General features: G+C 37.8%; 1 protein-coding gene, 1 long non-coding RNA gene and 6 pseudogenes across 10 annotated transcripts; 6 read left to right on the top strand and 2 right to left on the bottom strand.

The window, feature by feature from the left end:
* Positions 1-13,955: 13,955 nt before the first annotated feature.
* LOC114272779 (eukaryotic translation initiation factor 5B-like) lies at positions 13,956-57,058 on the bottom strand (annotated as a pseudogene). Its single transcript, XR_014333871.1, has 21 exons — positions 57,046-57,058; positions 56,897-57,015; positions 56,695-56,802; positions 56,510-56,610; positions 56,295-56,385; positions 56,069-56,179; positions 55,923-55,987; positions 53,678-53,737; positions 52,657-53,212; positions 48,536-48,643; positions 48,353-48,453; positions 48,139-48,229; positions 40,399-40,506; positions 40,216-40,316; positions 40,006-40,092; positions 35,455-35,558; positions 35,272-35,372; positions 35,057-35,147; positions 34,834-34,941; positions 34,687-34,752; positions 13,956-14,175 (listed from the first exon to the last, which is right to left on the bottom strand). The product of XR_014333871.1 is annotated as a eukaryotic translation initiation factor 5B-like (transcript).
* LOC145793507 (protein FLUORESCENT IN BLUE LIGHT, chloroplastic pseudogene) lies at positions 18,845-23,453 on the top strand (annotated as a pseudogene).
* LOC145792526 (vacuolar iron transporter homolog 4 pseudogene) lies at positions 38,030-39,194 on the top strand (annotated as a pseudogene).
* Positions 42,100-43,108, top strand: LOC114272760 (vacuolar iron transporter homolog 4 pseudogene; annotated as a pseudogene). Its single transcript, XR_014333979.1, has one exon. The product of XR_014333979.1 is annotated as a vacuolar iron transporter homolog 4 pseudogene (transcript).
* LOC114272759 (vacuolar iron transporter homolog 4 pseudogene) lies at positions 50,273-51,238 on the top strand (annotated as a pseudogene). The gene has a single exon (XR_014333980.1). The product of XR_014333980.1 is annotated as a vacuolar iron transporter homolog 4 pseudogene (transcript).
* Positions 56,925-66,799, bottom strand: LOC145789160 (vacuolar protein sorting-associated protein 2 homolog 1-like). 5 transcript variants are annotated; one of them, XM_082876954.1, is made up of 6 exons: positions 66,532-66,792; positions 66,251-66,321; positions 63,809-64,000; positions 63,556-63,671; positions 59,032-62,008; positions 56,925-57,015 (listed from the first exon to the last, which is right to left on the bottom strand). In XM_082876954.1, exons 3-5 carry the CDS (start codon positions 63,902-63,904, stop codon positions 61,987-61,989), a joined length of 234 nt encoding a protein of 77 aa, XP_082733080.1. In that variant the 5' UTR covers positions 63,905-64,000; positions 66,251-66,321; positions 66,532-66,792; the 3' UTR covers positions 56,925-57,015; positions 59,032-61,986. The 5 variants fall into 5 exon arrangements, with proteins under 5 accessions (XP_082733080.1, XP_082733077.1, XP_082733079.1 ...); XM_082876951.1 differs by having other exon boundaries at positions 56,925-57,184; positions 59,032-59,128; positions 63,556-63,673; positions 63,775-64,000; positions 66,251-66,799; XM_082876953.1 differs by having other exon boundaries at positions 56,925-57,184; positions 63,556-63,673; positions 63,775-64,000; positions 66,251-66,796.
* On the top strand, positions 59,007-65,740 carry LOC145794028 (uncharacterized). The gene is made up of 3 exons (XR_014333982.1): positions 59,007-59,142; positions 65,411-65,550; positions 65,643-65,740. It is a non-coding gene; the product is annotated as an uncharacterized LOC145794028 (long non-coding RNA).
* LOC145794027 (vacuolar iron transporter homolog 4 pseudogene) lies at positions 59,689-60,509 on the top strand (annotated as a pseudogene). Its single transcript, XR_014333981.1, has one exon. The product of XR_014333981.1 is annotated as a vacuolar iron transporter homolog 4 pseudogene (transcript).
* Positions 66,800-72,089: the final 5,290 nt, after the last annotated feature.

Here is a 72,089-nt window from a genome sequence, read left to right as displayed (position 1 = left end):
GGCAAAGGTTGTTGTCTTAGTTGCTACGTCATTGCTTCAATCAAAGCCTGTAGACACCCCATTTTTGACCGCCTTTAAGACTTGGACGCGACTGATGGTTTTGAAAGATGCGCAGGGCAAAGGTTCAATTTCTTCGGCAAGGAGAGAGAGTCAAATCTCAAATTCATACCCCTTTTTGGACCCAAACAATCTTGATCAAAAGATTTTAGACCTTGAAACCCTCTCTTTCAAAAACGTTTTTGAAATAAAGTTTCTACGATGTCCCGACGCTCGCATTTTGTTAAATGTCACGCTTTTCGGTAAACCGAGTGAGGACAAAGTGGAAATGAATGAAGGAGAGATGAACTCTTTTGAAAAACATTTCAAAACACCTTGTTTAGGGGTTTGGAGTTGAAGAAAAGAGGAGAGGAGAGAAGAAAACAAGGTTGGGAGAAGTTCGGCATGGATCCGGGTAGGACCGAATCTGCGCAGCTTCACGGAAACTGGCATAACTTTTTCCACAGGAGGAATGTTAATGCAAGGTTTGCTCCATTGGAAATATAACTTCCGGGGCTTCAATTTGGACACTTGAATGGCCACCATTGGACTTCCCAATCACCGGCCAGCCACCTTTCTTTCCGGTAGAACCATTTTTTGTTATGAAAAGTAGCAGGCCGGCCAGAAAATCTAGCAGGCCGGCCACCTATTTGGTGAATGGCCTTTTTTGCCCTTTTGAGCTGGCCGGCCATGATCCTTGTGCCAAGTGCATTCCAGCTATGTATTTTGTTTTGCACTTCACCCATGTCCGAGGGTTTGGCCTTTTGGGGGGGAAACTTGAATTTGAAATTTCCCCCCTTTTCTCCACTCCTTTACCTATAAAACCAGCCCCTCCCCTTTAGTTTTAAGGGTTACAAAAATTGGTTCTAAGCCTCTTGCATTCAATCCCTCTTCCCTTCTATTCCAAACATCAAAACCCTTTTGTTCTTGGACCATTCCTACACCCTTTACTCTACAACCCATAGCACCCCTCCTCCTCACTCCATTCCAGCAGCTTGAAGGCTATTTCCAGCGCTTAAGAGTCCCCAAACTTGGTCCAAAGGCTGCCAAAGATTGGTTCTTCAAGGGTAAGTCTTCTTTTCCTCTTTTCTTGCTTTATTTTGATCTATATTCTAGCTCCTTGTGCTCGCATATTTGGGCTTCGACCCTAACTGAAAATAGTCTTATTTTAAGCTCTATTTCATGTTTGATTAAGGGCTTCTCCCTGTTTGAGGCTTCTTTTTTACACTTTGTGTTAAAAGCCTCTTTTAGGCCTCTTTCTTGCATAGTATTTTAGGCCTATTTGTAAACTGTTTCGAGCTTTTCTATAAACTGTGAGTTGCCTTATTTTGAGCCCCTTTTCAACTTTGTTAAAGGGCTCTTCACTGTTTGAGACTTCCTTCTATCACTTGCCTCTTTATCCCTCTTTTGGCCCCTTTGTTTGCATGTTTTTTTTAGCTCATTGTGCTTGTATTTTTGGGCTCTGACCCAAACTGTAAAGAGTCATATTTTGACCCCTTCTTCATGTTTGATCAAGGGTCCTTTGCTGTTTGAGGCTCCCTTTTTGCTCTTTGTGTTTAAACCTTCTTTTAGGCCTATTTTTGCATAGTGTTTTAAGCTTACTTGTGCACTGTTTTGGACTTGGTCATAAACTGTAAAGTGTACTACTTTGAGCCCCTCTTCAACTTTGTTGAAGGGCTCTTTATTGTTTGGGGCCGGCATCTGCCACTTGCTTCTTTATCCCTCTTTTGGGGCCTTTTTTGCATGATAGATTAGCCCTACTTGTGTTTGTTTTTGGGACTTGTTATAAACTGGAAATATACATGTTTTGGGACTGCCTTGAATCTTTCTTCATGCTTCATGATCAAATAATGCATGCTTTGTATAGCTATAAGTCATTCCACGTGCCTAGTTTCGGGTTTCGGGGCCATTCCATGCATCGGGTGCCATGTTTCCATGTTTCGGGATCATTTTGCATCAAATTTCAGTGCTGAAACTTGCATGTTTGTATGCCATATTCCATGCCTTGCCATGTCTTGTTAGAGTGGCATTTGTGCCTTAGGATCGGTCCTCGGTTTGCGTGCACGTGTGCACACATTTCGAGTATCTCATTTTCATCTAATGGCCTCTGATGTGAGTGTGGCTGAGGTCCACTCATGTTGGTGTAAGTCCATTATGCATTGTGTATGCCATTTCATTTCATAGCATTGCGTATGCTAGGTTGCATGTTAGAGCATTGTGTATGCCTTGTTACCTCGTGCATTGTGTATGCCATTTCATAGCATTGTGTATGCTAGGTTGCATGTTAGGATTGCATTCATGCATGTCATGCATATCGCATTGTGCTTGGGATAGGAGTTAGACCAAGCACGGGAAACGAGGGACGTTTCGTATTCCAAGTGACGGAATGTGTCTCAATTCCTCGGTCGCCGACACTCCGGATTATCTATGATGGAGTCTAGGCCCTGTTGTGTTTTCATATGCATTCATTTCATATTGAGCCGTGCAATTTGACTCCTCGGCCATCATGCATCGAGATGCGTGATTGGTGGCACGAGGATCGAGAACTACACTCCCTGAATAGTAGTCATGCATACATATGTGAAAATACTTTGCCATGCCCCTTTGTTACTCTCTGTTGCAGTAAATCAGAAATCGGCAGCCTTCCGGAGCTTGGCACGCATTCCAAGAACAATTGCAAACAGAGGCAAACCGGGGCATCGCAAGGGATTCTTCGCACAAGGCAACCCGAGCATGCATCATTCATCATCCGGAGCAGATTTGAGGCAGTCCCTGGCTTGCATGCTAATTTATTGCTTTCCTAATTTAATTTGTTAATTAATTAGGGTTTTGTAATTATTTGGACTGTAATTATTTATTCGGGACTGTATTATTTATTCAGACCCTCCGAGCGAGGGCACAACTGTAATAAGTGTGCGTGTGTGTGATGTATGTCTTCCAACCCCACATCTTTCTCCTTTTTATTTACCCGCTTATGATGGTTAGATTAGGGCATGTTTCAATTAGCATACAGGATGATAGCATGTTTGCATTCATTCATCTGTCTTGCATGCACCGGGCTCGGCGCATCATACTAACTGCATTGAATTTTCAATTCCAAGTTGAATACATGTTAGCTGTAGCATTTCATATGCCATGTCTAGAATAGCGGAGCCTGCTATAGTTGCACTTTTGCATGTGTTGCATTAGGCATTTCTGTATAATTAGGATCATGCATGGATTTCTAATTAGTTTCTGTTTTGGCTTGGAGTACTCGGTAAGTTTTATGCTTTAGCATCCTTGCATGCGTGTGAGTGACTGCCATGATAGCATGCTTACCATGAGACTAATTGCTTATGTGATATAACTGTCTGAATGCCTGTGGGTGAAGGTTGGGTTATTTGGATTGGAACAATTCATGCACTGTGTGTTTTAAGCCCACTAGATAGTGGCAAAATTATATTTTCTAAGCCCACCTGAGGGTGGCAAATCCACGTCTTAGCCTACTTGCGAGTAGCACCATCAAACCATTTTCAAACAAACAAACATGAAATATTTTGTTCCAATTCAGGCGATCCAGTCTATACTTGTATGCTGTGCGTATCACATAGTAAATCTAGGCTAATAACCGGAATAAGAACGCATAATGTTTTCAAAAATAGATATCATGGTTAGTAAAGGCCGATCTTTGATCGGGCGAGCGGGGGTGCTCACGAAGTGACCTTCCCCAGTCGTACCCAAGTTCCCGAGCCGAGGCAACTTTGGTGATGACGGACACGTGGCCTTAGGCAAACGAGTCAGGGTTTCCTAAATTTCTCCAAAATAAAATATTTAGGTGGCGACTCTGTATCTGGCAAAGCAGTCCATGTTTGGCACTTCTTTCAAAATCTGTTTTCTCAAAACGATTTGCCGGATTTGGACTCTTTGGTTCAGATTTAGAACCGTGACAAATTGAGAGTCCGAACTGTAGTGAGCCCAATATCGAACGGAACGGGGGACTCATTCCTCTCGGGGCGTTCGAGGACGTCTACAAAGCCGCAAGCATCTGTTCCATTCTATTCATTCGGGCCTCAGAAGATTCACTTGTATTATTTCCCCTTGCATTCTCTATGTTGCTATAGAAAAACCAAGTAATAATAAACATAGGAATAATCTTGTTCATTTCTTTCAATTTTATTTGTGCAGATTCAAATTTAGTTTTCATATTTATAAAGATTACCACACACTCACATATGCAGATGGAATGCCCCTACTTCTTATTAGGACATCATAAGCTCATATGGACTCGTGTGTGCAGTAGAACACGTGTTCTGGTACCACTCTGTCATGACCCAAACCGCCCCTATAAGTTTAGCATCATTACCCGCCAGTAATCCTTGGATTTTCAAAGGCCTCTTCATAGAACAACATATAATTAGGGGTTGCAGAGCAAATAGATAAAATAGACATAGTCCATAGAGCTGTGTTGATGTATATGAGACAATAATCTTCAAAACAAACTTACGTATATACTTGTGACGTCACAAACACATAAGTCATACATTATCCATTTACCTAAGTATAGCCAAATGGGGACTTAGCCCAAAGTACAGATAAGCAAAACAAACAAAAATATCTGCAGCAAGGTTACAAAACGAGACATCTCAATAAGGGAACCTCCCAGGAGGCACAGTGGCTAGCTAACCCAAGACTCCAAGCAGCAGCTTAGGCCTGGTCACGCGCCTGCTCACCTACATACATAATATAAATAGTGAATGGAAGCCCAGTGAATAATAACAAGGTAAAGGGTTTTAATGAATCATGTCCATCACAGAGTCAGAAGTCAGAGTTTATATCAAAAATGAATTCTTTTTAGAAACGGATTTACATTCTTTCTAGAATCATCAACAAGTATTTGTGGTACATCCATTTAGCTATCATTACATATTACATTTTGCATAGTTGGTGCCAACAACCATAAGGGTTCATATCTTGCATGCAAGTACCATGGTATCGTTACTTCCAAGCGAGGGCCACGTGAATATAGGCCTCAGTATTGTTACCCCCGGGCAAAGGCCACATGAATATAAGCCACGGTATTATTACCCCCGGGCGAGGGCCACGTGCATATTGGCCATGGTAGTGTTACCTCCGGGTAAGGGCCACGTGAACTAAGGATACCACAAATACATTTTAGAAAAATGGACATTCATTCATGATTCATAAAATAGCATTTTAGAACACAGATCATATCATTTTAGTCAGAAAATGCTTATAATCAAACATAGCTTTACAAAGTTATTACTCATAATTAATAGATGGCTTCCAGGCAAACAAATAGAGTGGGCAAATCAGACGTCTTGTGGCGTGTGACCTACACAGTTACAAAATGAACACGTGTTGAATTACACACCGGAAAACATTAACTTAATTCTTTCTTATCTTAGTGTATTTTTACTTCTTATCCTCATTATGGTGCCTTAATCTTGGCCTAGGAATGCTTAGGATGTAATGAGGATGTTAAAATACACTTGAAAACACTTAACAAAAATTGTTGAAAACGGAGGTCTCGCTCGAGCGCAGCTTTTTTCACTTGAGCGGACATGCAAAATGCGAGTGGTTGCTCGAGCGCACCTTTCTTTGCTCGAGTGGTCTGTAAACTTTGCAAAAGTGCTGGTTGCTTGATTTTTTTACTCGACACTAGCTCGAGCGTGAGACTCATGCCCTCGCTCGAGCGCAACTTTTTTCGCTCAAGCCGTTTGCAAAACACGTAAACTTCTGGGAGCATGCATTTTATGCTCGAGCGGACTTTTGGTCGCTCGAGCGGAAGTGCAAAAATAAAGGTGGTTGCTCGAGCGCAGGATTTGTCACTCGAGCGTGGAAGCAGAATTCTGGAATCTCCAGAATTGCTTCCAAGTTTCAAACTCAACCCCAAAGTTGTAAATTATGTTTTCTTGGGCCAAAAACTTAAGGAAACTCTTGTAAACTTACAAAACATCATGAATTAAGAATTATTACTCAAAATCAAAGCCCAAAAGCAAGCGGATTTGAAGAGCACGTGATGATTTCCTACAACTAAGCTCAATTTATCACATGCATGAGAGAATTTCTTAGAAAACATGCTCCAAATGCAATGAAATGCACATACATGTATGAATTGATCTTTCTTTCCACTTCTTAAGCTTAATTCTCACTTCTCTTAACTTAATTCTCTTGAATTCATGTATGAACCAACTTAACTACAAAACTAAAGGTTTGATTTCTTACCTTAGGTGTTCAATTAGGTCTAAGATGCTTAATTCTTTGAGCTAGGAGGTCAACTTTCCAAAGTTCCTTCTAAATGCTAGCTTTCTTCCTTTGAGTTTAAACTTCTCTTCACTCCCTTTCTTCTCCCTCACGTTTTTGTCTCAAAAATGATGAAGAAATGATGTGTCTAGGTGGTGTGGAGGCCTTACATAGGCTCAACTAATGAAGCATAATTAGTTTGAGTCTAAAATAACTAAGTAGGATTATTTTATTCTACTTTATTCATTCCGAATCGAATTTCAATTGAACCTACCATAAATTCTAAAAATTCTAAATAACACGCATACCAAGTCAATTTCTAAATTGAATGCCGATAAGGCCTTCAATTTGCAAATCGAAACGGAAACATAAACAGATATTTCTACGTTAAACAGATATAAACACAAATAAGGCAACACACACATGCAATTTAATTCAGAATTTTTCTTAATTACTGATTAAGCTTATTTAACCATGAATTAATGTAAATAAGAGGTCAGGGTTGTTATAGGTCCTCCCAAAGAACATGAAGGACCTCATGGAAAGGATTGATAACTATGCAAGGGCGGAAGAAGACAAGAAAGCAAAGAAAACGAGTGTGGTGAAACAAGAGAAGAGAAATGGCTCACCAAAGCGCATCCGATGAAATACTAGCACTGACAGACCGGAGTCAGGATTAAAGGCTTTGCAGGCCGTGAGCACCATTTTCCAGATCCCAATCTATAGGATCTTGGAGAGCATCAGGAATCAGCCTTACTTCAGGGCACCATAGAAAATCCCGGGGGAGTACATGGGCAGGAACCTTGGGAAGAATTGTGCCTACTATGACGAAAATGGGCATATAACTCAAGGATGTTGGGTTCTGAAGCAACACGTAGAGGACCTAGTCAGGTAGAGACACTTGAGAGACTTGATAGACGAGGCAAAGACAAGAGAGAAACAAACGAAGTTGGCCAAACGCTGACAACAACAACACCACCCCCGACGCTATAAGCAGATGGACCACGGGTTATCAATGTGATCCATACGAAGGTCAATGCGAACGAGATCCTAGGAGAGACACAGAAGGTAAGGCATCTGTAGTATGTTTACCAAGTCCAATAGAAGAAGTCCCGGATGGAGGGACATTGGGGGTCGATGATCTCGTTCACAGACGAAGACCTAGATATGGTGCAACATCCGCACAACGATATTCTAGTAATGACCTTGAATATTGGAGACTGTTAAGTAATGAGTATATTGATAGATCAAGGCAGCTCTTGTGACATCATGTATGTTAGATGTTACAAGGAGCTTGGCCTTCACAAAAAAGATTTGAAACAATCCAATAGTCCTATGGTCGGATTTAATAGGACCCCGATGTGACCACTGGAAACCAGGAACCTAAAGATTCAGGCAGGAACAAAGACGGTAACCACGTAGTTCACCGTGATAGACATCCCTTCCCCATACAATATCATCTTGGGAAGGTATTGGCTGCACACTATGAGAGGTGTTCCATCAACTCTACACCAACTGCTGCGGTTCCCAACCAAGTTTGGGATTAAGGAGGTGAGAGAAGACCAGATGCAGGTAAAAAATTACTCCATGGCAGCGATGAAGTACACTTGTAATGTTAGAGAAATGGAGATGACGGAAGTAGAAGACGAAGACTAAAAGGTCTTAGAAGATGTCGGCAAACACCATCAAAAAGCAAGAGCCTTTGAAAAATTTTCTAGTATAAGAAAGGGATTAAGTGCAATTTTTTCTCCTCAGCTCAAGCCTAGCCGAGGAGGAGGAGGAAAGAAAATTGGAGTCCTTCTTGAGGGAAAACATAGAAGTGTTTTCTTGGACACCATATAAGATGCCAGAGATCAGTCCCGAGGTCACCTGCCACAGGCTCAACGTGGATAGGTCAGCTAAACCTGTGATCTAGAGAGCCAGGCGACCAACCTTGGTCAGTTGAAGAGGAAGTAGAGAAACTGTTGAAAGCACAAGCAATCCGAGAAGTGAACTACCTAACCTAGTTGTCCAACACGGTGGTAGTAAAGAAGAAGAAGGTTGTGTGGACTTTACAAGCTTGAAAAAGATTGCCCGAAAGACTGTTTCTCTTTGCTGAAGATAGATTAGTTTGTGGATGCCACCTCGAAACATGTGAGGAAGAGCTTCCTCAATGCATACATGGGTTATCATCAAATAGCCATGTATGCACCAGATGAAGAGAAAACGACATTCATCACTCCCAAAGGACTCTAATGTTATAAAGTGATGCCCTTTGGATTGAAGAATGCAAGGGTGATATACCAGAAGCTAGTGACCAAGATGTTCAAACATCTGATCGGAAAGACCGTGGAAGTCTACATCGATGACATGGTCATAAAGACTAAGGAGCCTTCAGATCATCTAGTCGATCTAAATGAGGTCTTTAAGATCTTGAAGACACATCGGCTTTGTTTGAATGCCTATAAGTGCGTTTTTTGAGTAGGATCTGGTAAGTTCTTAGGATATTTGGTGACCAGGAGAGGAATCGAAGCAAGCCCCAATCAAATCAAGGTCATTCTTGATCTGAAGAGCCCGACAACGACAAAAGAGGTCTAAGTTTTAATCGGCAAGGCCGCAAAGCTGAACAGATTCATCAGCCGGAGTTCGGACAAATGTAGGCCATTCTTCTAGTTATTGAAGAAGGCCACAAATTTTCTATGGACAGATGCATGCAAAGTCACCCTGGCCAACTTAAAGAGGTATTTGACAACCCCACATGTGTTGTCAAATCCAATTCCAGGAGAAGAACTATTTTTAGTAGTCTCGGACCACGCTGTCAACGCCGCGGTCATTCGAGAAGAAAAAAGGGAGCAGAATGCAGTGTACTATGTGAGCTAAACTCTGGCAAGTGTAAAAATGAGGAACCTACCTCTGGAATAACTAACACTTGCACTGGTAATGGCATCAAAGAAACTGAGCTATTACTTCCAAGCTTACAAGATTGTGGTACTCACGGAGCACCCACTGAAGTCTTTATTGCAACACGGAGACTTGTCAAGAAGAATTGCACGATGGGTTGTAGTTCTAGGTCAATACAACATAGAATACAAACCAAAGACAACAATTAAAGGTCAGGTTTTGGCTGACTTTGTTGCTAAGTTTACACTGAGCGCAAGTCTGAAGCCAAGACCCATGAACCTTAGCCTAAGGTGCGCAGAAGGGCTAGAGGAAACACCATTGGCAACAGAGAACCCCAAACCAATAAGATAGAAGCAAAAACAAGAGAAGCCGAAGCCTTGTGATAGTTACATCGGTGAGTCTTTCCGCCTTTTTGTCGACGACAATTCAAATCGGCAAGGAACAGGGGCATGAATGGTACAAGTTTTACCAAATGGCCAAATGGTAGAACAATCAATCCAACTGGGGTTTAAAGCCTCAAATAATGAAGCAAAGTATGAGGCGTTGATTGTCAGATTGAAACTAGCAGTAGCAGTCGAAGCCAATGAAGTGGTAGTCTACTATGACTCCCAACTCATTGTGAACCAAGCAACCGGGGAGTACACAGCCCAAGATGAGAGGATGGTGGCCTATGTGAAAGAGGTCATCAAGTTATTAGCACAATTCTAGAGTTGTCAATTGCAGCAGGTTTGCTAAGAAGATAACAGCCATGCGAATGCATTGGCCAACCTTGCCAGTATAATAAAGTCGGACATGCCGAGAACAATTATGGTGGACTACTTATTGGACCCAAGCGTGGAACCTCTGATAACAAAATACGAGGTAATGTGCATAGAGTTGGACCCAAGCTAGATAGATGCCTTGGTCAAGTTTATTAGAGATAGCGGGCTTCCAGAAGACAAAAAGGAAGCACACAAGATTAGGCTAAAGTCGGCAAGATTCTACTTGTCAGCAGAAGGCCACTTATACAGAAGGTCCTTCACTGGACTTTTACTGTGATGTGTGCACCCTTTCCAGGTAGAAGACTTCTTGTAAGAAATCCACGAATGAGTTTGTGGAAGCCATGCAAGAGGCAAGTTCGGCCATGTGGCCGAAGTAATTGTAGTGGTGACATGGACGAGCCAGATTGTCGTGGTGGTTGCGATATTGTCGAGATATGGTGCGGTAATATTGGAATCCGAGATGTTTGGACAGGGGACAAAAATCCTAGATAAGTGAGGCGCATCGTTCAGATAGGGATGAGGTTCTTGAGGAGTTCATCCATATCTAACTAAGAGTTCGAGATAAGCATTGTGCTTGAGTCCTATGAAGTGAGACTTCTAGGGTATGAGGGCACTACTTGCTATAAAAGCGAGGCACCTCTGTGGGTCTAAGATATGCTTTTATTTGTGCACTAATTATTTGAGTTAAGATCTTGTAAGATTGTTGACTTACTTGATCGTTGGAGTATCCCTGGGTGGACGAGCGATGGTGGTATTCTCATTTTCTTGTGTGCAAGTGCTTGGTTTAATTTATTCTGTCGCGTGCTCTTTAGCTAAATTCCCTGTTTGGTTGTAAAGTTGGAAATTAACACCCACAGGTCTTTGTCACCATTCACTAGTGACAATGTTGACAATGTTGTTTCTCTTTTGGTACTCCAAATAATTTCATAGCAATAAATTTATGAATCTAGAAAAATAATTTGTGATTTTAAATTCAATAAGACTTATATATATCAAATAAGTTTAAATCATATATTATTTTTCTAAATATGTTTATGTGCACTACTTCAGAATCTATGGAGTCGCTCATTTTTATAAAACTTATTGTTTGGTAAACAAATGCATACTACATAGGGACAAAATTGAGCGAGCAAGGCTAGACTAAGCCAAGCAGGCGATGACCATGGGCCGAGCCATTAGGACCCTCGGAGTGGAAGCAGACAATCCCTAAATTAGGGGTTGGATTGAGGCACGCCGATGTGGGTCAACTAGGATTGAGCTGAGCCCTTTACCTAGCAAGGTTAATGGCAGGTAGAGCAAAACGTAGGCAGATATTAGTTGAGGTACTTGATGAATTGGATAAGACTCGCTCGTCTAGAGTTACATGTCATATACAGTCTCAGTGATTTTATGAGATCAACATGAGAATGTTCTATCACATAGGATAGCGGATTGCTTCGTGAATATTTCATATAACAGAATGGTGATCCCCTCTATTTAGGGATGATGACACATGTGAGATAGTTATTCTCAAGTGGTTATCGGAGAGCAAGGGAGGGAGACTTTTTTTTTTTTAATAAAAAAAGAAAAGAAAAGGAAAGGAAAGATAAAACCCTTATCATTTTTTAGGGAAATGCGCACACTGAGCTTAAAAAAAAAAAAAAAAAAAATCTCATCCTTTTTTAGGAGAATACACACTTACATTCTTGTTTGATCATTGACTTGACCATTGGAGCCACTTTTCCAGGCAAACACTCAGTCGGATAGCACTAACAATGCACTCAAGTGTGCAGATTACAGTTCCTGGATCGCTAAGCAGAGCTCCAATTCCATTTGAGCGGAGATCACCCCACACATGTTTCATTTAGTTTTCTTTTTAAAAAAGTTAACAAAATAAATGTGTAGATAATTTTAATAGTGAGTCAAAAACAAATGCAACATCTTCTACCTTCAGAAAGAAGAACGTCAAATGGATAACCCTTCAAAGAAAGTTGAAAGTAGCATTAATACATTTGTCATTGTAGAATTTTTCAAACATACATATTTATATATATATATATATATATACGTGTCATTGTAATTACTTCATGAAAGATGAGTAGCACCATAACCATAGAAGGCATAAGTGGGAGTCCTCAACTTCCAATATATATTTCAGTGGAAAGTTGAGAGAAAAAAAAAGCATCCCCAACCCAACATTTGTATTTGGATTGAATAAAGACAATTCACTTATATTATCTCCTTCCCCACGCTTCCTCTCTCACTACTTTTTGTCCTTTATTTTTTTATTTTTTATTTTTTTTGTTACAGGTTTGTTAGGTATGGATTTTATGGGCCCAAATTTCTCGATTGTGGTTAACAAGGCTGTAAACGAGTTGAATAGTCAATTGCTAATTTGTTTGTTTTTTTTTTTTAAATGATCTCAAGTAAACTTTATTCGAGATGATTATAAACTGAGTTTGAGTAGTTTGATTTTATGTAATGTATATGATTTTTTTAAGTTGAATTCAATTTGAGCTCAAAATTTTTTACAAGATTCAAAATATGCTCAAGTTTTGTTTGTCTACATAAACGAACTTATGTCAAACAAACTTTCATTGAACCAAATAAATAGGTTTAAACACAACCCAAGGGATGACCAATTTTATCGACCCAAACAAATAGATTTAAAAATAGCCTAATGGGCATCTAATTATTTTGAACAATATATGTGTATGCGCATGTGTCTCTAAGAGTTGTCCATTTTTGGTAATAGGTATACTTGAGAAAAGGGTTCGGAATTCGACCCCCTTATAAGCTTGGAAAAACATATATAGAACTTGCTAGGGCTTAAATCACTTGTTAAGAATGTACAAACACATACAATCTTGTTCAAGATAATGCAGCAAAGTTGATAAGGTTTAGAGAATTGTGCAAAAGACTAATTTGATTTAGGGATAAAATCAAAATTAAAAATATACCTATAATAAATGTGTGAACTGAGCATTTTTGGTGTGTGAAAATAGAATCTCTCGAAACCACTTCATTCAATATAGAAATTTTGTAAAAAAGTAATGTTTGTATATCATTACCATATTTGTTTGCATTAGTGGCCTATGTTAGATAGCTTAATATATATTGTTGAGCTCATTTGCTAATAACAAGTTTTTGAAAAAATTGTCAACTTAACATGGTATCTCTCTCTATGGTTGAGAGAGGTTTTAAATTCAAGTCTCTCCATTACCATTTAGTATTATATCCCCATTTGGTTTCTTCTTTGTTTGATTGTTTGTTTCTACTTGTGTTTGCCTATCCATGAGCAAGACGGGATTGGACATAAGAGAAGGTATTAGATAGCTTAACATACATTGTTAAACTCATTTTCTAACAACTTAGACTTTTGGAAAAATTGACAACTTAACAACCAACCCCCCACCACTCATTATAAAAAAGAGTTGCTAGGGTCCCATAATTATTTACCCAAAAAAATTCCATAATAAACATTGAAGGGTGGAGATTTATTTCAAGTGTGACCTCCATTATAGAATTAAATCTAAACCACATAATAAAATTCATGGATAAATTCTAAACAATTTTTCTAGAATCCTAGAGTTTCTGATTATAAAAACCCCTATCAACTTCAAAGAGTGTGTCCACCACACTCCATATCACCTTTTTCATCATCTTTTTCCTCATCTACTCGCATCACTCCCTCATTCCTTTCCTTTCCCATTCCATTCATGGCTTCCAACCAAACATCTCTTCATAACTCCATAATCTCAACCCCCATTCTTGATATTGAGCAACAAACCAGCCTAAAACCAAAAAAAAAAAAAGAAAAAGAAAATGACTTCAACTACTCCAAACGGTCCCAATGGCTCCGTGTAGCTGTCCTGGGAGCCATCGATGGGTTGGTGTCACGCCCCCATCCCACCCCAAATAGGATAGCAGGTATGACCGGCCAATAGTGCCTGACTACCAAAGGCCTAGCAAGACAAGACAAGACAAGACAAAACTGGACTAAAATACATTGTCCATTAATTACCAAGAGTCCATTCAGATCAAGTGCATAAGTTGTATGAAAACAAAGCAAGCATACATCTTATTTATTTATCTTTGGCATTTACAAGTCCAAACAGTGAAAAAAAAGGTACAACATTACAAACATTCACTTAAACAAAAATCAAAACTTATATACAAGATCGTCCTCTCAAAATTGCAACTCCCAAAAGTAGAAAAAGAAAAGAAAAAGACTTCTAGCTTGTTCTCTCTTCCTCAATCTGATCATCTCCATCACCTACATACATATAGGGGAGAGAGGTGAGCCAAAACTCAATGAATAGCAATATAGTAAAGTGGTAAATGAATGAACACCGATAAACTTTATTAAAACAAACACAAGCTCATATCAAACATAATATAGTTTGTACATGATAAACAAAGTTTAACTTGCAAGCTTATATACATAGCGATGAACATTCCAAGGCTTTTTGAAACGAGAGGCCACAACGAGTGGTAAAGAGCTCTATTAGCTAGAGGTCATTGGCTTGATTCCCAATAACAAACTTGTTCCAAGAAGTCATCTTAATACATGATATAAAAATATATAATGTTCATTCATAGTAAAACAATATTATAGTTTCCTTAAACATACCAGACATTTGCATTTCAAATCATAATTTAAGAAAAATAACTTTACGACACTACTACTCACCATTGGCTCTGTGAACAAGGGTTTAACTCCTCGAAGTTTAATCTACAAAACAAGAGTAAAGTATTGAACTTCCTAAGCATTCACACAACAAATTGGTTTCTAAACTTCGTTAACATTCTCCTAAATTCTCTCGAGTGTTCTAGCATCAATCTAGATCTAATTCAAACCTTATCCAAGTGTTAAATGGATCCAAGAAGTGTTCTATGAGCAAGAGGGTCATGAAACAAGGGTGTAGGCCAAACAGGGCATTTCCGCATGTGTGGGACCAAATCCGCTTGTGCGGTTTGGGCAGGGCAGGGCAGGTGCGGCCCGCACCTACAATTATTTCAGACCTGGAGCATAAATAGGGGAGGCCAGCTGCACATGCGGGAGTCCTTGCTGCACGTGCGGTTCTGGGGAAAAATTGTTGCTCAAAAATTCAGCAAACTCAAAGTGTTCTATCTCTATTTTCTTGGGCTAAGGCTTACAAAAACTCAATCTAAATCATGAAAATCAATGGCAAACATAGAAATATGATTGGTTTCTAAATCGAAAACACAATGAAATTCTAAGATTTGAAGTTATGAATTCAAGTTTTGTTAGGAAATTCCATGGTTTCAAGCTTTTGCTCAAACTCTTCATTTTCTCATTTAGAACCTAAAATTAATTTATGAAATCATTGAAAATCAAGAGGAGGCATGGAGATGAAGACATGAATGCATCAAAGACATCATGAACACGTTCAAACAAATGAATTCCTAAACTACATGCCTTGTTCTTCCTCCTAAACCAACTTCCTTCATTCTTTCACTCAAATCTCCAATCTTAAACCAAATTAATCCTAAACTTTTTCTTGATTCTTGATGCCAGGAGAGTCTACTATAGGATTGAAAATAGAAATCTTACCTTGGATTTGTTTAGGCATGAGTTTTGGTAAGATCCTTGAATTATTCTTCCTTTCTTCCTTCTTCCTCTCTTCTCCGTTTCTCTAGATTGTTCTCAAATTTTCCAGCAGAATTTTTCTTCTTCAAACTTGGTTTTGTTGACTTGGAGAAAGACAAATCACAGATGGGACAAAAATGGTTTAGTTTATCTTAATCTAATTCATGTTAGGAATAACTAATCAAGGTTGAATCCTAATCTTCCTTACCCTAATTTATTCTAATTAGAGTTCACTAATCCTACTTAATTAGCACTGATCCTAATTAGCAAATTAACAAATAGCATAAAATGGTCAAGTTCATTAGACTAAGGTCTTTAAGCTCCTCACTTAAGGCATAGGCACATCCTATGGTTTTCAAATCATGTTCTAAGCTATCCCCCAACTCAAAGCACAAAACAATCTCTAACATAACTGTATTATATTCTATACATGCCACTATCTACCACCAACACAACTATCATATGCCACTATCTTATTATATGCATTAACACAAATTTCCAGCACTCCCTCTCAAGCTGGTTTGAAGATATCTTCCATAGCCAGCTTGCTAGTCAGCTTATCAAATTGCTTCTTGTGTAGTCCCTTCGTAAGCACATCAGCTAATTGTTCACCTGTTGGAAGGTAGGTCATACAGATTATGCCAGCATTGATTTTCTCATTGATGAAATGTTTATCCACTTCTATATGTTTTGTGCGATCATGTAGAACTGGATTATGAGCTATAGATATAGCTGCTTTGTTGTCACAATAGACCTTCATAGGTGTCGGGTGAGAAAGCTTTAATTCTTCAAGAATTCTTTTAATCCACATTACTTCACAGATTCCATGGGCAACAGCTCTGAACTCTGCTTCTGTTAAAACCTACCACCTACTTCACCCACTTCACCTACTCCATTACACCTACTCCACCCACTTCACCTACTCCACCACCTACTACACCTACTCCACCCACTTCACCTACTACATCTCCTATATAAAGAACATACTCACCATGTGTAATATACAACATAAATCAATCAATAATACAATTCTCTATTTCTCTTTATACATTAAATTTCTACATGGTATCAGAGCAGGTTTAGAATCTAATAATTCTGCTTCATCGGCGGGCGGCAGCCTCGCCTTGGCCGCCCGCCGGACCTCTCCACATACCTTCACTCCGCTGTCACATTTCTTGCTGCCATGGACCATCACTCTCACCTTTGAGATTGGAAGCGTGTTGTGTGTTACCTAGATCAATGCCCTCTTCACAGATTCTTTCTTTTACAGCATCACCACCCTGCTTTTTTCTTTTCACATTTTTGTGCCTTAGACAAGTCCAGATCTGCGCCGGCAAGTTGGGAAACCATCACCATCTGGCATCTGTTTGCTATCATCATGCTCTTCAACTGAAGACTCTCTTGGCAGGCCACTGATAAGGGGAGTGCTTGCAAATGTTGGGTCATCATCCCCAGGCCCAATTTCCAAATCAATTTCTTCTCCAAGCTCCCTAACAACCAGGTGATGTCTCTGTGCCTGCTGAATTAAGCTCATATCATCCATTGTAGAATTCATCCCTATCCCACCTACCTACCGATAGCAACATTCAGCATGACAGTTCAACCACACCTCAAAATCCTTTATTCTCTGAATTGAAGTATAAACTCTCTTCAGTCTTCACCGAACTTGCTGTATCAGGCTTGAAGATGAAATCCCACAACTAAATTGTATTCCTTAACGGAAACAATTGGTTGGACCGCGATCAGATTGTTCGCTCATTCTGTGATAACCCCGTGTGAATCTGTGATGAGAGAGAGCGAGATTGAAGGCCAAGCAGCCAGCAGGTGTGAGGAATGGGACTGGTTTTCTCTCTCTCTCTCTCTCGGGCATTGTCTCTCTCTCTCTTCCTTTTAATTAAGTGTTTTACACACCACCTCCACCCACATGGGTTGGTTTCACTTTTCCTCATCACTATATTCACACTGTCTTCCACTTTCTTTTCTTTTTTTTTATATATCACCCACGAGACTACTCACATGCACCACCCACTCTCTCTTCAAAATACTTTATCATTTTTCCCACCCAACACCTCATCCTAATATATTCTATCTCTATTTTAATCTGTAAACATATACATATCTGTAAACATATATATATTCTTCTCTTTTCTTTTCTTTTCTATCTATACATATATATTCTTATTATTATTATTATTATTAAACCACAAAAAAAAAAAAAAAAAAAACAAAACAAAACAAAAACAAAAACCAAAACCAAAACCGAACATCTTTCGTTTTGATTTCAACTATATTCTTATTATTTCTTTCTTTATTTTTCTTTCACATTATTTTTTAATCTTTTTCACATTCCATTCATACCATATAGCTTTGCACACCAAACCATATTTTATTCATCTCAGGGATCAACCCCGATCACAATTTTCACAAAAAAAAACAAAAAAACAAAACAAAAACAAAACAAAACAAAACAAAACCCAAACAACCACATCCACAGGCGGGATTTTTCTTCTCTACTCTGCCGCCTGTCTCTTCTTCTTGCCTCCGTCCTGGGTGGCCCTTGACGGTGTTGCCTCCGTGTTTCCCACTCCACTGGGCACGATCACTATTCCCTGCTCCTCCACTGCAGCATATGGCGGACCTCCGAATCGGAACATCACGGTGGCCTTCCGCTTCAGCTCCTTATTTTCCGCCTTTAGCACACTTATCTCTGCTCGCGCATCCTTATACATGCGTTGGAGCAGAGCCAGTTGGGCGTTTAGCTGCTGCACCTCATTTGTTCTACTTTGCAGCCGGTGCGACAAGTTTGTGACCGCCGTCATGGTCTCCACACATGACTTCAAAGTGTTAAAACCTATCACCTACTTCACCCACTTAAACCTACTCCACTAAACCTAACCCACTACACCACTATCACCTACTTCACCCACTTAAACCTACTCCACTAAACCTAACCCACTACACCACTACCACCTCACCTACTCCACTAAACCTAACCCACTACACCACTACCACCTCCACTTCACCTACTCATTACCTACTACACACTCACCCTCTTCTATATATAGGAATCATGAATCATTGTAATAAATATAACATTAATCAATATTACATCAATAATACAATTCTCTATTTCTCTTTATACATTCAATTTCAACATGGTATCAAAGCAGGTTTAGAACCTAATATTTTCGCTTCACCGGCGGGCGGCAACCTCACCTTAGCCGTCCGCCGGACCTCAACCAAATTCCGCTAAAGTTTTGTACACGCCCTCACTCCGCTGCTGTATTTCACCGCCGCTCATCTTCCTCCGGCCAAATTCCTCTCAAACTCCATGTCTTTGCCACTGCTAGGCAGTCGGTCTATGCTTACAGGAGTAAATGATGTCAACACCTCTGTATCAGAAGGAACTTGTGATACTGTCCATACACAAGTAGATTATGACACCACTCTGGAAGACTTAGTTGCTCAGGTGATGGTTCCTGTAAGATCCCCAGCCGTGGCACTTATTGTCACTAATGCCTTGATGTTGCGTATGTCTTTTGAAGCTCTGGCAGAAACATGTGAGGCTGATAGATCTGCTTTCGACATGCCCTTACTGCTATTTGTAGCCCTTGTAGGGGCCACAGTTGGAGGACTGCTTGCAAGACACAGGAGAGGAGAATTGGAACGGTTGAATGAGCAGTTGCGCCAGATCAATGCAGCACTAAGAATGCAAGCAAAGATCGAGTCTTATGCCCCCACTCTGAGTTATGCTCCTGTTAGTGGTAGAATACAAGAAAATGAAGTAATTGTTGATCCAAGGAAGCATGAATTGATTTACCATTTGAAATCTGGAAAGAATTTTCTGAGGAATCAAGATCCAGAGAAGGCATTTGTGGAGTTTAACACTGCTGTGTTGTTTTTGAGAAGAGTCAGAAAACTTGCAACGAAATTCCTCTCTCTCACTTTACTTTTTCAAACCCACAGCTCCTTTTTTCTTTCACCACATGATCCCCTTTCTTTTCTTTTCTTTATTTTCCACTTTCAAACCCACAATCCTTTTTTTAAATCAACCCACTCAACTTTCTTTTATTTTAATATATATCTATATATATATATGTTTATTATAACATATTGCACAGATTCACAAACCCATTTTCTTTTCTTCTTTTCTTTCTTTATTTATTTCTTTCTTTTCATTCCTTTATTACATCTATACCCATATCCATCATCACACTCTTTCTTTATTTATTTCTTTTAATCACCTTTTGCACCTCCCTCACCAACTCCCTCACCACAAAATAGAATTTTTATTTATTTATCTTATCTTTTTTTTTTGTGTTCCATTTTTCACAATAAAAAAAAAAAAAACACAAAAAACACAAAATATATATATATATATATATAGCTTTGCACACCAAACCATATTTTATTCATCTCAGGGATCAATCCCGATCACAATTTTACACACAAAAAAAAAAAAAAAAAAAAAAAACCAAAACACAAACACCCAAAGATTTGTTTTCTTTTCTGCCGACGGCCACCCACCGACCTCACTTCTTCGCCTATTCCGCCGGTCTTTTCTTCTTGCCTCCGTCCTGGGCGGTCCTTGACGGTGTTGCCTCCGTGTTTCCCACTCCACTGGGCACGATCACTCCTCCCTGCTCCTCCACTACAGCATATGGTGGACCTCCAAATCGGAACATCACGGTGGCCTTCCGCTTCAGCTCCTTGTTTTCTGCCTTTAGCACACTTATCTCTGCTCGCGCATCCTTATACATGCGTTGGAGCAGAGCCAGCTGGGAGTTTAACTGTTGCACCTCATTTGTCCTGCTCTGCAGCCGGTGCGACAAGTTTGTGACCGCAGTCATGGTTTCCATACATGACTTCAGAGTATACTGATTGACCTCAATATCAGTTTGCACCGCCATTTTTTGCTCCACCGACTGCATCGGAAAGTTCAACGGAGCAAAACCAGAGGTGTTTGGTTGAGGTTCACTGGCCACCGCACCAGTTGTCTCTCTTGTTGACTCATTGAGGTCTGGAAAGAGAGTGAGCAGACTCCGGGAAGAAGAGGCCATTTTCTGGGCTATAAAGTGTTACAAAGTTTCTCTTTCCGAAAACGCAGAGTTTTTTAGAGAAGGGTTGGATCCAGAGTATTTTCAGAGTGTTTCAGTCTGACAAAGTTCAGAGGTTTCAGCCTGGTTTGGTTTCCACAGCCTCCGCATTGGTTTATATCGACACTGACGACGCGGCCGACACGCCACTCTGTCGCTCACGTGCCTCGCCGCGTCTCCGGCTCACCTTTTGATGGCTTGACGCTTTCTGTCGGGCACGCCTTTTGATGAAGTGGGCGCGCCTTTTGAGGGCGCGACTTTTGAGGGCTCACTATATATATCCATATATATATATATTTGGGCAGCCTATATACACCATCATACAGTGTATTTTTTAAGGGTCCGACAAGACTTTGTAAACTGTCCCGACATTGATTCCGGTTAGCTCCTTCAAGGGTCCGACAAGACTCTGTAAACTGTCCCGACATTGATTCCGGTTAGCTCCTTCAAGGGTCCGACAAGACTCTGTAAACTGTCCCGACATTGCTTCCGGTTAGCTTCTTCATGGGTCCGACAAGACTCTGTAAACTGTCCCGACATTGATTCCGGTTAGCTCCTTCATGGGTCCGACAAGACTCTGTAAACTGTCCCGACATTGATTCCGGTTAGTTTCTACAAGGGTCCAGCAAGACTCCGTAAACTGTCACCACAACTGTCACAGCATTGTCTGCTACAACGGTCCGACATGACCCCATAAACTGTCTTCTACATCGGTCTGACACCGCCATCCAGTGTCCTCTACACCGTTATAACACCACCATACAGTGTCCTCTACATGGTTATGACACCCCCATACAGTGTCCTCTACAACGTTATGACACCACCATCCAGTGTCTTCACCAATGGTCTGACACAACCATACAGTGTCTCTTATCTTCTTTTATTTTTATGTATTTTCTTGTTTTGTTACTCTCTCCAAACTCAAGTTGGTTAGTTCCTATCCCCCTTGAGTTTGCGGGGGGCTGTTAAAACCTATCACCTACTTCACCCACTTAAACCTACTCCACTAAACCTAACCCACTACACCACTATCACCTACTTCACCCACTTAAACGTACTCCACTAAACCTAACCCACTACACCACTACCACCTCACCTACTCCACTAAACCTAACCCACTACACCACTACCACCTCCACTTCACCTACTCCTTACCTACTACACACTCACCCTCTTCTATATATAGGAATCATGAATCATTGTAATAAATATAACATTAATCAATATTACATCAATAATACAATTCTCTATTTCTCTTTATACATTCAATTTCAACACAAAGTATACTGATTGGCCTCAATATCAGTTTGCACCGCCATTTTTTGCTCCACAGACCGCATCGGAAAATTCAACGGAGCAAAATCAGAGGTGTTTGGTTGAGGTTCACGGACCACCGCACCAGTTATCTCTCTTGTTGACTCGTTGAGGTCTGGAAAGAGAGTGAGCAGACTACGGGACGAAGAGGCCATTTTCTGGGCAACCGAGTGTTACAGAGTGTTTCAAGATTTGCAGCTCTTAGAGACAATCTCTCAGAAAACGAATATCTCTCTCAGAAAATGAAGAGTTTTTCAGAAGTTTTTTCACAAGGTTTTTTTTGTCTTCGCTTCTGCCTCAAGCATAGCCTCCGCCTCAGTTTATAAAGACCCTGACGAAGAGGCAGACACGCGCATCATGCGCCTCTCGATGCTCGCCGACAACTTGGGCGCGCCTTTTGATGGCACGCCTTTTTATGGATTGGGCACGCCTTTTGATGGCATGGTACGCCTTTTTATGGATTAGGCACGCCTTTTGATGGCACGCCTTTTTAAAAAATTGGGCACACCTTTTGAGGGTGCGACTTTTTAGGGGTCCGACAAGACTCTGTAAACTGTCCCGACATTGATTCCGGTTAGCTCCTTCATGGGTCCGACAAGACTCTGTAAACTGTCCCGACATTGATTCCGGTTAGCTCCTTCATGGGTCCGACAAGACTCTGTAAACTGTCCCGACATTGATTCCAGTTAGTTTCTACAAGGGTCCGACAAGACTCTGTAAACTGTCTCGACATTGATTCCGATTAGCTCCTTCCTGGGTCCGACAAGACTCTGTAAACTGTCCCGACATTGATTCCGGTTAGTTTCTACAAGGGTCCAGCAAGACTCCGTAAACTGTCACAACAACTGTCACAACATTGTCTGCTACAACGGTCCGACATGACCCCATAAACTGTCTTCTACATCGGTCTGACACAATCATCCAGTGTCCTCTACAACGTTATGACACCACTATACAGTGTCTTCACCATCGGTCTGACACGACCATACAGTGTCTCCTATCCTCTTTTATTTTTATGTATTTTCTTGTTTGGTTACTCTCTCCAAACTCAAGTTGGTTAGTTCCTATCCCCCTTGAGTTTGCGGGGGGCTGTTAAAACCTACCACCTACTTCACCCACTTCACCTACTCCATTACACCTACTCCACCCACTTCACCTACTACATCTCCTATATAAAGAACATACTCACCATGTGTAATATACAACATAAATCAATCAATAATACAATTCTCTATTTCTCTTTATACATTAAATTTCTACAATAACTTTTCAAACTTCTTCTTCCCATCCTATTGCTAGCAAGCCTCATATCACCTAAGCATAGAACCCATAACTTGAATGCATGAATAATGAAATATACACGATGCATGAACGGTTTGGTTGTCACAGTTGGTCTCCACCGCCTCTTTAATGATGGGTGTTGGAGCTATCAAGCAAGACATTAAGGCCATCATCTTAACTGGCTTTGCCGGTTTAGTGGCCGGTGCTTGTAGCATGGCCATTGGAGAGTTTGTCTCCGTTTACTCTTAACTCGACATAGAAGTGACTCAAATGAAGAGAGACAACGAAAGGGTCGGCAGCGGTGGAGAGAGCAAAGAAGAAGAAAAACAAGAGGGAGGATCAAGTCCAGTGCAGATGGCTGCAGCTTCGGCTCTTGCATTTTCGGTAGGGGCAATGGTGCCATTGCTAGGAGCATCATTTATAAAAGAGTATAAGGTGAGAGTAGGGGTGGTGGTTGAAGCTTGGGTAACCAGCTTAGGGTATGATGAGATATCACCCCTTATTTATAAATGAAGATTTAGGGTTTACAAAGAAGACAATTACAAGATAATCCCTGAGTGCATAAAAAATGATTACAAAGCTTAGAGACTTTCGGCTAATATAATATGCTAAGTGTCTTTCGGTGATTATAATATGTCAACACTCCCCCTCAAGCTGGTGCGAAGATATCTTTCATGCCCAGCTTGCCTAATATGTCATGAAACGGTTTATTCCCAATTCCCTTGGTGAGAATGTCAGCAAGTTGTTCACCAGACTGAACAAAAGGAGTACAAATGGTACCACTAGTGAGTTTCTCCTTAATGAAGTGGCGATCAATCTCAACATGTTTTGTCCTGTCATGTTGAACGGGATTGTGAGCAATGTTGATGGCGGCCTTATTATCACAGTATAACCGCATGGAATCCGTCTGAGCAATACCTAGATCACTCAACAATAATTTGATCCATAAAAGTTCACACACACCTTGTGCCATAGCTCTAAACTCAGCTTCTGCACTTGACCTGGCAACCACATTCTGTTTCTTACTCCTCCAAGTAACTAGGTTGCCGCCGACAAATGTGCAATACCCTGAAGTTGATCTCCTATCAGTTACTGACCCAGCCCAGTCAGCATCTGTATAGGCTTCTACACGAAGATGATCATACTTTGAAAAAAACAGACCCTTACCAGGGGCAGACTTCAAATACCTCAAGATTCTCATGACAGCCTCAAAGTGAATCTGATGAGGAGCATGCATAAACTGACTAACTACACTGACAGCAACAGCAATATCAGGACGGGAGTGAGATAGGTAAATGAGCTTACCAACTAAACGTTGATAGCTCCCCCTATCCACAACTTCTCCTCCTTCATCATCCCCCAATTTCTGATTGGGTTCCAGTGGGGTGGCACATGCCTTGCAGCCAAGCATCCCAGTTTCCTTCAACAGGTCAAGCACATATTTTCTCTGTGAGATAAATATCCCATCCTTAGAGCGAGCAACTTCAATTCCCAAAAAATACTTCAAGCTTCCCAAGTCTTTGATTTCAAACTCTTTGGCTAAATATTTCTTCAACAGAGGTATTTCCCCACTATCATTGCCTGTAAGAACTATGTCATCTACATAAACAATAAGTGCTGTAGTCTTACCGCATGAGGAATGTTTCACAAATAATGTGTGATCTGCCTGACTTTGTTTGAAGCCATATTTAAACATAGCCTGAGTGAATCTCTCAAACCAAGCCCTTGGAGACTGTTTGAGACCATATAATGACTTCCGAAGTTTGCATACTTTCCCTTCTGTTTGATGATTCTCAAAACCCGGAGGAATGTCCATATATACTTCTTCTTCGAGGTCACCATGGAGAAAAGCATTCTTGACATCAAACTGATAAAGCGACCAATCTAGATTAGCTGCGAGAGAAAGAAGTACTCTGACTGAATTCATTTTAGCCACGGGTGCGAAGGTCTCCTGATAATCAATGCCATATGTCTGAGTGAACCCTTTTGCCACAAGTCTTGCCTTGTAACGCTCAATAGACCCATCTGCTTTGTGTTTTACAGTATATACCCATTTACAGCCCACAGGTCGTTTGCCCGTAGGTAACTCAGTCAATTCCCAAGTGCCATTCTTCCTAAGTGCTTTCATTTCCTCAATCATGGCTAGTTTCCACTCAGAGATAGCAAGAGCATCCTGAAAATGGTTAGGAATGCTAACAGAGGAAATATTGGACACAAATGCTCTATATGAGGATGACAAATGAGAGTATGATACAAACTGTGAGATAGGATGTTGAGTACAAGATCTCACACCCTTTCTTTTGGCAATAGGAACATCAAGATCAATGGACTCACGAGATTCAAAATTACCTAGACTCTCATCAGAAGCAGGAGATGGCAGTGGAGTAGCAGAAACGGTCCCGTGTATCCAGTTAACTTGTTTTCTGTCGATGTCCCGGATATAAACATGTCCATCCTTATTCTTGGTGACAGTGGGTGCTATAGTTCCAGTAGAAGAGGGTGGTGCAAGAACAACTGGTTCTATCATAGGAGGCACAGGACTCACTTCTACCATAGGAGGCTCAGGACTCACTTCTACCATAGGAGGCACAGGACTCACTTCATACCAAGGCTCCCCCGGAAGGGAGGACGGGGACACCGGAGAGGACAAGAAATAGGACTGGGACTCAAAGAAAGTGACATCCATGGACACAAACCACTTACGAGAAGAAGGGTGGTAACATTTATATCCCTTTTGAGTAGGAGAATAACCAAGGAAAACACACTTGAGGGAGCGAGGGTCCAACTTACCACGAGAGGGAGAGTGATTATGGACAAAACAGACACAACCAAATATTTTGGGAGGAATAGAAAACAAGGACTGAGAACCAAGGAGGACGTGAAGCGGAGCCTGTTTGTCCAAAACCTGGGTAGGAAGACGATTAATAAGATAGGCAGCGGTGAGAACGGCGTCGCCCCAATAGGGTCGAGGCATGTTCATAAAAAAACACATGCACCGAGCCATGTCAAGAAGATGCCGATTCTTGCGTTCGGCCACCCCATTTTGTTGAGGGGTATTGGTACAAGAAGTCTGATGGATAATGCCATGAGTAGAGAAATATTGTCCTAACCCAGAATCTATGTATTCCCCGCCATTATCAGAACGAAATATTTTGATAGTGGCCCCAAACTGAGTACAAATCATCTTATGAAAAGTGCGAAACACAGAGAAAACTTCACTCTTATCTTTCATGAGATACACCCAAGTAGCACGAGAAAAATCATCAATAAATGTAACAAACCAGCGATGACCTTTCACAGACAGAACACGAGAGGGACCCCAAACATCAGAGTGTATTAATGAAAAAGGAACTAAGCTTTTATTCAAACTGGGAGCAAAAGAAGCTCTATGTTGTTTTCCAAGTTGACAAGACTCACAAAGAAAGTCAGATACATGATGATTTGCGAAACTAGAAGGAAATAAATGCTTAAGTAAATGAAAGGAGGGATGCCCAAGACGCCGATGCCACAGCCAGACATCAGCGGGTGTAGGAGAAGACGGGGTGGAAGAATAAGCAAGTTTGTCCGGTTGATCTAGGAAGTAGAGACCATTTTCTACACTACCACTGCCAATCGTCCTCCCCGTGACAAGGTCCTGAAAAAGACAATGATCAGGAAAAAACGTCACACAACAATTCAAATCCTGGGTAAGACGACTTAAGGATAACAGATTAACAGAAAACTTGGGAACATGGAGAACAGAAGATAAATGCATGGTAGGAGTGACTTGGACTAAACCTTTTCCAGAAATAGAAGAAACAGTGCCATCGGCAATCCTAACTTTGTCCTGACCTGAAGAAGGCTTATAGGCAGAGAAAAGATCAAAGGAGCCAGACATATGATCTGAGGCACCAGAATCAATAATCCAAGGCAAAGATGTATGACACAGGAAAGCACAAGGAGAAGGTACTAAGTTACCTGAGCGGGCAAAGGACGAGGAAGCGGGACTGAGAGCAGTAGAAGATCTACGGTCCAACAATTGGCGCAAAGCATCCTCCAGCTCAGTATCAGAAGAGTGGGTAGCAGAAGTGGAATTAGAATCAAGGGTATCAACGGCACTAGACTGATGAGCCCGGGAATAGGAACCACGTCCTCGAGAGTGGCCTGACCGACCGCCTCGAGAACCCGATCGATCACTTCGACCCCCAGATGGAGTCCCATGAAGCTTCCAACATGTCTCACGAGTATGCCGCGGCTTTTTGCAATAATCACAGAATACAGACTCCTTAGCAGTAGACGGAGGAGGCAGGCTGAGGCTATCTCGAGGAGTGGACAGTAATGCGGAACGGTCAGTAGAGACAGGGAACATCATAGCAGACCGACGACTCTCCTCATTTTGGACATAGGCAAATGCCTCTTGTAGTGAAGGAAGAGTGTCCATACTCAGAACTCGACCCCTAACTGGATCATACTCCATATTTAGGCCAGCCAAAAAATTTAAAGACCCGTTCCCGTGCGATGAACTTCTTGTACCCGATAGAATCAGTAGGGCAAACGGGCTTATAGTCTTCCAGGTGGTCAAGGCGTTTCCAGCCGTTGGTGAGGAAAGTGAAGTACTGAAGAACAGTCTGCTCCCCCTGAAGTGTGCTCTCAATAGAGCGACGCAACTCAAAGGCCTGTGAAAAATTTCCTTTGTGGGAATAGGTAACAGCCACAGCCTCCCAAATGTCCTGGGCAGTCTCCATAGACAAGTAGCCCTCACCAAGTTCTGGAACCATCGAATGGATAAGCCAACTCATAATCAAAGAGTTGTTAATCTCCCATTGGTCATAACCTGAGTCAGTGGTACTAGGTGCCTGTATCCTGCCATCAACATACCCCATCTTCCCTCTGCTCTTTAAAAACAAAGTCAAACTTTGAGACCATGCTAGGTAGTTCTGACCATTAAATAGAGAGGTGGTGATTTTCAGACTAGGGTTGGGGTTCTCAGTCATGGTAGTAGGTAGAATGAGACTCACTTTTTGGTGTTTGAGATGAAGGGGACACACTAGTGGAATCTGTCGTGGATACAATACTACCAAACCCGCAACAAATTAGTGGAAATCACAAACCCGGAAGGTGGTAGTGAGATAACGAGCACAATGATCACTATAAAGGCATACAAAATACACAATTAAGAAACCATACAAAATACAAAATTAAGAAACCATTTTTTTTTTTTTTTTTTTTTTTTTTTTTTTTTTTTTTGTTTTTGTTTTTATATGTTGAGTTATTTATCTATATACATGTATTTATATATAAATATATATCAGGTTATAGTTATATATATATATCAGGATATATATATATATATATATTATATGCACCTTGGTTTGAGATCAGAGGACGACGAGGACGAGGGCTGAGACGAGCGACGAACTGCGGGAGAAGATCGACGAGCAACGAACTGCGATGAAGATCGACGAACTGCGATTGATGAAGACGAGCGACGAACTGCGGAAGAAGAGCGACGGGCTGAGACGAAGACGAAGCAGATGATGATGAGGGCTGAAGAAGCGGAATGATGATGATGGCAGAGACGAAGAAGAAGCAGAATGATGATGATGGCAGAAGATCGATTCAGCAGATGATCCAACTAGGTATGCTTTGAACCCTAGCCCTGGAGGTGATGCTCTGATACCATGAAGCTTGGGTAACCAGCTTAGGGTATGATGAGATATCACCCCTTATTTATAAATGAAGATTTAGGGTTTACAAAGAAGACAATTACAAGATAATCCCTGAGTGCATAAAAAATGATTACAAAGCTTAGAGACTTTCGGCTAATATAATATGCTAAGTGTCTTTCGGTGATTATAATATGTCAACAGTGGTTGTAGTAGTGAGCATGGGTTTGGTGGTGTTGGGATGGTTGCGAGCTGTCTTGGGGAGGGCACCACTAGCTAGGTGTAGTTAGAACTAGTATGGTTGTTATGTTTAGCACCATCAGAGTTAGTTAGAGTTTGTTGGGTCTTTTATCCTATAAATAGGTGGTTAGGCATCTCTATTATTGAGTTTTATGATATTTTGAAATTGAATATTTAAGAGCTTAAGAGCTCTTGTACCCATTTTGGGATTTTCTCTCCAATGAAATCTTTCTTGATTGACTCCATCATTTTGGTATTAGAGCTTTGGAAATGGATCTGTGTCTCTCAAATCTGAGTTGATTCATCATTCTTCCCTAATTCTTGTGGCCGTTGATTGCTTAAAGTCAATTACAAATATGACTGGGTCTTGTTTGGCAACTTTCAATTTTAGCCAAAAAGTCAAAAAGTCACTATAAATTGTCACATCACTCTCTATTTTTTTGCACATCTTTTCATAAGAAGCCAAAAAGTTACTAAAATCGCATGTTCCCAAACGAGGCGACCTGACTTGAAGCCCTAACTCATATCAAACCTCTAGATGAGATTGCAAATGAAGCTGAGTCCCTGTTTACAACTTCGGTTCTGAATCTCTGAGTTTCAAACTGTGATTTGACTTGGACTACCAATTTCGAGTTGCAACTCACAGCGAGTTAAAGTCAAAGAGTAGTTAATCCACCATGTTTCAAAGTCGCATCTACAGATTACCTAGAATCAAGTCAAGATCTGATTTCACAAATCAGAGTCTATTCAAAGCCCTAGTTGAGTTCTGGTAGTCGTGGCCTGTTCTTGATCTGTTTGCGAGATCGATGAACATGCCAGTTCTTAATCTGTTTGCAAGATCAATCGACATGGTTGTGGGTTAGAGTTGAGTTCACAATCTGCTCTTGTATCTTGGATTTGACTTTTTCTTCGACTCTGACCTAGATTTTGTGCACTCCAGATTTGATTCATTTTGAAGAAGACTGGTTGATCGACTTGCTGCTCGATTTCTGGTATATTGATTCAACTCTCATTTGCAACTGTTTTTGACCAATTTCTGTGAATCAAGTCTATTCATATCAGTTGATATTGAATCTTGATTGTTTGATTCTTGATTCTTGAATTTCTGCATTCTTGATTCTTGGCTGGAACTCAATCTTTGTTCCTGGTCCATTTTTCTTTGGCTTGGAACGTTGCAATAATGTGTGTGGCTTCACTGGAGTCTATGAAATTGGTTGATTAAGCTGGGACTGTTGAGAAATGCTCACTGATCTAGTATTGTTGTGATTTTGAAAATTGAGCTGTTTTGTGTCAATGGCTCAAAGAGGTAGAGGTTGTAAGGGTGGCCGTGGTAGGGCTTATGCTCTGAATTTGGGTGAAGAAATCGAGACGAATCCCTCAATTGAAAGGAACATTGGAAACCAAAATCAACGGAATGAGATTGAAAAGTTGAGTTCACAAATAGCTACCCTGGTTGGAAAAGTGCAACGCTTGAACCTTCTTTCCAAAGGAAGTAATGGTTCCAAGGATCATTAATTTGATGATACCTTCGGTTGTAGAGCATATTCACACGAGTTTGATTTTAAGTGGAATGACTCCGTCAAGGATTTAGTGTTTTCCGAATTCCATAGAAGTACATTCAAGATGGTTTGAGGAATGGTTGAATACAATCGAGAGTCATTTGTTGTGTTATGATGTGCCGGAAGCAAGAAAGGTGAAATTGGTCTCTCAAACCCTCAAAGGTCATGCCTCCGATTGGTGGAAACAATTACAAGTTGGTAGGCCAAGAAAAGGTAACAGAGTGGAGGAAGATGAGAAAGAAACTCAGGGAGCACTTTTTGCTTTCTAGTCAAGTGCCACCTTTGTTGGTTGAGAAGCAACAAAAGAAGGGCATTTCAAGTTCTCGACATCAATACCAAAGCGACTTTGCAATTGGACAACCTTCCTATGACTATGACCAAGTTGGTTACTCAACTAGTGTTGAAATGAAAGAGACTTTTGATGATGGAAGTCATCATAAGATGCTTTTTAGTGATGAGGAAGTTGAACCAAGATATGATAAGGGAAGAGCTTCTATCTTTGGTGAAGAAGATATAGAGGCAAATTGTGACACAACAAGATTGTGCTCAAGCTCTTTCCATTTGTGACAAAGATGTTGCCATCTTTGATGACGATAGTGAGGCGTTGACTTATGAGGAAGTTGATATTTGTGAATATGAAGAGGAAGTTGGTGTTTGTGACTATGAAGGAGTTCTAATTTTTGACCACTATGATGATGACGATAACTTTCTTGTAGAGTGCGAAGTTGTACTTGAAGAAAATTTTGTAGATGAAGCAAGTTTTACTCTCACATTGCTTCCCACGAAAGAAGTGGTTGCAATCCCTCCTATTCTGTAGAAATATAATGTAAAGAGAAATAGAGAATTGTATTATTGATTGATTGTATTGATTGATATATCTGTATATTACAATTCCTATATATAGAGGAGAAGATGGTAGTAGGTGTAGGTGGTAGTGGAGGTGGTAGGTGGAGTGGGTGGTAGTGGAGGTGGTAGGTGGGTGGTAGTTTACATTTTAGACAATTTGAAAGAGGAGCATGCTGCACTGCAAACTCATTTTATTCATATCGGGGCTCACCCCGATCCCCATTTTACACCACACAAAAAAAAAAAAAAAAAAAAAAAAAAAAAAAAAAAACCAAACCAACACAAATCGGAATAGTGGGATTTTTCTTCTCTACTCTGCCGCTGGTCTCTTCTTCTTGCCTCCGTCCTGGGCGGCCCTTGCCGGTGCTGCCTCCGTGTTTCCTACGCCGCCGAGCACGTTCACTCCCCCATACTCCTCCACTGCAGCATATGGCGGACCTCCAAATCGGAACATAACGGTGGCCTTCCGCTTCAGCTCCTTATTTTCCGCCTTTAGCACACTTATCTCAGCTCGCGCATCCTTATACATGCGTTGGAGCAGAGCCAGTTGGGCGTTTAACTGCTGCACCTCATTTGTCCTACTCTGCAGCCGGTGCGACAAGTTTGTGACTGCCAGCATGGTCTCTACACATGACTTCAATGTATACTGATTGGCCTCAATATCCGTTTGCACTGCCATTTTTTGCTCCACAGACCGCATCGGAAAGTTCAACGGAGCAAAACCAGAGGTGTTTGGTTGAGGTTCACTGGCCACCGCCCCAGTTATTTCTCTTGTGGACTCGTTCAGTTCTGGAAAGAGCGTGAGCAGACCACGGGAAGAGGATGCCATGTTCTGGGTAGCTGGACGGGAAGAAGAGGCCATGTTTTTGGGTTGCTGAGTGTTTCAGCGAAGCAGCAATTTCCGACTGGTACTGTCAGAAAAGGGTTGGTTACAGAGTGTTACAGAGTATCTCTCTCAAGACAACGAAGAGTTTCTCAGAGGTTTTTAGCCAGTTTTTTGTCTTAGCCTCTACCTCAGCCTCAGCATCCGTCTTGGTTAAATAGCCAAGGCAGACACGCGCATCGCGCGCCACTTGACGCCAGACGACAAAACGGGCGCGCAAGCCAATGTGGTGACGCGCCTCGCCATCATGTCCGGCACATCTTTTTATGACTTGGGCTCGCCTTTTGATGGCACGCCTTTTTATGGATTAGGCACGCCTTTTGATGGCACGCCTTTTGAAAGATTGGGCACACCTTTTGAGGGTGCGACTTTTTAAACGGTCCGACATGACCCCGTAAACTGTCTTCTACAACGGTCCGACATGATCCCGTAAACTATCCTGCTACAACGGTCCGACATGACTCCGTAAACTGTCTTCTACATCGGTCTAACACGACCACACAGTGTCTGCTACAACGGTCCGACATGACCCCGTAAACTGTCTGCTACAACGGTCCGACACGACCATACAGTGTCTCCTATCCCATTTTTTTTTAATTGTTAGCTTATTTTTCTGTTTTGTTACTCTCTCCAAACTCAAGTTGGCTAGTACCTATCCTCCTTGAGTTTGAGGGGGGCTGTTAATGTAAAATGTAAATTGTAAAATGTAAACTACCACCCACCTACCACCTCCACTACCACCCACTCCACCTACCACCTCCACTACCACCTACACCTACTACCATCTTCTCCTCCATATCTCCTTCTGGAATTGTATTATTGATTGATTGTATTGATTGATATATCTGTATATTACAATTCCTATATATAGAGGAGAAGATGGTAGTAGGTGTAGGTGGTAGTGGAGGTGGTAGGTGGAGTGGGTGGTAGTGGAGGTGGTAGGTGGGTGGTAGTTTACATTTTACAATTTACATTTTACATTAACATCAAACTCAAGTTGGTTTGTGTCTAACCTCCTTGAGTTTTATTTAATTTTATAACTTTTTTAATATAAAATAACTAAGTTTCCTATGGCTTCCACAACGTAGGAATTCTAAATTTTGATGCTTTTGAGAACAATTTACTTTACTTATCAAAGAAAGATATTTTACATAATTTAGACTCATTTCCTTTGTGGTCTATAGAGATGGGAACTTTATTAGACTCCCAGAGATCTAGAATATACAGCTAGAAAATGTTGTTTCATTAATCATTTGATCGGAATGTCAATGTGTAAGAGGTCTGGAATCAATAAAATCCATAAACTGTATACCCATACATTTATACATTCTAAATTTTGATTCCATAAAGATTATATATGCTACATTAAGATATCCTCTCATTATGAATTTATATAACTGGACGGAAAGAAGTTAACAGCTCATGCTTCAAGATTTCAGCCTAAGCAACATCTTGCCTCGCTGTTTCTTCTCTTTGTACATCTTGCTTAAGCAACATCGTGTATATGTACATCTAGAAGCCTAAAGAACATTCGACACCATACGTCATAACATCTAGCAGTCGTGTAAAATTTTTCCTTCAACTTAATAGGAACCCTAAGCTTGATTTTGTTATTCATAAATCAATTATCTCCAACCTCACTTATTGAAACGACACATACATACACACAAAGGTTGATTATCCTACTACTAAACATCATTATACTTTATCAGCAAGCACCTTCTGACAAGAACATGTCCAGGCTTCATTTTAACATTTCCTATAGTACCAGCAAACGCCGTTCATAATCTTTCCAATTTTCCCCAGTCGCCAAAGTTTGCAACTGGAATTCCAAATGCTTATCTCTTAGCCTAAAAAACAATCTATTCTAACATCATCTTAAAAAAACACATAAACTAAAATCCAAAAAATAAACTAGTTCTGTTAACCAAAAGATTTCAGACAATTATTTTTGGTCACTATACCACAGGAACAGGCAATCAAATATAATCTTCATGATTGACGAGATATGGACACTAACATTCATCACAACTTCTACAATAAAAAAATTTATGCAGTAGACAACAACAAAGTAAGAAGGCAAATTGTTATAATCACTAGAAAGTGTGTCAGCGTATCTATACACAATTCCCAAAACAACTCCTCTTCATTCATTCATTTTAAATCCATAGTTTCATATATCCTTCTTAATATCATAACCGGAAAGAGACATGAAGTCAAAGTATAATAATGTCAAACTTTTCAAAAGAGAAAAAAGAAAGTTTCATATATATATACACACACACATAAAATCCAAAAGGGAACCTTACCTTTACTCGGAGTGAGTTCATTGGATGGGGCGCCAGTAATGCTTGAATTGAGGTAACAATAGGTCCCTAAAGATAAAAATCATATCTAAGATTTTGACAATCAACATTGCTTTAAATCTTTGGCAGTAAAAAGGTATTAATGCTTGCCTGCATGCCACAAACAACTATTTGATCTCCTTCCTAAAGCATGCCATTAACTAACACCACATCGATGGTTGCCCCATGGCCTTGAACCTTAACCACCAAAACTGTACACTGGAAAAGAGTTCCAAAACACAGACAACTGTCACAAATTCCCAACATCTCTACAATCAACAAACCAAGGAGATATTGCACAGGGAAGGTGTAGTGTGGGAACAGATAGTTATACCTGCACTTCATTGCTGTATATAAGTTTCTCAATCATTGTCTTCTGAGTCCATTGAACTAGCAATAACAACAAATCAGGAATGCCTTCACCACTGTCGCATCCACAAACCCAAATATCAGGACACTGGCTAAGAAATATCTGTTTTTGTTGCATATCATGCGGAAAAACTTTGAATTAACCATAACGAGAACAGATCAATAGTCCATAAGAAATACCTGATTGCACTTGTAGGTACAATACTGTAAGTTTCCCCCATTTCTTTGCATCTGCAGTACAATTTAGTGTTTAACCCTTGTTCCTTTAACTGGGTAATAACCTGCAATGGTCACGAAAACAATTGTAACGAGGTCCACCATAAATTGAATCATACTTGAGAAAGGATAGTATATATATAAGACCTTAGTCAGCTTTGTATTTCTATTTGGACATCTTTGGATTGTTGCTTCATTGCCTTCACAATTGGTGCGCTCCGGCAAACTGTTTACCCATAAAGTCTGTCCACCTGCAAGTTGGAAATCAAAGAAACAAAAAAACATAATGGGAATATATTCAAAAGCAATATGTACACCATGGGCAACATTGCCGTGTAATCTCCCCACCTTATTCAGTGTGGCAATAAATTACGTATTCTTCCTTTTCAAAAGATTTACTGATTCAATAGTCTGTGGTTCTAGGCTCTGCATTATGTCAACCACCAAAATTGCGATGTCACAGAAACCTTAACCCCGAGACCTTAAATTAGTGAACGATTCATGTCCATGCGTATTAATAACCAATAGACCTGGGACATTCAGCTTTGCATCAGCTTTCAGTTCATTTGTCCTCTCTCGTATGTTCTGACTGGGCACTCTATATCTCTCTCTCTATCTATTTTTTTTTTTTTTTAACCCACAGGTTCACGCTCAGTGGGAGTCCTAAACTTCCAATATATATTTCAGTGGAAAGTTGAGAGAAAAAAAGTAGGAGAATAAAAGCATCCCCAACCCAACATTTGTATTTGGATTGAACAAAGACAGTTCACTTATATTATCTACTTCCCCACCCTTCCTCTTCCACTACTTTTTGTGCTTTTCCCCTCCAACAATAGCCATTCTTTTTTTTTTTGTCAGTTATGTTAGGTATGGGTTTTATGCGGCTCACATTTCTTGACTGTGATTAACATGGCTGTACACGAGTTGAGTTGCCGATTGTTATATCATTTATTATTTTGAAACAATCTCAGGTAAACTTTATTCGAGATGATTATGAACTGAGTTTGAGTAGTTTGATTCTTTCTCATGTATATAATTTTTTCAAGTCGAGTTTAATTTGAGCTCAAAATTTTTTACAAGATTCAAAAATTGCTCAAGTTTTGTTTGTTTACGTAAACGAATTGATCTCAAACGAACTTTTATCGAGCCAAATAAATAGATTTAAACACAACATTAGCGGTGACCAATTCTATCAATCCAAACAAATAGATTTAAACACAGCCCAATGGGCGTCTAATTATTTTAAACCATATATTTGTATGTTTCCGCATGTGTATCAAAAGTGATGTCCATTTTTCGTAATAGGTATACTCGAGAGAAGGGGTTTGGAATTCAACCCCCCCTTCTAAGCTCTGAAAAACATATATAGAACTTTCTAGGGCTCAAGTCACTTGTTAGAGTTTACAAACACAAACAATCTTGTTCGATATAATGAAGCAAAGTTGATAGGTTTTAGAGTATTGTGCAAAAGATTAATTTGACTTAGGGATAAAATCGAAATTAAAAGTATATATACCTATACTAAGTGTTTGAACTAAAGAATAGTATATATACCTATACTAAGTGTGTGAACTGAACATTTTTGGTGTGTGAAAATAGAATCTCTCAAAACCACTTCATTCAATATAGAAATTTTGTATTAAAAAAAAAAAATTATGTTTATATATCATTATCATATTTGTTTACATTGGTGGCCAAACCCCCCTACTCATTATGAAAAAGAGTTGCTAGGATCCAGAATTATTTACCCAAACAAATTCCCTAATAAACATTGGAGGGTGGAGATTTATTTCATGTGTAGGCTCCATTACAGAATTAAATCTAAACTACTCAATAAAATTCATGGATAAATTCTAAACAATTTTTCTGGGATCCTAAAGTTTTTCATTATAAAACCCCCCCTTCACCTTCAAAGCATATCACCTTCCTCCTCATCAACTCTCATCACTCCCTTCCTTCCCTTTCCCATTCCATTCATGGCTTCCAACCAAACATCTCTTCATAACTCAACCTCAACCCCCATTCATGATATTTTTTTTTGATCAACAACAAAAAACTTTATTGATAAATCAAAAAAAGAAAGCGAGGATAAAGCATCCTCTTACAAAAGGACAATGAGTATACAAAAAATGAAACCCCTGACAAGCTAATCACGAGCAAAAGCCTACATATCACACACCGCCAACCAATCTCTAGCTAACAAAAAAAGTGAGACTCCCTTAAATAAAGAGCTCCCCGACACCCAAAAAGAAGTTAAGTGACAAACATTATCCCATAAACAGCCCACCTCCCGGAACTTATATTCGAACAACCTCACATTTCTCTCCACCCATAGCACAATACCATAGCATTTTGGCTCTCTTCGATCCTCCGAATGTGCAAAAATCAACTAGGAGCATATTTTGGGGCTATCCACATAACATTTCCGAAAGAAAACAATCTATGCCATAAATTCAAAACGATTGGACAATGCAAGAATAAATGATCCACGGATTCCCCATTCTTACAACACAGAATGCACCACTAAGGATTTAGAAAACGATTAGATCTTCGTTTCTGCAATGTATCATTTGTCAAAATGCCTCACTGAACCATGCCACACATGAACACCTTTACCTTTAGGGGAGCACAAGCCTTCCAAACTTTTTTGCAAAAAGGAAACTGAGGAACATGAGGATCATCAATGATGTAATCAAAAAAGACTTACAAGAAAATATCCCGGATGAATGAAGAGCCCAAACCTTCTTGTCCTCCAAAAGAGGAGATAAAGAACAATGATCAATTCTGGACAATAAAGAAGCCAACTGTGAAGCCTCTCTATCATTAAGATTCTTAGAAAAATCAAAATTCCAAGAAATTGGAGACAAAAGTGAACAAGCCATGGAAACAATTGAAGAATTATGAGATTGAGCCACTCTATATAGATGTGGGAAATCGGCAGCAAAAGAAGATTGACCGATACAAACATCCTCCCAAAATAAAACAAGTTCCCCATTGCCCACCCTCATAGAAAGATAAGGGGACCAACATGTGAAAATTTGAGAAATTGACTTTCAAGGAGCACGACAATCACCCCACAAAACCACCTGTGAATCCCTACCATTGTCATGAGTCCCATATTTGCTTCTTATAACCGAATGCCATAGCGAATCAATCTCAAGTGGAAATCTCCATAACCACTTGCCAAGAAGGGCCATGTTCCTAGCCAAAATATTACCGATAGCCAAACCCCCTTTCTCCTTAGGTAGCGACACTAACTCCCAATGCCAAACCCCCATTCTCCTTAGGTAGCAACGCTAACTCTCAATGACAAAGTGACACTAACCCCCATTCATGATATTGAGCAACAAACAACCCTAGAACAAGAAAAAAAATGACTTCTACTACTCAAAACGATCCCAACGGCTCCGCGCTATGATCCTAGGAGACAACGACAGGTTGGTCTCCATCGCCTCTTTAATGATGGGCGCTGGAGCTATCAAACAAGACGTTAAGGCCATGATCTTAATTGGCTTAGCCGGTTTAGTGGCCAGTGCTTGTAGCATGGCCATAGGAGAGTTTGTCTCTGTTTACTCTCAACTTGACATAGAAGTGGCTCAACCAAAGAGAGACAAGAAAAGGGGTGACGGTGGCGGACAAAACAAAGAAGAAGAAAAAGAGGGAAGACCAAGTCCATTGAAGGCGGCTACAGCTTCGGCTATTGCATTTACAGTGGGGGCAATGGTGCCATTGCTAGGAGCACCATTTATAAGGAATTATAAGGTGATAGTAGGGGTGGTGGTCGGAGTAGTGAGCATCTCTTTGGTAGTGTTTGCATGGTTAGAGGTTGGTTGGCTATGGCCATAACCTTTGGATTCACAAAGCATGCTGGTTCAACTGGGTTGTAATGAACTGTTATATGTTTAGTTTTTCAAAAATTCTATTAGCCATAAATATTTATCTTGAAACCTACTACAAAAGTGACGTATATAGTGTAAATTTAATTTTAATGAAACGTGAACCACACACTTAATGAATGTAACTCATAGATATACTTTTTTGAATAATTTTCGAAATATTTTTTTATGTGTTTGGTATTGTCGTAAGTTTTTATTACGGTCATTAATAGATTTACTTTTTTGAACTTTTTTTGATTACTTCTTTTTATTTATTTAATATTGTTAGTTTTTATTGGGGTCGTTTGGATATTGGATTTGGATAATGATATCCAAAGAAAAGAAAAGAGATATATGTTCGAGGGTATTCAACAATCTTACCATTGGAAATTATCCCTCCAAATCAATAATGTAGTGAAAACTGTACATGTAGGACAATGTAGATCTACCTTTCTACTACGTAACTGGGAAGCAAAAAAATCAACTTCACCCACCTTATTTCAATGGAGAAGTGCAGTTTTACACAAAATCCAAGAGAAAAAATAGTAAGGACAAATATATATATATATATACAACAATTAACGCGTCACAAGTTCACCTTTTTTCATGACAATTCATCACAAGTTTACTTTGAGGGCATTTTAAAATTTGAAATATTTTGGGTCATCCGGTGCCTCAGTTAGCATGCTTTTAACTGTTTGACATAAATTGTGTATTTTTCACCACACACAATTATCACACATTCACAACATCTCTACAATCAACAAACCAAGGAGATATTGCACAGGGAAGGTGTAGCGTGGGAACAGATAGTTATACCTACACTTCATTGCTGTACGTAAGTTTCTCGATCATTGTCTCCTGAGTCCACTGAACAAGCAATAACAACAAATCAAGAATGCCTTCACCACTGTTGCATCCACAAACCCAAATATCAGGACATTGGCTAGGAAACATATGTTTTTGTTGCGTTTGCTGTGGAAAAAATTTAATTAACCATAACGAGAACAGATCAATAGTCCATGAGAAATACCTGATTGCACATGTGGGTACAGTACTGTAAGTTTCCCCCATTTCTTTGTTTCCATAGTACAATTTAGTGTTTAACCCTTGTTCCTTTAACTGGGTAATAACCTGCAATGGTCACAAAAACAATTGTAACGAGGTCCACCATAAATCGAATCATACTTGAGAAAGGATGGTGTATATATAAGACCTGAGTCAGTTTCGCATTAAATTCTATTTGGACATCTTTGGATTGTCGCTTCATTGCCTTCACAAGTGGTGCGCTCCGGCAAACTTTCCACCCATAAAGTCTGTCCACCTGCAGGTTGGAAGTCAAAGAAACAATATAAACATAATGGGAATATATTCAAAAGCGACATGTACACCATGGGCAACATTGCCGTGTACTCCCCCCACCTTATTCAATGCGACAATAAATTCTGTATTCCTCCTTTTCAGAAGATTGAGTGATTCAATGGTCTGTGGTTCCAGGCCATGCATTATGTCGACCTCCAAAATTGTGATGTCGCATAAACCTGAACCCCGAGACCTTAAATTAGCGAACGATTCATGTCCATGGGTATCAATAACCAATAGACCTGGGACATTCAGCTTTGCATCAGCTTTCAGTTCCTTTGTCCTCTCTCGAATCTTCTAATTGGGCACTCCATCTCTCTCTTTTTTCTTTTTTCTTTTTCTTTTTTTAACCCACAGGTTCAGGCTCAGTGGGAGTCCTCAACTTCTAATATATATTTCAGTGGAAAGTTGAGAGAAAAAAAAATACGAGAATAAAAGCATCCCCAACCCAACATTTGTATTTGGATTGAATAAACACAATTCACTTACATTATCTATTTCCCCACCCTTTCTCTCTCACTGCCTTCTGTGCTTTTCCTCTCCAGCAATATCCATCCTTTTTTCTTTTTTTTATCAGTTTTGTCAGTCATGGGTTTTCGGGGGGCTCACATTTCTCGATTGTGATTAACAAGGCTGTAAACGAGTTGACTAGCCGATTGCTAATTTGTTTATTTTTTTGAAACGATCTCAAGTAAACTTTATTCGAGATGATTATGAACTGAGTTCGAGTAGTTTGATTTTTTGTAATGTATATAATTTTTTTAAGTCGAGTTCAATTTGAGCTCAAAACTTGTTACAAGATTCAAAATTTGCTCATAGTTTTGTTTGTTTACATAAACGAATTGATCTAAAACGAACTTTTATCGGACCAAAAAAATAGATTTAAACACAACCTAAAGGCCCAAACAAATAGATTTAAACACAGCCCAATGGGCGTCTAATTGTTTTGAACCATATATGTGTATGTATCCGCATGTGTCTCAAAACTGATGTCCATTTTTCGTAATAGGTATACTCGAGAGAAAGGGTTTGGAATTCAACCCCCCTTGTACGCTCTGAAAAACACATATAGAACCTTCTAGGGCTTAAGTCACTTGTTAGAGTTTACAAACACAAACAATCTTGTTCGATATGATGAAGCAAAGCTGATAGTTTTTGGAGTACCGTGCAAAAGATTAATTTGATTGAGGGATAAAATCAAAATTAAAAGTATATATACCTATACTAAGTGTGTGAACCAAAAATTAGTATATATACCTATACTAAGTGTGTGAACTGAACATTTTTGGTGCGTGAAAATAGAATCTCTCGAAACCCCTTCATTCAATACAGAAATTTTGTAAAATTTTTTTTTTTTAAAATTATGTTTCTATATCTCTACCATATTTGTTTGCATTGGTGGCCAAACCCCCCTACTCATTTTTCAAAAGAGTTGCTAGGATCCCAGAATTATTTACCCAGAAAAATTCCCTAATAAACATTGGAGGGTGGAGATTTATTTCATGTGTGGGCTCCATTAAAGAATTAAATCTAAACTACACAATAAAATTCACTTATAAATTCTAGACAACTTTTCTAGGATCCTAGAGTTTTTCATTATAAAAACCCCCATCACCTTCAAAGCATATCACCTTCTTCCTCATCAACTCTCATCACTCCCTTCCTTTCCTTTCCCATTCCATTCATGGCTTCCAACCAAACATCTCTTCAAAACTCAACCCCAACCCCAACCCCAACCCCCATTCTTGATATTGAGCAACAAACCACTCTAGAATCAGAAAAAAAAAGACTTCGACTACTCCACAAGGGCCCAATGGCTCCGCGCTGCAGTCCTAGGAGCCAACGACGGGTTGGTCTCCATCTCCGCTTTAATGATGGGTGTTGGGGCTGTCAAACAAGACGTTAAGACCATGATCTTAATCGGCTTTGCCGGTTTAGTGGCCGGCGCTTCTAGCATGGCCATAGGAGAGTATGTCTCCGTTTACTCTCAACTCGAAATAGAACTGGCTCAAGAGAAGAGAGACGAGAAAAGGGTTGGCGATGGCGATAGTGGTGGCAGTACCGGTGGCAATGGCGGAGAGAACAAAGAAGAAGAAAAAGATGGGGGTAGACCAAGTCCAGGGAAGGCGGCTGCAGCTTCGGCTATTGCATTTACGATGGGGGGAATCGTGCCATTGCTAGGGGCATCATTTATAAGGAATTATAAGGTGAGAGTAGGGGTGGTGGTTGGAGTAGTGAGCGTTGCTTTGGTGGTGTTTGCATGGTTGGGGGCTGCGTTAGGGAAGGCACCAGTAGCAAGGTCTATTGTGAGGGTTTTAATTGGAGGTTGGTTGGCTATGGCCATAACCTTTGGATTGATAAAGCTTGTTGGTTCAAGTGGGCTGTAATGAACTCTTGTATGTTTAGTTTTTCAAAAATGCTATAAGCCATAAATATTTATCTTGGAACCCACTACAAAAGGGAGGTATATAGTGTAAATTTAATGTTAATGAAACGTGAACCACACACTTAATGAATGTAACTCACAGATTTACTTTTTCGGATAATTTTCTAAATATTTTTTTATGTGTTTGGTATTGTTGTTAGTTTTTATTATGGTCATTAATAGATCTACTTTTTTTTTTTTAATTTATTTAATATTGTTAGTTTTTATTGTGGTCGTTTGGATATTGGATTTGGATAATGATATCCAAAGAAAAGAAAATAGACATATGCTCGAGGGTAATTATTCAACAGTCTTACCATGGGATATTATCCCTCCCAATCAATGTAGCAAAAACTGTACATGTAGGACAATGTTGATCTACCTTTCTTAGGCCCCGTTTGTTTTCCGCGCCAGCAGTCCACCCCAGACTGTTAGTCATGAACAATAAAATTAGCTTATGTTTGTTTTGGTTTTTGAACTCCGGATTCGTAGTCCCTTTGGCTTAGGATAGGCCTTGGGCAACGGATTAGCAGTCTGGGCTGGGGGGTGGTATTAGAAATTAGTCCTTTCAGATTGGGTGTTATCGGTCGTCTGGCCGGTCAACCAGTCTTCTCTACTTTTTTTTTTTTTAAACTTGTTGGCCTTTTTTTTAAACGTTAATGTCTAATGTTTTTGTATTTTTTGTTAAGTAAAAATCATTGTTAAATTTTTTTTATTATTTTATATAAAAATAATTTAACAATCCCATACTAACAAACAAACACAATTTTACTAATCCCCTCGCTATAAATCTCCTCACTAACAAACCCCTCACTATTAATTCCCTCCACTCTACCTCTGAAAACAAACGTGACCTCAGATAGTTGAAAGATGAAGATGACCACCTAATTTATTTCACAGTTCCTCATTTATCAAGAACACTACATAAGGAATGTCACATATGGCCAATTCAATACAACTTTTCCTAGGCAATAACTTGATAATAAAAATATAGAAACCCTAATTTTTGTAATTACTATTTGAACCCTAGTTTTTGAATATATCGCGATTTAAACCCTGAATTGTCGATTGATTGCAAATTAAGCCTTGGATTCGAGAAAACTTAGTGAATTAATCCAACAGAACCCGAATCGAATCTGATATTTTATTTTATTGCAATTAAGCCCTAGCATATTAATTCATAATGGAAAAACCTATAACTTTCGCTCGGTTTTTCGTTATACTTAGCGCTTGGTCCAACGAGACTCGAATTAATTTTTTTTAATCTATATTATTTTAATTATATATAAATAATAAGCGTTTACTATTTCATAATTTAGAGATTGACCCTTTTGAATTTAACCCAATTTCAACCTTACGCTTAATTATATATATATATATATATTAGCTTGTTTTCTGCATTTTTTTTATCTTATTTAATTCTTTTCTACTAAATTAATTATACACAAAAAATTTATTTTTATACCTTGGAGGGAGGCATAGGTTTGCCATGAGCTACCTTGGGGCCTAAGAAAAATTAAAAAGAAAATCGAGAAAAGATGGAAAGAATATAAAAATAATTTGGGGATGCTTGTCTTGTACCACTTCCTTAATCCAACAAGGTTCCAACCATGCATCATTAAGGTCCTAAATTAACCTTGATTAAATCTTCTAATCATCCTGCCTTCCATACCAATTCAACTAAACCCAAACATTTTCAATTCAAAGCCAACCAAGGCCAGAATGCTAAATCCACCACTTTTTTTCTATAAAAAGGTTGAACCCCCTGCCCTTTTTCTATTTTAGTTTCTCTCAATTACAGGGATTTGTTCTTACAACCCTAACCATAAATTGGACAAAGGTTTGACTGGTAATTTTGAAATGACAACAATCTTTTTTTAGATTGGCCAATTCACCCACCATGGCACAATTTTTGTTGACTACAATATTTCAATGTGGATAGATCACATTACATATGATTAATGGAAACCCATCAATACCCTTCAATTTTGAGAAGAAGGAAAAAAAAAAAAAAGGTGGAACACCTTCAAAACAATTGCATACACAAATGAAACTTTGACAAGGTATAGAGGAGTCCACATGTAAAGTAATGCAAGAATATCCTGTAGCAAACAATGAGTAACCACACACCAAAATGTCTTCAACATATTTATTTTATGTCTATGATTATTCAAAATACATGACTTAGCACCAAAATCCAAAATGTTTGATCAAGGAAAAAGATGGAATCCAGGCATACTTGAACTCATGGAAAAATCACTGTTATAAAGCCTATAAAGTTTCAGCCTATCAAAACAAAAGCAAGAATTCGGCAATTTCCAGCAAGTGGAATCATGAAACATGCAAGGAATAAAACAAAAAACACAGTAATAATGACGATTATGATGGTAATGATTACCTTAGCAATGCCTTCGACAACGTCAACCCCCAAAACAATGGGGCCCCTCTTGTTAAAAACGCAGTTCGGCATAATCTGGAGAACACATGGGTACACTGCCTCTTCAGAAGCTTCCTTCTTCTTTTCCTCCTTGAAATTGTCAGTGTAGGCCTTAAATTGGTCAAACAAGTGATAAATGATATCAGCACTGAATATCTTGACACCAGCTTCATCCACAAGTTCCTGAGTTTCCGGCATCACTCAAAGATCAAAGGCCAAGATTGTGGCATATTTTGTTTCTGCTCAAGCATGACACTAGCCTTCATGGCATCCTTCTTATGTACAGGACCCACGCTTATACCACTAACAGGTATTTTCCCTGCTGGTGATTTCAAGAACTCCCGCAATGCTTCCAATGATCCAAGAGTAGAGGCCTGAACACAAGCTCCCTCACCAGTTTTACCAATCCTGCTCAGTGCTGACTTCATATCTTCCAAGGCCGCTTCCTTGATATCCTCCAAATCATCATCAGGCCCCACCACATATAGAGCAGTGCCTGCAATCGCATGCTCAAGGCCCTAGAAGGAAAAAAATAGATACAATAACAATAAGGAGAAGAAGAATATATTTTGTCAACAGGACCACAATTCACAATGTTCACCACGAATACGGCTAATAAGAGTGCCAATGAGTGTTAGTTGGGATTGTCTATCTGTGTTTTACAGATGCAATGAGGCACATGGACACGTGTCAGAATTATAAGTCTGGTTACAGGATGAGCTGGTTCATTGAAATGAAATCTCTCGCGAGTAGGTAATACAAAGATGAGGTATTACTCTACGGAACTCACTCCCATCATTTGTGTGAGCCTCTACAATTTGAGTTTTTGATCGTCTTATCCCTTTCATATCATATCTATTGAGAAACATCATTTGTATTTTAGAAATAATATGCGAAGCCAAAGCAGGTGGAGAAGGAGACAAAACAAAAGCATAATGAAATAAATTTATGTTGAATATTGACATTACCTGTGCAGTAATCTTGCTAGCCTGGGCAGCCTTGATTCTTTATGATGCAGATAAGTACCCTGAAATGGGACCACCACTAATGGTCAAATACTTAATTGGATAAATTGAACTTAACATAGTACCTCAAAAATTACCGGACAAAACCAAAAGCGCATCTAAGGTAGAGAAAGGTTTGGTCTCCGTTGTGTGATGAAAAGAAAGATCATTCACTAAATCGCTTTGCCTTTCAAGTTCTTAATTTTTGGGAGGGAAATTACTGTTCAAAGAATTTTTCAAAATTTAATCACAAAGTCACGGAGAAGTATATGAATTTACTTTTTAATGTATATAAAATTTATCATTAATTTTGAAAATAATTTTTTAAACACCCGCTGGGGCAAATTTTCCCCTTTTTCTTCATACCTACAAACTGGAACTTAAGGTTTACAAGAAAAGAAATAATGTTCGGGCTAAGAACCACGGACACTTCTAAAAAGGTAACGCGTCATGTCCGACACGGACACAACACTTGTCCCACACTTCCTAACACAAACGCACAAGAAACACATTACAAATTTAAATTAAGGCAGTATTTGGCATCCCCTACAAAAGTGCACCTTTTTTTTTTTTTTTTTATCCTTTTTGGGTCACATCACTTCTGCTTTTTTGCATATCTTTTCGTGAAAGGTGAAAAATTATACATTTTTGCACGTCATCCCAAAAACCCTCTAAATAATTTAAGATCCAATGATAAATTTTTTTTTAAAAAATGTAACTTTTGCCTATTTTTCTCGTTTAGATTTTAAAAATTATAATCTCACTTAAATATTCATACATATGACATGTAATAAGTATTTCTCTCTACATATGACATATAATAAAAATATAAAATTATTTATTTTGCACGTGCCCCCTACATGTCGTGTCCTACATTTTTTCAAAATTTGCATGCCGGCATTTCCGTGTCATGTCGTGTCGCGTATACGTGTCCGTGCTTCTTGGCATTTGGGCCACTTTTGAACTTTGAAAAATCACCAGTACGGTTGCAACAGAAAACAACAAAATCACCAAAACAGTTGTCCCTCTTCATCTTGTTTGCCAGCTCTTAATAATTCTGCCACTCAATTATCCCGAACATAAATTTGCTTAGAAGAGAAACTTGCTTAGAAGAGAAACTGTACTACTCCAAAGTTCAGCAGTCAACTCCCACAAAGTTATATAAATAAGTAAATATGCCTACATGTCAAAAAAAAGAAGTTGCATTCCACATCTCAATCTATTACAGAATTGTTTTTTTTAAGAAAAATCCACTTCTCAATCTGGCAGCCAATTCCAAGTTGGTGGAATGCTTAAAGTCTGAGCAACCAGCAGTCCAGCAATACGTCTCTCCTTTCTTAGTTCCCTCTACTACGCAAGTGGGAAGCAAAAAAATCCACTTGACCCACCTTATTTCAATGGAGAAGTGCAGTTTTACACAAAATCCAAGAGAAAAAATAGCAAGGATAAAAAATACACACACACACACACACATATATATACAGCAGTTAACGCGTCACAAGTTTACCTTTTTTCATGACAAGTCATCACAAGTTTCCTTTAAGGGTATTTTAAAATTTGAAATAGTTTGGGTCATCCGGTGTCTCAGTTAGCATGCTTTTAACTGTTTGACATAAATTGTGTATTTTTCACCACACACAGTTCTCACACATTCCCAACATCTCTACAATCAACAAACCAAGGAGATATTGCACAGGGAAGGTGTAGTGTGGGAACGGATAGTTATACCTGTACTTCATTGCTGTACGTAAGTTTCTCGATCATTGTCTCCTGAGTCCACTGAACAAGCAATAACAACAAATCAGGAATGCCTTCACCACTGTTGCATCCACAAACCCAAATATCAGGCCATTGGCTAGGAAACATATGTTTTTGTTGCATTTGCTGTGGAAAAAATTTAATTAACCATAACGAGAACAGATCAATAGTCCATGAGAAATACCTGATTGCACATGTGGGTACAGTACTGTAAGTTTCCCCCATTTCTTTGTTTCCATAGTACAATTTAGTGTTTAACCCTTGTTCCTTTAACTGGGTAATAACCTGCAATGGTCACAAAAACAATTGTAACGAGGTCCACCATAAATCGAATCATACTTGAGAAAGGATGGTGTATATATAAGACCTGAGTCAGTTTCGCATTAAATTCTATTTGGACATCTTTGGATTGTCGCTTCATTGCCTTCACAAGTGGTGCGCTCCGGCAAACTTTCCACCCATAAAGTCTGTCCACCTGCAGGTTGGAAGTCAAAGAAACAATATAAACATAATGGGAATATATTCAAAAGCGACATGTACACCATGGGCAACATTGCCGTGTACTCCCCCCACCTTATTCAATGCGACAATAAATTCTGTATTCCTCCTTTTCAGAAGATTGAGTGATTCAATGGTCTGTGGTTCCAGGCCATGCATTATGTCGACCTCCAAAATTGTGATGTCGCATAAACCTGAACCCCGAGACCTTAAATTAGCGAACGATTCATGTCCATGGGTATCAATAACCAATAGACCTGGGACATTCAGCTTTGCATCAGCTTTCAGTTCCTTTGTCCTCTCTCGAATCTTCTAATTGGGCACTCCATCTCTCTCTTTTTTCTTTTTTCTTTTTCTTTTTTTAACCCACAGGTTCAGGCTCAGTGGGAGTCCTCAACTTCTAATATATATTTCAGTGGAAAGTTGAGAGAAAAAAAAATACGAGAATAAAAGCATCCCCAACCCAACATTTGTATTTGGATTGAATAAACACAATTCACTTACATTATCTATTTCCCCACCCTTTCTCTCTCACTGCCTTCTGTGCTTTTCCTCTCCAGCAATATCCATCCTTTTTTCTTTTTTTTATCAGTTTTGTCAGTCATGGGTTTTCGGGGGGCTCACATTTCTCGATTGTGATTAACAAGGCTGTAAACGAGTTGACTAGCCGATTGCTAATTTGTTTATTTTTTTGAAACGATCTCAAGTAAACTTTATTCGAGATGATTATGAACTGAGTTCGAGTAGTTTGATTTTTTGTAATGTATATAATTTTTTTAAGTCGAGTTCAATTTGAGCTCAAAACTTGTTACAAGATTCAAAATTTGCTCATAGTTTTGTTTGTTTACATAAACGAATTGATCTAAAACGAACTTTTATCGGACCAAAAAAATAGATTTAAACACAACCTAAAGGCCCAAACAAATAGATTTAAACACAGCCCAATGGGCGTCTAATTGTTTTGAACCATATATGTGTATGTATCCGCATGTGTCTCAAAACTGATGTCCATTTTTCGTAATAGGTATACTCGAGAGAAAGGGTTTGGAATTCAACCCCCCTTGTACGCTCTGAAAAACACATATAGAACCTTCTAGGGCTTAAGTCACTTGTTAGAGTTTACAAACACAAACAATCTTGTTCGATATGATGAAGCAAAGCTGATAGTTTTTGGAGTACCGTGCAAAAGATTAATTTGATTGAGGGATAAAATCAAAATTAAAAGTATATATACCTATACTAAGTGTGTGAACCAAAAATTAGTATATATACCTATACTAAGTGTGTGAACTGAACATTTTTGGTGCGTGAAAATAGAATCTCTCGAAACCCCTTCATTCAATACAGAAATTTTGTAAAATTTTTTTTTTTTAAAATTATGTTTCTATATCACTACCATATTTGTTTGCATTGGTGGCCAAACCCCCCTACTCATTTTTTAAAAGAGTTGCTAGGATCCCAGAATTATTTACCCAGAAAAATTCCCTAATAAACATTGGAGGGTGGAGATTTATTTCATGTGTGGGCTCCATTAAAGAATTAAATCTAAACTACACAATAAAATTCACTTATAAATTCTAGACAACTTTTCTAGGATCCTAGAGTTTTTCATAATAAAAACCCCCATCACCTTCAAAGCATATCACCTTCTTCCTCATCAACTCTCATCACTCCCTTCCTTTCCTTTCCCATTCCATTCATGGCTTCCAACAAAACATCTCTTCAAAACTCAACCTCAACCCCAACCCCCATTCCTGATATTGAGCAACAAACCACTCTAGAATTAGAAAAAAAAGACTTCGACTACTCCACAAGGGCCCAATGGCTCCGCGCTGCGGTCCTAGGAGCCAACGACGGGTTGGTCTCCATCTCCGCTTTAATGATGGGTGTTGGGGCTGTCAAACAAGACGTTAAGACCATGATCTTAATCGGCTTTGCCGGTTTAGTGGCCGGCGCTTCTAGCATGGCCATAGGAGAGTATGTCTCCGTTTACTCTCAACTCGAAATAGAACTGGCTCAAGAGAAGAGAGACGAGAAAAGGGTTGGCGATGGCGATAGTGGTGGCAGTACTGGTGGCAATGGCGGAGAGAACAAAGAAGAAGAAAAAGATGGGGGTAGACCAAGTCCAGGGAAGGCGGCTGCAGCTTCGGCTATTGCATTTACGATGGGGGGAATCGTGCCATTGCTAGGGGCATCATTTATAAGGAATTATAAGGTGAGAGTAGGGGTGGTGGTTGGAGTAGTGAGCGTTGCTTTGGTGGTGTTTGCATGGTTGGGGGCTGCGTTAGGGAAGGCACCAGTAGCAAGGTCTATTGTGAGGGTTTTAATTGGAGGTTGGTTGGCTATGGCCATAACCTTTGGATTGATAAAGCTTGTTGGTTCAAGTGGGCTGTAATGAACTCTTGTATGTTTAGTTTTTCAAAAATGCTATAAGCCATAAATATTTATCTTGGAACCCACTACAAAAGGGAGGTATATAGTGTAAATTTAATGTTAATGAAACGTGAACCACACACTTAATGAATGTAACTCACAGATTTACTTTTTCGGATAATTTTCTAAATATTTTTTTATGTGTTTGGTATTGTTGTTAGTTTTTATTATGGTCATTAATAGATCTACTTTTTTTTTTTTAATTTATTTAATATTGTTAGTTTTTATTGTGGTCGTTTGGATATTGGATTTGGATAATGATATCCAAAGAAAAGAAAATAGACATATGTTCGAGGGTAATTATTCAACAGTCTTACCATGGGATAGTATCCCTCCCAATCAATAATGTAGCGAAAACTGTACATGTGGGACAATGTTGATCTACCTTTTTTAGATAGTTGAAAGATGAAGACGACCACCTGATTTATTTTACAGCTCCTCATTTATCAAGAACACTACACAAGGAATGTCACATATGGCCAATTCAGTACAACTTTTCCTAAGCAATAAGTTGACAATAAAAATGTAGAAACCCTAATTTTTTTAATTACTATTTGAACCCTAGTCTTTGAATATATCGCGATTTAAACCCCGGATTGTCAATGGATTGCAAATTAAGCCTTGGATTCAACAAAACAAAGCAAATTAATCCAACAAAACCCTAATTGATTTTGATATTTAATTTTTTTGCCATTAAGCCCTAGCATATTAATTCATAATGGAAAAATCCATAACTTCCGGTTATTAGCTTCCTCGCTCGGTTCTTGTACCACATCCTTAATCCAACAAGATTCCAACCATGCATCATTAAGGTCCTAAATTAACCTTGATTTTCCGTACCAATTCAACTAAATCCAAACATTTTCAATTCAAAGCCAACCAAGGCCAGAATGCTAAATCCACCACTTCTTTCTATAAAAAGGTTGAACCCCCTGCCCTTTTTTCTATTTTAGTTTCTCTCAATTACTCGGATTTGTTCTTACAACCCTAACCATAAATTGGACAAACGTTTGACTGGTAATTTTGAAATGACAACAATCTTTTTTTAGATTGGCCAATTCACCCCCCTTGGCACAATTTATGTTGACTACAATATTTCAATGTGGATAGATCACATTACATATGATTAATGGAAACCCATCAATGCCCTTTAATTTTCAGGGAAAAAAAAATGTCAAATACCTTCAAAACAATTGCACACACAAATGAAACTTTGACAAGGTATAGAGGAGTCCACATATAAAGTAATGCAAGAATATCCTGTAGCAAATAATGAGTAACCATGCACCAAAATATCTTCAAGATATTTATTTCATGTCTAGGATTATTTGAAATACATCACTTAGCATCAAAATCCAAAATGTTCAATCAAGAAAAAATATGGAATCCAGGCATACTTGAACTAATGGATTGATAAATGTTATAAAGGCTATAAACTTTCAGCTTATCAAAACAAAAAGCAAGAATTCGGCAATTTCCAGCAAGTGGAATCATGAAACATGCAAGGAATAAAACAAAAAACACAGTAATAATAACGATTATGATGGTAATGATTACCTTAGCAATGCCTTTGACAACGTCAACCCCCAAAACAATGGGGCCCCTCTTGTTAAAAACGCAGTTCGGCATAATCTGGAGAACACATGGGTACACTGCCTCTTCAGAAGCTTCCTTCTTCTTTTCCTCCTTGAAATTGTCAGTGTAGGCCTTAAATTGGTCAAACAAGTGATAAATGATATCAGCACTGAATATCTTGACACCAGCTTCATCTGCAAGTTCCGGAGTTTCCGGCATCACTATAACATCAAAGGCCAAGATTGTGGCATATTTTTTTTCTGCTCAAGCATGACACTAGCCTTCGGGGCATCCTTCTTATGTACAGGACCTATGCTTATACCACTAACAGGTATTTTCACTGCTGGTGATTTCAAGAACTCCCGCAATGCTTCCAATGATCCAAGAGTAGAGGCCTGAACACAAACTCCCTCACCAGTTTTACCAATCCTGCTCAGTACAGACTTCATATCTTCGTAGGCTGCTTCTTGATATCCACCAAATCATCATCAGGCCCCACCACACATAGAGCAGTGCCTGCAATCGCATGCTCAAGGCCCTAGAAGGAAAAAAAAAATAGATACAATAACAACAAGGAGAAGAAGAATATATTTTGTCAACAGGACCACAATTCACAATGTTCACCATGAATACAACTAATAAGAGTGCCAACAAGTGTTAGTTGGGATTGTCTATCTGTGTTTTACACTATATGGATAGGCATGCAATGAGGCACATGTCATGTGTGAGAATTATAAGTCTGGTTACCGGATGTGCTGGTTCATTGAAATGAAATCTCTCAAGAGTAGGTAATACAAAGATGAGGTATTACTCTACGGAACTCACTCACATCATTTGTGTGAGCCTCTACAATTTTAGTTTTTAATCATCTTATCCCTTTCATATCATATCTATTGAGAAATATTATTTGTATTTTAGAAATAATATGTGAAGCCGAAGCAAGTGGAGAAGGAAACAAAACGAAAGCATAATGAAATAAATTTATGTTGAACGTTGAAATTACCTGTGCAGTAATCTTGATAGCCTGGGCAGCGTTGATTCTTTATGATGCAGATAAGTACCCCAAAATGGAACCACCACTAATGGTCAAATACTTAATTGGATGAATTGAACTTAACATAGTACCTCAAAAATTACAGGACAAAACCAAAAGCACATCGAAGGTAGATAAAGGTTTGGTCTCCATTGTGTGACAAAAAGAAAGATCATTCCCTAAATCGCTTTACCTTTCCTGTTCTTATTTTGGGGGGGGGGGGGGGGGGCGGAATTACTGTTTGAAGAATTTTTCAAAATTCAATTAAAAAGTCATGGAGAAGTATATGAATTTACTTTTTAATGTATATCATTGATTTGAAAATAATTTTTTAAACACCCACTGGGGCAAATTTTCCCCTTTTTTTTCACACCTACAAACTGGATCTTAAGGTTTACAAGAGAAGAAATTACATTCGAGCTAAGAAGCACAGATACTCCTAAAAAGGTAATGCGTCATGTCTGACACCGACACGACACTTGTCCCACACTTCCTAACACAAACGCATAAGAAACACATTACAAATTTAAATTAAATAACTTAAGATCTGATGATAAATTTTTTAAATTAAATAATTTAAATTACCTATTTTTCTCCCTAAGATTTTAAAAATTATTATCTTTGACTTAAATATTCATTTATATGACATATAATAAGTATTTCTCTTTACATATGACATATAATAAAGATATAAAATTATATATTTTGCATGTACCCCCTACATGTCGTGTCCTAAATTTTTTGAAAATTTTGCTACCATTTCCATGTCTTGTCACATATACATGTCCATGCTTCTTGGCACTTGGGCCACTTTTGAACTTTGAAAAATCACTAGTATGGTTGCAACAGAAAACACCAAAATCCCCAACACAGTTGTCCCTCTTCATCTTATTTGCCAGGTCTTAATAATTCTGCCACTCATTTATCCAGAACCTAAAGTTGCTTAGAAGAGAAACCATACTACTCCAAAGTTCAGCAGTCAACTCCCATAAAGTTATATAAATAACTAAAAATGCCTATATTTCAAAAAAAGAAGTTGCATTCCACTTCTCAATCTATTAGAGAAATGTTTTTTTTTAGACAAATCCACTTCTCAATCTAGCAGCCAATTCCAAGTTGATGGAATGCTTAAAGTCTGAGCAACCAGTAGTCCAGTAATATGCCTCTCTTTTTCTTAGTTCCCTCCACTAAGTAAGTGGGAAGCAAAAAAATCCACTTAGACCAACCATATTTCAATGGAGAAGTGGAGTTTTACATAAACTCCAAGAGAAAAAATAGTAAAGATAAAAAAATATATATATACAGCAGCAGTCAAGGCATCACAAGTTCAGTTTATTTCATGACAAGTCATCACAAGTTTATTTTGACGGTATTTTAAAATTTGAAATTTTTTTGGTCATCTAGTGTCTCAGTTAGCATGCTTTAACGAACATTCGACACTATACGCCATAACATCTAGCAACAGTGTAAAATTTTCCCTTCAACTTAATAGGAACCCTAAGCTTGATTTTGTTACTCATAAATCAATTTATCTCCAATCTCACTTATTGAAACGACACATACATACACACAAAGGTTGATTATCCTACTACAAAACATCTTTATACTTTACCAGCAAGCACCTTCTGACAACATCGCGTCCAGAATTCGTTTTAACATTTCCCATAGTACCAGCAAAAGCCGTTCATAATCTTTCCAATTTTCCCCCGGTTGACAAAGTTTACAACTGGAATTCCAAATGCTTATCTCTAAGCCTAAAAAACAATCTATTCTAACATCATACTAAAAAAACACAAACTAAAATCCAAAAAATAAACTAATTCTGTTAATCAAAAAGATATCAGACAATTATTTTGGTCAATATACCACAGGAACAGGCAATCAAATATAATTTCATGATTGACAAGATATGGACGCTAACATTCATCACAACATCTACAATAAAAAAATATATGCAGTAGAAAACAACAAAGTAAGAAGGGAAGGCAAATTGTTATAATCACTAGAAAGTGTATCAGCATAGCTATACACAATTCCCAAAACAACTCCTCTTCATACATTCCTTTTAAATCCATAGTTTCATATACCTTTCTTAATATCATAACTGGAAAGAGACATGAAGTCAAAGTATAATGTCAAACTTTTCAAAAAAGAAAAAAGAAAGTTTCATATATATACACACACACACATATAAAACCCAAAAGGGAATCTTACCTTTACTCAGAGTTCCTTCGTTGGATGGGGTGTCAGTAATGCTCGAATTGAGGTAACAATAGGTCCCTGAAGATAAAAATCATATCTCAGATTTTGACAACCTACATTGCTTTAAGTCTTTGGCAGTAACAAGGTATTAATGCTTGCCTGCATGCCACAAACAACTATTTGATCTCCTTCCTGAAGCACGCCATTAACTAACACCACATCGAGGGTTGCCCCATGGCCTTCAATAACCTTAACAAACAAAACTGAACACTGGAAAAGAGTTCCAAAACACAGAAAATTATCACACATTACCAACATCTCTACAATCAACAAACCAAGGAGATATTGCATAGGGAAGGTGTACTGTGGGAGCGGATAGTTATACCTGCACTTCATTGCAGTACATAAGTTTCTCAATGATTGTCTTCTGAGTCCATTGAACTAGCAATAACAACAAATCAGGAATGCCTTCACCACTGTTGCATCCACAAACCCAAATATCAGGACACCGGCTAGGAAATATTTGGTTTTGTGGCATATGCTGTGGAAAAACATTGAATTAACCATAACGAGAACAGATCAATAGTCCATGACAAATACCTGATTGCACTTGTAGGTACAATACTGTAAGTTTCCCCCATTTCTTTGTTTCTATAGTACAATTCAATGTGTAACCCTGGTTCCTTTAACTGGGTAATAACCTGCAATGGTCACGAAAACAATTGTAACGAGGTCCACCATAAATCGAATCATACTTGAGAAAGGATAGTATATATATATAAGACTTTAGTCAGCTTCCTATTAAATTCTATTTGGACATCTTTGGATTGTTGCTTCATTGCCTTCACAATTGGTGCGCTCCGGCAAACTTTTTACCCATAAAGTCTGTCCACCTGCAAGTTGGAAATCAAAGAAACAAAATAAAATGGGAATATATTCAAAAGCGATATGTACACCACGGGCATCATTGCCATGTAATCCCCCCACCTTATTCAATGCGACAATAAATTATGTATTCCTCCTTTTCAAAAGATTGAGCAATTCAATAGTCACTGGTTCTAGGCCATGCATTATGTCAACCACCAAAATTGCGATGTCAAAGAAACCTGAACCCCAAGAACCTTAAATTAGTGAACGATTCATGTCCATGCGTATCAATAACCAATAGACCTGGGACATTCAGCTTTGCATCAGCTTTCAGTTCCTTTGTCCTCTCTCGTATGTTCTGATTGGGCACTCTATCCCTCTCTCACAGGTTCAGGCTCAGTGGGAGTCCTAAACTTCCAATATATATTTCAGTGGAAAGTTGAGAGAAAAAAAGGAGAATAACAGCATCCCCAACCCGACATTTGTATTTGGATTGAATAAAGACAATTCACTTATATTATCTACTTCCCCACCCTTCCTCTCCCACTACATTTTGTGCTTTTCCCCTCCAGCAATATCCATTCTTTTTTTTGTCAGTAATGTTAGGTATGGGTTTTATGGGGCTCACATTTCTCGATTGTGATTAACAAGGTTGTACACGAGTTGAGTAGCCGATTGTTAATTCAATTATTATTTTGAAACGATATCAAGTAAACTTTATTCGAGATGATTATGAACTGAGTTCGAGTAGTTGAATTTTTTATAATGTATATAATTTTTTTAAGTTGAGTTCAATTTAAGCTCAAAATTTTTTACAAGATTCAAAATTTGCTCAAGTTTTGTTTGTTTACATAAACAAATTGATCTCAAACGAACTTTTATCGAGCCAAATAAATAGATTTAAACACAACCTGAGGAGTGACCAATTCTATCGACTCAAACAAATAGATTTAAACATAGCCCAATGGGTGTCTAATTATTTTGAACCATATATTTGTAAGTATCCGCATGTGTCTCAAAACTGATGTCCATATTTCGTAATAGGTATACTCAAGAGAAAGGGTTTGGAATTCAAACACAACCCCCCCAATAAGCTCTGAAAAACATATATAGAACTTTCTAGGGCATAAGTCACTTGTAGAGTTTACAAACACATACAATCTTGTTCAATATAATGAAGGAAAGTTGATAGGGTTTAGAGTATTGTGCAAAAGATTAATTTGATTTAGGAATAAAATCGAAATTAAAAGTACATATACCTATACTAAGTGTTTGAACTAAAGATTAGTATATATACCTATACTAAGTGTGTGAACTGAACATTTTTCGTGTGTGAAAATAGAATCTCTCGAAATCACTTCATTCAATATAGAAATTTTGTATTAAAAAAACAAATATATTGGGCTTGTTTGGTTTGTTTTTGGGAGGATTGTTTTTGAAAAAAAAATTAGGAAGAGAGTTTAGAAATTTTTTTGGTTTGTTTGGTTTGTATATTTTGAAAGTAGTTTTGGAGTTTGGAAGTTTGGGATAATTTGATATTTTGTTGTAATTGAGTAGATGTGTATGAGAGAAAAAGTGGTTGAGAAGGAGAGAGAAAAAGTGATTGATTGATGTGTAAGAGAGAGAGTGATTTTGAAATTTTTTTTAGAAAAATCTCAAACCAAACAATTTTTTGAATTTTTTTTTCTAAAACTCATCTCTAAAACTCAAACCAAACATACCCATTATATTTGTATATCATTACCATCTATGAAGCACGAACACGGATACGCGAACACATAAATTTTCAAAAAATAGGGGACACGACACGCTGGGGACACGTTTAATATATATAATTAAATTTATTTATTATATGTCATAAAATTATAAAATTAATAAATATATATCATTAATATTAATAATAAAAAAAATTATAAACTAATCAACAATATATATATATAAATAAGGCAGACTGGACTGACAGAAAAGCCAAAAAAAAAAAAATTGAAGACAAAAATTAAAAAATAAAATAGAAGAGAGAGGGGGGTTAATCAGCATAAAAGAAAAAAGAAAAAAAAAAGAAGAAAGAAAAGTCAGAGAGGGAGGACATAACAGAAGCATAAAGAGAGAGAGTAACTGAGAGAGCGGAAAGAAGAAGATCGAATGAAGAGAGAGAGGAAAGAAGAAGACGATCGAATGAAGAGAGAGTGACTGAGAGAAAGGAAAGAAGAAGACGATCGAATGAAGAAGAAGAAGAAGAGAATCGAGCAACATACCTTCGATAACAGCGAAAACAGCGAGCAGCAAGCAGAGACCGACGACAACCCACCAGCGACCACCGACGAGCCTTTCTCTCTGTCTCTTCTCGTCTCTCTGTTTGAAACAAGGTCAGCAATTGATTTTTAATTTTTGTTTTTTACAAATTGACCCCAACTTGAAGTTTCAAAAATTATACTTCTGACCCACGGTGTCCCGAACGTGTCCAAACGTGTCCCTTACATGTATGTTTGCAAAAAAAAAAAAAAAAAAAAAAAAAGGGACACTCTCTTCATCGTGTTGGACACGTGTCTACCGCGTGTCCGACATTGATACGCAACCCTCGGAGAGGTGTCCGTGCTTCATAGATTACCATGTTTGGTTGCATTGATGGCCAAACCCCCCTACTCATTATAAAAAAGAGTTCCTAGGATCCCAGCATTATTTACCTAGAAAAATTCCCTAATAAACATTGGAGGGTGGAGATTTATTTCAAGTGTAGGATCCATTATAGAATTAAATCTAAATTACACAATAAAATTCATGGCTAAATTCTAGACAAATTTTCTGGGATCCTAGAGTTTTTCATTATAAAAAACCTCCATCACCTTCAAAGCATATCACCTTCTTCCTCATCAACTCTCATCACTCCCTTCCTTTGCTTTCCCATTCCATTCATGGCTTCCAACCAAACATCTCTTCAAAACTCAACCTCAACCCCATATCTGATATTGAGCAACAAACCACCCTAGAACTAGGAAAAAAAAAAAGACGACTTCGACTACTCCAAACAATCCCAATGGCTCCGCTGCGGTCCTAGGAGCCAACAACGGGTTGGTCTTCATCGCCTCTTTAATGATGGGTGTTGGAGTTCTCAAACAAGACGTTAACGCCATGATCTTAACCAGCTTTGCTGGTTTAGTGGCTGGTGCTTGTAGCATGGCCATAGGAGAGTTTGTCTCCTTTTACTCTCAACTTGACATAGAAATGGCTCAAGTGAAGAGAGACAAGAAAAGGGTTGGCGTTGGTGGAGAGAAAAAAGAAGAAAAAGAGGAGGCAAGACCAAGTCCACTGTAGGCAGTTGCAGCTTCGGCTATTGCATTTTCAGTGGGGGCAATGGTGCCATTGCTAGGGGCATCATTTATAAGGAATTATAAGGTGAGAGTAGGCGTGGTGGTTGGAGTAGTGAGCATGGCTTTGGTAGTGTTTGCATGGTTGGGGGTTGTGTTAGGGAAGGCACCACCAGCTAGGTCTATTATGAGGGGTTTTAATTGGAGGTTCGTTGGCTATGGCCATAACCTTTGGATTGACAAAGCTTGTTGGCTCAAGTGGACTGTAATGAACTCTTGTATGTTTAGTTTTTCAAAAATTCTATATGCCATAAATATTTATCTTGGAACTTACTAAAAAAGTGAGGCATATAGTGTAAATTTAATGTTAATGAAATGTGAACCACGCACTTAATGAATGTAACTCATAGATTTACTTTTTTGGATAATTTTCTAAATATTTTTTTATGTGTTTGGAATTGTTGCTAGTTTTTATTATGGTCATTAATAGATTTACTCTATTGAATTTTTTTTTTTTAATTTTGTGTTGTTAGCTTTTATTGTGGTCATTTGGATATTGGATTTGGATAATGATATCCAAAGAAAAGAAAAGAGACATATGTTTTAGGATAATTATTCAATAGTTTTACCATGGGATATTATCCCTCTCAATCAATAATGTAGCGAAAACTGTACATGTAGGACAATGTTGATCTACCTTTCTTAGATAGTTGAAAAATGAAGATGACCACCTAATTTATTTTACAGTCCCTCATTTATCAAGAACACTACATAAGGAATGTCACATATAGCCAATTCATTACAACTTTTCCTAAGTGATAAGTTAATAATAAAAATATAGAAATCCTAATTTTGTAATTACTATTTGAACCCTAGTTTTTTAATATATCGCAATTTAAACCCTAAATTGTCGATTGATTGCAAATTAAGCCTTGGATTCGAGAAAACCTAGTGAATTAATCCAACGAAACCCTAATTGATTCTGATATTTTATTTTATTGCAATTAAGCCCCAGCAGATTAATTCATAATGGGAAAATCCATAACTTTTGCTCTATTTTTCTCTATACTTTGCGATTTGGTTCAACAAGACTCGAATTAATTTTTTAATCTATATTATTTTAATTATATATAAATAATACGTGTTTACTATTTCATAATTTAGAGATTGACCCTTTTGAATTTATCCCAATTTCAACCTTATGCTTAATTATATATATATATATATATATTAGCTTGTTTTCTTCATTTTTTTTTTTTATCTTATTTAGTTCTTTTCTACTAAATTAATTATACATAAAAAAATTATTTTTATACCTTGGAGGGAGGTAATGGACTACGTATCTATTTATGTCGTGGAATGTTGATCCTCATTGACAGAATGCATGTAAAGTCGTAAAAAATAATAAATTAAGTTGCATAAAACATTTATAACATACTTTGGCCTCGTTTGATGTAGCTGTAAAAACAGATTATAGATTATAACTTAACAGATTATAGATTATGACTTTAATCAGAAGTTGTTAATCTGTTTGGTGTAACTGTTGAATTATATATTTAAGTTGCTGAGTAGTGTTTGTTAAATAAGCTATGAAGTAGCTTTTTCAATTAACTTTTATTTTTTGTTAATAATTACTTGTCTACATTTCTCATAAAAAAATAATAATAATCTATAGTCCATTTGAGTCTTTTTCTATTTTTAAAAAAATAAAAAATAAAAAAAATTTAAGAGTATAATCATAAATTAGGACTAGTTTGTCAAGTTCAAAAAAAGCCAAAAAGTCAAAAAGTTACCAAAAAAGTTAAAAAGTTATCACTATTTACTAAAAAAATATATAAAAAAAATTAATATACAAATATTAATTTGAATGGTAAATTAATATAAAAGTTCAACTTTTCCCACCCATCAACGTACTGACGTCAGCCACCTGCAATGAAAGGAAAAAAAATAATAATAATAACATATGTACATTCACTAAGTTGAATGGTAAAGTTAGGCCTGTGGGGGCCCACCATGGGTCTCGCTTTGATAATCTGAACTGTTCAATATGTAGAACTCGTCTAGTACTATATGCCTGTAAAAAATCATGTCTATCGGATATCGCTAACTATATAATCAAATCAGTTTTGTATAAAAATTAGATGGTATTATAGTTAACAGTTGACAAAAAAAACTAACACGATCAGATAGGTATCGATATCCAATCAACGTGATTTTTTACAAGTATATAATACTCGACGAGTTCTACACAATAAACGGTTCCGATTAGAAAAAAGGGACCCGTGGTGGGCCCCCACTGGCCGAACAACACCATCCAATCAAAGCCCGAAAAGGAGGCAATCTTTTCCCATGTATTCACCAAGCCGACTATAATGTTCCCATCCATACGGCGTACTACATATCTTCTCCTACACACTTCTTTTCACAATTTTTTAATACACATTTTTTCATAAAAAGTCAAAAAATTAACCCAAACATCCATATTTTGTTCCTCAACTTTTTTTTAGGGGTTGTTTGGAGTGTCCTAAATAAGTGTACTTTTTGTCTTTTTGGACTAAAAAATTGAGGAAGAAAATATGGATGTTTGAGTTAAATTTTTGACTTTTTATGAAAAAATGTGTAATAAAAAATTGTAAAAATTGATTTGTAGGGAAAAATTAGGATTGGGAGTTGTGCAGTCGTAATTGTTGACTTTTGGTGAATAGTGTTAACTTTTTAACTTTTTGAGTAACTTTTTGGCTTTTTGACTTTTTTGCAATAAGTCAAACTTGGCCTTAGTCCAAAAAGACAAAAAGTGCACTTATTTAGGACACCCCAAATGTCCACAGCAGAAACTAAAAATCAGAAGTAAAGGGTGAACAGCTTCTTATAATCAACTTTTTTGAATTAAAATAAGTTGTTAGAATCAGAAGCTGTTTGAAATAACTTTAACCAAACAGTCCAAAATAACTTTTCAAAAACTATAAGTTAGCTCAAAAAAGCCCAAACAAACACCCTCTTTGTATGTCGTATATAATCTTTTATGACTTTTTTTGCATGTGATAAATCATTACACTTTTCACGGCATAATTTTGTATGTTGTGGAAGGTTATTTTTAATATATTTGTAGCATACTTTGTATGCCGTATATAATCTTTTACGACATTTTTTTGCATGACATAAATCATTACACTTTTTATGGCATAATTTTGCATGTCGTAGAAACTTATTTTTAATATTGTTTTTATATCTCCTACACTACAAGCAGATTTCTTCCTTACTTCTCAATAAAGAATTTGTCAACTTTCTTATCTTGTAGAACTCCACCAGAAGTTAGATTAGGATTATAATTATATAAAAATATACAAAAAGACAATATTAAGCATCAGATGTCAAAGCAAAATTTTATTGCAATATCAGCGGGTACCAAACCATGAGTCGATAAATTCTTCACAAACATTACAAGTGAACTACATTTTTCTCAAATTGTCTAACCTTGCCTGTAAATCACTGTCTATCCCAGTGTTATCGTTTCCTGTTGCTTCAGCTTGTGCAACCAGCTTGTTCTTTGCAACTGAGGCGGCCACCACAGATGATGGTGCATTCAGAAGCTGTTCATAAAATCAGAAATCTGTAAACCATCAGTATAACTCAAATAGTTAGTGCTAATAAATAACCCAATTAGCCCTAAAAATTTTGCAGATAGAAGTATCTTTGAATTCATATCAATTCCAATCTCATCAAGTACTTGATTCACAAGCTCTGCCGTTTCTTCTTCTTCTTCCTCATCTCCTTCCAAAGCATCATCAATGGCATCTCCCATGACTTCAGTAACCATTTTCATTTTCTCATTCTGCCTCTCAATATTTGCCTATTCATCTGGCCCATTGCTTGTGACACCTTTCATCGCCTCCCCCATGGCTTGTCTTGACTTCAAAGTCTGATTTTTGCAAATAAAAAAGAAATCAAAATTTTAGTACCACAAACTAGCAAAGTTCTTATAAATTTACCAAAGGATGCTATCTTATGGCTCCAAGGAAGAACTGAAACTTATATTTCAATGCAAATCAAATTTATACATGCCCAAATACGAAGTTACTTTGAATTTCTTAGTAAATTGCTAAATAGATTTATCATCACCACTGCTCTTTTCAGCTCAAAATGAGCATATAAATAAATAATAAATACATAAGAAGAAAGAAGAAAGGTTATAAAATTGAAACATGAGGTTCTAGTGGAGCCAAACCGGCGACCTCCAAGTGAGGATGACGAGGTTCTGGCCAGTGGGCTAACCCAGTGAGTCTAGTGACTACTAGAGCAGAGTTAAGTCAATAGGTTCAACAAAAATAAATAAAGTTGAAACATGAATTGAGAAAATAAAAACATAAAGAAGAAGAAGGAAGAAAATCCAAATTGAAATGTCATGTGAAAAAGCACAAAATTGCAGAGGAAATTAAACTACAGAAAAACAAAGTATAACAAACCCTATTCTAATAGATCAGCACATAAGTGCACAGAAATTTCAGAACACTATGAGCACATGACTACACTACGTTTTTTGATCATCTCAAAAGCAACAATGTTTCCAATATTTCTTGGAACAAAATTTTCAAAAGGCATATATTTCCATTATTTCTTGGAAATATTTCCTCCTTCAATCCTATTTTTGTGCTTGATAAAAGGTTTATTTCCGAATTTCAATTTATGCAGGAATATTCATATTACCAACTTGATTATTAAACTCAACTAAAATTTCATACCAAATTTGCAAGGGATAAAAGGGATGAGTGCCTATCCAAGCTCAAACCGAAGTTGGACTTGTCGTTGGAGGAGGTTGGGGTATGGTGGTTTGTGGACTAGTCGTTGCATTGTGAGGCTATGTTGGATAGCATGTACAAGAGTAAAAAGCATGCGTTCTTAGGGTTTAGGAACTCTAAGAATTCATTTGTTATTGGATTGACAAAGTCGAAGCTTATAAAATTGTTTCCTAAACAAATGTGTTCTCAGTTCTCATCGTCAACAATGCAAAAAAGATATACCAAGAAGAGATTTAGAAATGAACTAAAACAGGCTAATTAATATTGTCATGGTGGTCAAGAAAGATAACGGATTTCAAAGTCAAAGTCAAAGGCTAATTAATATTGTCATGGTTTGATCCTGAAACAGTATGGCACCAATCAGCTACAGGATCTCTGTCAAATGAACAAAATAAATAACTGAATATAACTGTTAAGTTCCAGGAGTTCTTCAAGAAATTCAAACACTCCACTTGTCTAACCAACCAAATGTTATAAGAAAGATACAAGCTAATCACAACAAATGGATTAACACTGGTTCACGCATGATGCAGTTACTCAGGTGGTGCACCAAAAAAGATAGATATGACTCAGATCAAATACACCAATAGCCAGGATCATACTCCATAAATGAAATGCCTTTAACAGAGCAAGCGACATTGCTGATCTATGCTACAAATACAGATAAGCATAGGTACAAAAATTTTAGTAAGAACAATATTTTTCAATTTGAAATTGAAGGAGCATATGTTTTAATTGATGAACTATGTATCTATTTGTATATAGATATAAAATAAAAGCAATAAAATTACTGAGTTTACAGTGGAGCTTCAACCAGTTTCTAGCAACCAAAATGAAGGAAGAGATCAAGGAGACAAGCCTACATGTTGAAATTTAAATATTAATATTTTTCTATCACATACTTGTTCATGGTCCAGTTATGATCAACATCATGAATTTTTTTTCTTTTTTTTGGAAATTCTTGACATTTGACAAAGGCAACCTTAGCCATAAAGCTAGTTGTATTTATCCAATTAATTGTTTCTATTGCTAGACAACTTCTTAAATTTCATACAAGCATTTCCAAGCAATGGTTGGGCAAATCTTAACAAAGTTGGTGTATATGATGTCATAATATTTGGGTCAATGTTTTAAAATTGAAATTGGTTGGATGACCAGGCCCACCGGTGCTGAATCACCACCATATTCGTAATTTAAATTTTTTAGACTTGATGCTAAAGAACAGGAACACAAAAACTGCACAATCTCATGGTAACCAAAATGCATTATGCATAGAACATTATATATGATTATAGTATCCAATGTTCTAGCCAATCACATTTGTTCTATCAAGGTGTCTAAAAATGTAAATGCACACAATTTTAGGATCTCACCTAGTAATCAACCCTAATGCTTCGCAGACCCTTAATTTTCTGCCTTCTCTGCAAGCCTTTCAAGCGATAATCTGAAATTTCAAGCCGAAACTGCAATGATTACTCAACTAATCGTCATAGATCAAATAAAACCAATGAAAAAAAAAAAAAAAAAAAAAAAAAAAAGCCACAGAATTGATCGTCATCTTCAAGAGGATATGAATTTCCAGCCCAACCTACAACTAAAACAACTCAGTTTAAAACCTAATCAAAACTCACAATTTCTGAGCTTCAAGAACTACCAATAAGATCCGACCAAGCAATGAATCGAATCAAGCCACCACAAATGTGGAATTCAATTCCTAAATTTGAGTAGGATTTAGAGAGAGAGAGAGGTTAGATTTTCGTTCGCTTCGACTTTTCTCCATGGTTCGTTTCAGCTACGCGATGAGAGAGGGGGAGATAGAAAACTGAGGCAAGAGCGAGAGCTCTTGGTAGTGCAAGAGTGAGGGAGGAGATCGAACGATGATCTAGTAAAGGTTTAATAAATTTTTTTCTAAATAAAAATATAATTTGTTGGTAAATAATAAAAATAATAAAATACACTTATTATTTATAAGGTTTAACTTTTTTTTTTTTTTTTTACACTTATTATTTATAAGGTTTAACTTCTTTTTTTTTTTTTTTTTTTGAGTAAAAATCATTTTTATAAATTTTTAAATATCATTATATTTTTCAAACTAGTTTTTACTTTAAACAAATAGGAAATATATTTTAAAAACCAAACCAAATAAAGGTATTTTTTAGTAAAAGTTTTGCCACATGTTAATACATGTTGGGACGAAATCACACTTTTATATTGGAGGAGCCAAAATTTGAATAAAAATATGAGTAAAGTTAGATATTCACAATTACATGATCATGAATTGGACATTATATGGCAAAATTTGTGACAAATAAAAATTTGACAGGTAACTTGCAATCAATAGATAAGTCCAAAGGACAACAAAACAAAAAAAAAAAAACAAAAAAAAACTTAAAATTAAAAGAAGAGAGAAAATAGAAAATATAAGAATAAAAAAAATTACAAAAGACAAAAGAAAGAGAAGAGCTCATTAATTGCTTAAGAGTAAAGAGTAAAAGAGCATAATAAAGAAGAGCTGGGACCAATACACATCACATAGGAACTAATAGTAAATAAAAAAAGAATACAGTCAAACCAAAAGCAAGGGACCACGGCCCCTTACAATCTCCACATAGACCCGTCTCCGAATGCATGCCATATAAGGTTATGGTATTTTACGGCATGAATTATATGTTGTCTTATGTGTAAATATTACACGGTCAATTTTTATAAGTCATAAAAGTATATATTTTTAACAGCATATTTTTGCATGTCGTAAATATACAAATCAATAGCTTACATAATATGTATGTCATTGTTGACAAAGTATTAACGGCTTGCCAAAAATAAAATGTCGTAAAATACACTAATTACGACATGCATTTGAAGCATGCCGTTAACACAGCTGTAAAAACTTAATTTTGTAGTTATTATTTTGTGTACACTAGCCTTCATGACATCCTTCTTATGTATAGGGCCTATGCTTATACCACTAACAGTTATTTTCAAGGCTGGTGATTTCAAGGACTCCGGCAACGCTTCAAATGATTCAAGAGTAGAGGCCTGAACACCAACTCCTAGCCACTTTTATCAATCCTTCTCAATACTGACCTTATATCTTCCATGGCCGCATCCTTGATATCTTCTGAATCATAATCTGGCCCCACCACATATAGAGCAGTGCCTGCAATCGCTTGCTCAAGGCCCTAAAAGGACAAAAATAGATACAGTAACAATAAGAAGAAGAATATATTTTGTCAACAGGACCACAATTCACAATGTTCACAGCGGATAAAGCTAGTAAGAGTGTGCCAAAGAGTGTTAGTTCAGATTGTCTATCTATGTTTTACAATATATGGACAGGAATGCAATAAGGCACATGCATGTGTCAGAATTATAAGTCTAGTTACCGGATGAGGTGGTTCATTGAAATGAAATCTCTCAAGAGTAGGTAATACAAAGATGAGGCATTACTCTACAGAACTCACTCCCATCATTTGTGTGAGCCTCTACAATTTGAGCTTCTGATCATCTTATCCCTTTCATATCATAGCTATTGATAAACATCATTTGTATTTTTGAAATAATAATATATGTGAAGCTGAAACAGGTGGAGAAGGAAACAAAATGAAAGTACGAAGTATACTGAAATAAATTTGTGTTGAATATTGACATCACCTGTGCAGTAATCTTGATACCCTGGGCAGCCTTGATTCTTTGTGATGCGAAGTACCTTGAAATGGAACCACCACTAATGGTCAAATACTTAATTGGATAAATTCAACTTGGGTAAATTGCACTTCGCACCAAATTCCACTTTGGTCCTATATATGAAATCATAGCAGTCAACCCCTTATATTTCTGGTCAAATTCAACTTTAGACTTTATACATAAAATTGTAACAGTCAACCCTATGCACTTCTGGTCAAGTGTCAATTTCTCCCCTTTTATTACTCCATTGTTTAAGTCTTTAAGAGAATCTAGTCATGTGACATGCATGTGACTATGAAATAATGGTAAGAAAGGAAAATCATAATCACTTTCCACCAATATACACTGTCCAATGTGATAAACATATAATAGTTATATAATACAATATATATATATATATATATATATATATATATGTTCATATGCTGAAAATTGGGACGAAGAGCCAAGAAAATAAAGCTTTTGAAATAAATAAATAAAAAGCAGCAAAGAAATTGAAGAGAAATTGAGAGGAATAGACAAAAGACTGTATTACAGTGAAAAATAGAGTTTCAAGATTCCAATTTTTGCAAAACCCTAATTCATCTCCTTAATCGTTCACAATCTGTCTTTTATTTTAACCAAATATAATCAAAATATGATGAAAATTTTGAAACGAAATTTTTGGGTTTTGCATTGCATGTCCGTTTGATCCGAGAATGGTATGGCCATGCATGCTACAATATCACGGATCCTTTCTAAAATCACATTTTTTACAGGCCCATCAAATTTCATGCAATTCCGAGCACGGCCCATTTTTGGCTTTTGCATTGTCTGTCCGTTTGATCTGAGAATTGTATGGCCATGTATGCTACATCATGATGGATCTTTCCTAAAATCAAGTTTTCTATTGACCCAACAAATTTTACATGATTCTGAGCACAGCTCGCTTTTGGCTTTTGCATTGTCTGTTCGTTTGATTCGAGAATTGTATAACGTTTTCTATTGACCCAGCAAATTTCACGTGATTTCGAGCTCAGCCTGTTTTTGGCTTTTGCATTGCCTATCTGCTTGATCCGAGAATTGTATGGCCATGCATGCTACATCATCATGGATCCTTTCTAAAATCACGCTTTCTATTGACCCACCAAATTTCACGCGATTCCAAGCATGGCCCATTTTTGGCTTTTGCATTGCGTTTCTGTTTGATCCAAGAATTGTATGGCCATGCATGCTACATCATCATGGATCTTTCCTAAAATCACATTTTCTATTGACCCACCAAATTTCACATGATTCCAAGCCCAACTTGTTTTTGATTTTTGGCATTGCTTGTTCGTTTGATCCGAGAATTGTATGGCTATACACGCTACATAATCACGGATCCTTCCTAAAATCACGTTTTCTATTGACCCACCAAATTTTACGCAATTCTGAGCGCGTTCCGATTTTGGCTTTTGCATTGCCTATCCGTTTGATCCGAGAATGGTATGGCCATGCATGCTACATCATCATGGATCATTTCTAAAATCACGTTTTTTTATTGACCCAGCAAATTTCACGCGATTCCGAGCACGGCCCATTTTTGGCTTTTGCATTGCCTATCCGTTTGATCCGAGAATTGTATGGCCATGCATGCTACATCATCATGGATCCTTCCTAACATCACATTTTCTATTGACCCACCAAATTTCATGGGATTCCGAGCCCAGACTATTTTTGCCTTTTGCAATGCCCATTTGTTTGATCACAGAATTGTATGGCCATGCATGCTACATCATCATGGATCCTTCTTAAAATCACATTTTCTATTGACCCACCAAACTTCACGCGATTCCGTGCCAGCCCATTTTTGGCTTTTGCATTGCCTATCTGTTTGATTCGAGAATCGTATGGCCATGCATGCTACATTATCATGGGTCCTTCCTAAAATCACATTTTCTATTGACCCACCAAATTTTAGCGATTCCGAGCACGACCTGTTTTTGGCTTTTGCATTGCTTGTCTGTTTGATCCGAGAATTATATGGCCATGCATGCTACATCATCACGGATCCTTTCTAAAATCACATTTTCTATTAACCCACCAAATTTTAAGCAATTCTGAACCAGACCTGTTTTTGGCTTTTGCATTGTCTGTCTATTTGATCCAAAAATAGTATGGCCATACATGTTACATCATCATAGATCCTTCCTAAAATCATATTTTCTGTCGACCCACCAAATTTCACGCAATTCCGAGCCCAGCTAGTTTTTGGCTTTTAAATTGCATGTCCGTTTGATCCGAGAATGGTATGGCCATGCATGCTACATCATCATAGATCCTTTCTAAAATCATGTTTTCTACAATTTGGGTGATTTTCCTTCTTTTGCCCTCATTTTGTAGTCATATGCCTGTCACATTACTGACTTTTGTTAAAGAGTTATACGGTAGAGTAACAAAAAGTTACATTGACAATTAACCAGAAGTGTAAGAGGTTGACTGTCATAATTTCATGTGTAGAGATCAAAATGAGATTTGAACAGAAATGTAGAGGTTGATTGTTCTGATTTCATGCGTAAGGATCAAAGTGAGATTTGGTGTAAAGTGTAATTTATCCATTTAACTTAACATAGTACCTCAAAAATTACCGGACAAAACCAAAAGCACATCTTAGGTAGAGAAAGATTTGGTCATCTTTGTCTAATGAAAAGAAAGATCATTCACTAAATCGCTTAACCTTTCAAGTTCTTAATTTTTTTTTTTCCATGCCTACACACGGGATCTTAAGGTTTACAAGAAAAGAAATTACATTTGGATCTTAAGGCTCACATTTCTCGATTGTGATTAACAAGGTTGTGAACGAGTTGAGTAGCTGATTGTTAATTTGTTTATTTTTTGAAACAATCTCAAGCAAACTTTATTCGAGATGATTATGAACGGAGTTCGAGTAGTTTGATTTTTTATAATGTATATAATTTTTTTTTAAGTCAAGTTCAATTTGAACTCAAATCTTTTTACAAGATTCAAAATTTGCTCAAGTTTTGGTTACGAACTTTTATCGAGCCACATAAATAGATTTAAACACAACCTAAAGGGTGACCAATTTTATGGACTCAAACAATTAGATTTAAACACAGCCTAATGGGCGTCTAATTATTTTGAACCATGTATGTGTATGTATCCGCATGTGTCTCAAAAGTGATGTCCATTTTTGGTGATAGGTATACTCAACAGAAAAGGTTTGGAATTCGACTATTAGCTTTGAAAAACATATATAGAACTTGCTAGGGCTTAAGTCACCTGTGAGAGTTTACAAACACATACAATCTTGTTCCATATAATGAAGCAAAGTTGATAGGTTTTAGAGTATTGTGCAAAAGCTTAATTTGATTTAGGGATAAAATCCAAAATAAAAAGTATATATACCAATACTAACGTTGTGTTTGATTGGGGGATTTGAGGAGAGATTTGAAAAGGAAAATGGAAAAGGTAGGTGAAATGTGAATAAAATATACCTAAATTTTACCTAGTTTCACACACCTTTTTCCCTTTCCCTTTTCAAAT

The sequence above is a fragment of the Camellia sinensis genome, chromosome 6 (genome assembly GCF_055761805.1).
Source record: "Camellia sinensis isolate YWXY chromosome 6, ASM5576180v1, whole genome shotgun sequence".
NCBI lineage: Eukaryota > Viridiplantae > Streptophyta > Magnoliopsida > Ericales > Theaceae > Camellia > Camellia sinensis.
The sequence above is the reverse complement of the archived record's forward strand: the minus strand, read 5'-3'. Positions and strand labels throughout refer to the sequence as shown.

Bases quoted from the DNA above. Each gene is read 5' to 3' on its own strand.
- LOC145789160 (XM_082876950.1), bottom strand. From the start codon at position 63,904: ATGAAAATGGTTACTGAAGTCATGGGAGATGCCATTGATGATGCTTTG. The intron at 63,674-63,774 runs AGATACTTCTAT...GATTTTATGAAC, and splicing joins TGGAATTGATATGAATTCAA to AGCTTCTGAATGCACCATCA. The intron at 59,129-63,555 runs GTTAGACAATTT...TGTTTCAAACAG, and splicing joins GACAGTGATTTACAGGCAAG to AGAGACGAGAAGAGACAGAG.